Source organism: Lampetra planeri, chromosome 20 (assembly GCF_965212315.1).
Source record: "Lampetra planeri chromosome 20, kcLamPlan1.2.h2, whole genome shotgun sequence".
Lineage (NCBI taxonomy): Eukaryota > Metazoa > Chordata > Hyperoartia > Petromyzontiformes > Petromyzontidae > Lampetra > Lampetra planeri.
In genome coordinates, this window is record NC_136126.1 from 455,291 (window position 1) to 520,787 (window position 65,497).

Here is a 65,497-nt window from a genome sequence, read left to right on the forward strand (position 1 = left end):
TATGCTATGCGTTTACATGATCCTGTAGACTTGTCGGGTAAGGGTTTAGGCTGTGTGCTGGGGTTAATTTTCAAACTGTTTATTTTATTTCGACCGAGGTGGCTAGCGGTGAATGCTGACATGTTGGGTCTCTTCGAGGTTTATTCTCAGCTGGAAATCGGCCTTAGGGCCCTTGTTTCCTACTCTTTCATCTGCTGCCTTCCACCATCGGTTTCTCTCTCCCTGGGGTTCGTAAATGTCCACTCCCTTTGCTGGCGCCCGCGCTCGCGCGGGGAGCTCGGCGCAAAGCGCCCAGGGGCCGGCGCCGCTCACCGACGCAGTGGCCGTGTGGCGCTCGCAGGCTCGGCAGAGATGGCGCTGGCAGGGCAGCAGCAGCAGCATCACGAGCAGCAGTCGCAGCTGCACCATCACCAGCAGCGCCAGCAGCCGCACGGGGCGCCGGGCTGGCAGGGCGGCGCCGCCAAAGCATTTGCGGCGCCGGTTGCCGGCGAGACGGCACCGCCGGCGCGCGACACCGCGCTGCGGGAGCGGAACGAGACGCTGCACGAGCGTCTGCGCGGAGCCGAGGAGCTCAACGCCACGCTCAGGGCCGAGCTGGAGCTGCACCACAGCCTGCTGGGCAGCCCCGGGCAGGGGCAGCTCCAGGGGGGGCGGTCGGCACAAGGGCAGGGGCAAGGCTGGGCCCGGGAGGCGCCGTCACCCCGGAACGTGGAGCAGCCGACGGCGCCCTCGCCCGTGTTCCCCAGCAGGAACACCGCAGGTAGTGGCGTAGCCAGTGTGCCGTGCGCGCACCTCCACTGTCTGCGCAGGAGTTTACATCTTTTTTGTGGGTTTTTTTTACCATTATTTAATTCCAGGTGCGCTTTTGGCGTCGTGAGATGTGTTCGAGAATGTTCCGTGAAAGGAGCTGTCACAGAACTGCTTCTGAGATCCCTTCGAATGGCCACTTTCATCCACACGTGCGGTAGTTAGAGCTGCGTGTTCGTCAAATTAAGAACAAAACCAAATTTAACTTGTGACTGGGCTCAGATCATCAACTCGCTGCAGATTCGAACCCAAGTCCTCACCTGTACTGAGCCAGCGAATCATCTGCAGATGTCACATGGGACATTTGACTGTGATCTGCAATCCAGAGTCAGGGCAGATTAATGGAGGTGAGAGCAGCGTGGCGCAGGTGAAGGCGGTGTGGCACAGGTGAGGGCAGCGTGGTGGAGGTGAGGGCAGCGTGATGGAGGTGAGGCTAGCTTAGTGGAGGCGATGGCAGCGTGGTGCGGGCGAACGCAGCGTGGCGGAGGTGCGAGAAGTTGGACGAGGGTCACCGTATGCGTGTGCCGCGTGGCAGAGCTGCTGGAGGAGCACCTGCGGGAGATCCGCGCTCTGCGACGCCGTCTGGAGGAGTCGATTCTCACCAACGAGCAGCTCCGGCGCCAGCTGGAGCAGCGGCTCGCCGACTCGGAGCACGGTGCGGAGCGCACGCGGGACACGCTTGACGCATGCGCGGTCGGCACGTAAGTGACGGGCACGCGTCGCGCGCATGCACTGTTAACCTATTTGCGCGTGTCCCTGCGTGCGCAGGCAACTCCACCAACATCTACATTCAACGCTCGGAGGAGAACCGCTGGCACCGCGAGCGTAGCGGACCCCACGGTGAGTGCAAAGATAAAGACAAAGATCACCCGTGTAGTCTTTTAACTGGCCATTGGGCCAAGTGCTGTTCGCGAGCACCTATGAAGGCCGGAATGGCACAGAAGAGGGTGGGGTGGCCAGTGCACAGACACACATACACAGACATCGTGTGCAGTGATGCGCAAACACTCAGGTGCACGCAAACGTGTACGTGTAGACGCACAGGCGTAAACATGCACACATGCGTGTTTGTACCCACATACATACACGTGCATGCACGCACACGTACACGCGTTTTCCTAAAGCATTACGAGGAGCCGACTGTCAACCACCCCGCCACGTCAGCTGTTACCTTGAGTGAGTGGTCACTGTCACCTGATCGTCTAGAACAGGTGTGCGGCCCCGCCGGTACGTTTGCGTTGGGTTTAGGCCGCTCGCCAAGATGCGCACGGTTAAGCGCGCGTACGCGGCTGTCGCCAACAGACGCCGGCTCGGAGGAGGAGGCGGTCCTCAGGGAGGCGCTGCTGCGCAAGACGGAGGAGCTGGAGCAGCTCGGCGTCGAGCTGGACGCGTCGCGCTCGCAGCTGGCGCAGCGCCAGTCCGAGCTGGACGCGGCGCGGGCGGCCGGCGAGCGGCTCCGGCGCGAGCTGAAGGAGACGCGGGCGCGGGCGGGAGAGGAGACCCGGCGGGCGAGCGCCGAACTGGAACGGGCCGACCGGGAGCGGGCGGGAGCCAGGGCCGAGCTGGAGCGCGGGCTGGCGCAGGCGAGGGAGGCGGCGTCCGAGCTGGAGGTGGCGCGGGAGAGGCTGCGCGGCGCCGAGCGGGCGGGGGAGGATCTGCGCGCCGAGCTGGCGGCGGAGCGGGGCGAGCGCCGGAGGGCGGAGGCGGAGAAGGGAGAGAGGGACGCGCGGGAGAGGGCGGCGCCCGCCGGCGATCACGGCGACGACGGCGAGGACCTGTCGCGCCAGCTGCGGGCCGCCCACGACGACATCAACAGGTGCGACGGCGTCAAGAGGGCCGCGGGGCGCTTGCCTCCGCACGCGCCGTGGTGCCGCGCTCGCGACGTTTCCTCCCGTCGCTTTGTTTCTCTTTGCGGCGTGGTGCCCGTGGTGAGTCGTGTGGTGGTGGTGTCGCAGGCTGCAGGGTGAGGTGGGCTGGCTCAAGCAGCAGCTGGGAGAGGCACAGCAGGTGGTGACGTCGCTGAAGGTGGAGATGAAGGTGCAGGAGCGTCTCAGCGGCACTCCTGCCGCCCGCCACACAGGTTCCTCCACTTCCCCGGCCTCTCTCCTTTGCAATACACGACTCTTCAATACAGCATCGGTTTACATGCACTTTCAGAACGCCGTGTGGCTGATCAGATGCGTAAAGAATAAATCACTTGTTTACCGAACAGCTATGTGAAGGAGGCATGTAGTCTGCTTTTTTCTCTTGTAATTGAACACAAATCCGATTCTGCTCACCCGTCGCTCCATATAATTTGTGCCTCTCGCAGACAAGAAGGCGGTGCTGAGTCGCCGGCGCTCCACGGACGCCCTCGGGCACGACGCCGGGGCGCGACCCCCGACCCCCGACGCCGTGACGCTGGCGGAGCTGCTGGCGGAGATGCGGGCGCTGCGGAGAGAGCTGGAGCGCGGGATCCAGGCGAACCAGGCCCTGCGGCTGCAGCTGCAAGCGCAGCTGTGGCATGGAGAGCGGGCGCCGCCGCCGCCCCCCACCACGGCCCCCTCCCCCGCCGCGCCGGCTTCCACCATCAACATCAACTACATGTGGCCGAGGGATCCCTCCTCCCCTGCTAGCGCCGCCGGTAAGTTCACCCCCAACCGCCAGCGCTGCTGTCGCCCGAGGCCCGCCGCCTTCCGCTCCCTGAGATGGCACTTCCCAAAATCTCCCCATCGCCTCGCTTGAATGCCCGTCCTGCGTTGTTCACCTCCCATCACCTTTCACCACCTCTCATCCCCTGCCATCCCTGACCATTGCTCACCGATCACCTCTCAAACGGGTCACGTTGCTCAAATGAACATCGCTGCCTCTCTCATCCCATCACCTCACTTCACCTTTTCTCACGTACATTCACCTCCAGTCGCCGGTCACAAACCATCGCCTCCCATCACTGTCGTCTCCAACCATCTCCCTTCACCCACTCGGTTCCACTGCCTCCCGTCACCTCCTGTCATCTCCCATCGCCTCCCACCGTCATCTCCGCCTCTGTTCTTCCTCCACGCGCCCCGTGACCTCCGTATGCTCGCCGACGCCGCCGCAGGAGAAGGCGGAGGAGGGAGCGTGCGGGCGACCCGCGGCGGAGCGGAGGCTGCCGACGGGACCCCGGGCCCGCAGGCGTTCCCCACGCCGCCCAGCTCCTCCTCGTCCCTGCGAGGACTCGACCTCTCCGAGTCGACGCTCAGCAGCATCGAGGGTCAGCGCCCCCCCCCCCCCCACTGTTCGCCACCCACCTCCCGCCACTCCCTCCCCGTTCACGCCGCTCCGCCCCCCCGCACCTCGTGCCCACACCCGCAGAGCCGCCACCTGCGGCACGAGAGGACGCCCGTGTCCCGAGAGTGAGATGGTGACCCCCTCCCTAATGACGCTCGCCTACCCTCTGTACGATTGGGATGGGAGGTTCACTTCTCATCCCTGCCTATTGCAATTGGTTGAGCGGATCGGCAATGTGAGGGCCGTTTTTCTGTTTGCGGAAACTACTTGACACGAGCTTTCAAATGACTCATCACTCATTGACGTTGGTGGGAGGGTCTAGCAGGAGTTTTCTAGACAGACGCAGCTTGGTCTCTTAGTGCAACCATGAGATGTCTAACGACTCGTCGATTCGTGGATTTTAACTGATCGGTACACTCCGAAACGTGCCTTTCTCGTCTGTTCGTGTAGAAGTAGAGGGGCTCCGGAGCCCTCTCCGGTGGAGCCTCTTCTGCCAGCAGGGCTGTGAGTGAGCAGTTGCGGGACTGCCTCTGTGCGTGCTGTACGTTAAACGGCGCCCGGTTGTTCCGCTACGTCTGCGTGTTTGCGACAGGCGTCCGCAGCGGCAGTGGCGTGCCGCGCCTCAAGGGCGGAAAGTCCTCCACCCCGCACCCGGAGGGGAGCAAGGCATTCTGGGATGCGGCTGGCGGTCACGTGATCGCGCTGGCCGGGGATTACGACGCACTGCGGCAGCGCGTGGCCGAGGGACGGCTCCTGATTCGCGGCATGGACTCGCGCATCCGCGACTGCCTCAACACGCTGGCGCAGCACGTCGCCGGGCGCAAGGTGCGTCCGCTCGGCACCACCACGCGGTTTCGTGGAACGGCGGCGGCGGCGGCGAAGTCGCAAACTTGGCACTCGCGGCTTGCCGCTCGCCGCTCGTCTCGCCGCTTACCGCGCCGCCCTCTCTCGTTCTCTGCGTGGCAGACGTCGGACGTGGCGACGGTGCGGGAGCTGCGTGGGAACGTGAGCGCCATGCAGCAGCTGCTGGAGGAGGCGGCCGCCCTGCTGCAGCTCTTCTGGCGCGCGGCACTGCCACCCACGGCACCGGCGGGGGCGCCGACGACACACACGCAGGTGCTTCGCGCGCCCCACTGTACACACACCGCGTGCGAGCTGCCGGATGAAGGCCTCAAGCCGTCGCCATGTCACGGTTCTGCGGTGTAACGAACCATCGAGCACCTGCGGTGTGTGTAGCGGCCTGGCGTGAACGCTCCCTCGGTGCGCGCGGCTTCCTCCCCCGCGCCGTGCAGGGTGGCGTGCTGAGCGACGAGGTGACGCGGCTGCGGCGCAAATTGACGGAGCAAGAGTCGCTGCTGCAGAGCACCGTGAGCCGCCTTCGCACCTCCAACCAGCGCAAGGACAGCGTGGAGCGGGCAATCATCAAGCAGCGTACGTTGCGTTCCACAAACTCGTGCCACCGCGGGGAGTATTGAGGACGCTTGTGTGTTTGTGTGGGTGTCAGCGGGTGTACCAGGGGGTGTACCAGGGGGTGTACCAGGGGGTGTACCAGGGGGTGTGCGCCCGTGTGCGTGAGTGGGGAGCGGTAGTTTAGTGGTCAGGGCCCTGCGCTGTAAACCTGGCGGCCCGAGTTCCATTCCCGCTAACGGCCAACACCGGTAACGATGATCTTAACCGGTTCAGGGACCCTTCCAGTTTGACTCGGCCTCAAGTGAGTTCCTGGTGCGGTGTGTAAACATCAATACTGGGGAGGCAAAGGCGGCCGGGCATCACGAGCCACCCCCAACGTGGCTGCCGGCGGTGCTGCCCTCGAGGCTGCGCGCGGTTCTCACGTTGTCCCCCTGTGTCCGACAGTGACCAGGACGCACGAGGTGCTCAAGAAGGCTCGCGGCAACTTGGAGGTGAGGTCACTGTTGAGCGCCGGCTGATGCTGCCGCTCCGCCCAGGGGAGAGGTGGCGCCGCTTGTTCCCTTGGGGCCACGCAGGCTGCGCGTGCGTGCAGGGCGACGGGCTCACGGCAGTGCCTGCAGCAGAGGTTCTCGTCTCGTGCGGCGAGGCAGCTGCTGCTCCGATTGGCAGCACGGGCGCAGCCTCTCCTCTCGCAGCTCCGGCGTGCACCCTCACTCACTGGCACGGCGCCGTCGCGCCCACGTCGCTCGGTCCCGTGTGTTCGCCGTGCCCGTCCCCTGCGCATCGCAATCGGGGCGGAGCTTCGATGACGACGACGCCATCGTTGATCTGCGCCCCCTACTGTACATCCCGTGCACCTCACCTGTCCGTGCTACGTGCTATTCTTGCGCTGTTCACCTTTGGCTGGGCACCACCTGTGTGTTCCACGCAGCGACCTACCTACCACACCTGTTACCTGTGAGCTGCGTGCTCCACCCAACGACTTACCTGTCACTTGTGAACTGCACATTTCCCTCAACGACTTACCCGTCTCGCCTCTCGCCTGCAAGCTGCCCTTCACACCTGTGTCCCTGTCTTTTCTCCTTCTTTTCGTCCGCCGCCTCTTGTTCTCTCCGTGGCACGCAAGCCCACGCAGGTGAACCCCTACCTGGCCTTGGGTCTCGGATTCGCTCCTCTGATGAGCTCAGGTCAGTACCGCCGCCCCGCCTCTGCGTGCGCCTCCAATCGCTCTCCGGATCCTCTACGATCTCCCGCTGCAACCCCTGAATCCTCACCCCTGTGTTACCTGGCTCTTTCCTTGCCCACGAGTTCACGATGATTTTCGGTTGATGTGGAACGGTGTTACGACGATGTCACGTGATCGGGCGCCTCTCATCGACGCGATGAGAGGTCCGGTGTTTAACTTTCCACATAGCACCCCAGCGCCAACGCTCAACGCTACTCACCACGCAGCACCACCACTCAACACAGCACCGCCAGACACAGCACCATGCAGCACCACCCTTCACCACTCGGCACTCCCCGCCACGCTGCACTGCTGCTGTTGAGATGTAGCGGCCTTTACACACTGCGTCAACACTAATGGCTCGTGCCATTGCTGCTCACCAAGGAATGCGTTGAGGACACGCCAGTGTGAATGACCGGCGCGTGGAGACGTTACAGCTGGATCGGGTCACACCGTGCTTGCTTTGGCGCTACGTGGTGAAGGTTGTCTTGCGGTGGGTGATTCTGGAGGAGGTGGTGGTGTTGCGTGGTGATCCATGTGGTAGTTGATTGATTCACGATGGAAGTGGAGGCGGCGACCCAAGGTGATGGAGGTTGACGCGTGCGTTGCTGTGTGCATTGTGCCAGCAGCAGCACGCGCAGGCAGCCTGTCCCCCGGCTCGCTGAGCTCCGGACTCTCCAGGACGTGGGACCCCCTCTGCAGTTCCGCAGGGAACTCGGCCCCCAGCAGCCCGGAGCTGACGCACTCGCCCTGCCACTACTGAGCCCCGTGTCCGGCACCCAGCGGCACCCGACCACCCAGCACAATAGCGCTCGCCACCCAGCATGCAGCACTCGCTCGTCTACCACTCGACCACCCAGCGCCAGCGGCCCGAGCGTCGCTCGCTCACCCATCCTGCCGCTACCAAACACCGCATCCAGCGTCCAGCCCTCTGCCGCTACCAAACACCGCATCCAACGTCCAGCCCTCTGCCGCTCACCGCCCACCGCCCAAGCACCCAGCAGCACCGCACTCTGCAGCTCACCACACGTAGCCCAACACCGCCACCACCGCTACACCGCTCAACCCACGCCACAACCGCCACCACCGCCACCACTGCATGGCTGATCGCTCGCCGGTACTCGCGATTCCGCGCCGTTTCCTTTTGCCGAGCCCTCGGACACCGTCGCGACGTCGAACCGTTTCCGTGGCCGAGTTCGCGGCAGGTGGTGGCGGGTTTGTAGCAGGGCATTAGAAGGTCGTGGCAGGTCATTAGAAGGTCGTGGCAGATTACGGGAACTCGTAGCAGGTTGTAGACAGGGCTTCATTTCAGCTGTCTGAGTCGGCTAGCCATAAAATATTTCTGTGCCCGGCACACCACCTCTAGGATTCCTTTTCTCGCTTATGGCTGTGGCTACTGGGCACGCGCCACCTACTAATCCAGCCTACCTGTAGCAGCAGCAGCAGCCTTGAAAATATTGCGTGCTAAATTAAGCCCCGGTTGTATGCGTTTGTAGCAATTCATACTCATGGCAGGTTGTGGAATGTTGTAGGTATCTGGCAGCTCACAGGTACACGTGGCAGGTCACAGATACACGTGGCAGGTCACAGGTACACGTGGCAGGTCACAGACGGTGGCAGGATGGTGAGACGGTGCCCTTGGCAGCTTCTCCGTCATTGGTAGAGAGGGAAGTGAGATTAAGAGTATGGAAGTGAGATGGTCCAGGGTTGTGTTGGGGGGCTCCCAACAGGGCCGGGTTGTGGGAGGCAGGGGGTAGGCCCAGCATGGCTGGCTGTCCCCCATTGGTCCAGTGTGGCCAACTCAGACACCAGAACCCAAATTATAATAAATTCCAACACCTCGATTATATATTTTTAAGACTTGGTTGCCAACCAGAGGCCCCAAGGCCCAAAACGTCAAGCAGCCAGTAACAAACAGCACAATTGAGTTGTAATAGATAAGAGTGAACAAGTTCCGCGAATTGAGCACGTTTATTATTATTATAAGAGCTTGGTGGAAAAGAGACAATGGGAGGAGGGAATTCCATATTTATGAATTTCGACTGTTTCAGAAATAATGTTCCGTAGCGTCCTGGCTGTAGAGACAGGTTTGTAAAACAAACAATTGAGACGGGATGTGATGTCGTGTGGCCGCTCACCATGGGTAACTGATCTTCCTCTTTGGCCCTCGGCACGGAAGAGGTTTCTCACCCCTGGCTCTCCTGACGAGGTGCGTTGTAGCGCACTGTGTCGTCACGCCGTCACAAGGCACGGAGAGAGGAGGGGGGAGGTCAGCCTCTGGGTCAGGGTTCAGGTTGGGGTGACCCACCCACGTGGATCAGCGGTAGAGCGAGCGCCTCGGACTCAATCGGAAGGGCACGAGTTCAAATCCTAGTTGGGGAGCAGGGGTGTTGACACTGTTCATCATCTCTCTGGGGTCGATAAAAGAAGTACCACATTGTGTGGAAGCTCAACGGTGATTGTCCTATGAGTAGACTCGCCCCCACCAAAGGAATGTGGAGTTTCCCCCGCTGGCTCTGCAGAGCAGTCTGTAGATGGGAGATGAGCCTGGGGTCTGAGTGGGGGGCGGCCATCTGTCACGACGGCCACGCGGGCGACCCGTCCAGCACGGCCGTGATCCTCGCCATGGGCCGCGGGGAGGGAGGAGACATTGTGATCTGTGTTGACCATGTTGTCAATGGTTTATCTCGGAGGCCACTGCACGATGTTTGGTAGATTCCTTTCAGAGGATCCCCTGAGACGGTGATTATGAATGGAGTGGGTACGAGCGGGAGGGGTATCCGAGGTCTTGGCACAACGTAGCCGCAGCGCTGACCCCACGTCAGTCATCTCCACTCGCTCACTAACCACGCCAGCCAGCCAGACCCCAGTACTGGCCCTAACACTAACTAGTACTGACTACTCGCTAACCACACTGGCCAGCCAGATGCTAATACTGGCTGTATCCCTCAGTCTAGATGTATCCCTAACCTAGTGACACTAGCCAGCCACACTCCAGTACTGGCCCTAATTCTAACCAGTACTAACCAGACTGACCATACTAACTAGCTAAATTATAATTCTGACTTTAACGAGTAACCACACCAGCCAGCCAGGCCATAACCAAACCAACCAACACTTTAACCCCTTCACTGCCGAACGGCCCAACACACTGCGAGACATCCCAACATACGAACTCTGTCACTGCTGATCGTCCCAGCATCAACATCACCCTCAAGGCACGACCAAACCCGGACACGCTCAGCGCGTGTGTTAGTTACCTTGTCCCGTTCCACGGAGGTTCTAGGAATCTCAATCGAGAGCTCGGTGTCACGCTTTCATGGAAGGGCCCTGTAAGCGTCATTGCAGTCGTGGCGCGGTAATGGGGAGATGAGACTGAAGGCTTCCGAATGTAAGGGATTTAACCCTTCAGCTGCCGCCACCGTAAGTGCCGCGAGCTTTGCCGTTCCTCTGCCTTTAAGTCCGCGAGTTCCGCCTTACCTGCGCCTCCTGGAGGTCCCTCCTGGAGGGGGGAGCCCACCTCGCCCCCCGCCTCCTCGAAGGTGATCGACAAGAGGCAGCAGGTGCCCAAGTGTTACCTGTGCACAGGTGTACTCGCACACGGGTTCAGTATGAATACTGATATGATGGTTACCTCTGCACGGGCACTTGAATGGGCTGTACAGGTGTTGGGCGGCACTCGCCCTGCCTGTGCGCTGTGTGTGTATATAGAACGATTCGTCGTCGGTGCTTAGCGGTTGGCACGTATGTACATATGGGAATTGCCAGTGGGATTGGCCGGGCTGCCGAGCACGTGGCCGCGTCATTGAGCAGTCACTGTTGAAGTTCGCACCCTTTGTGAGCGGTGGTCCGTGCGGTGGGGGGTGGCTAGGGGTGGGCTACGTGTCGCTGTGAAGTAACGCCGGCGCGAACGCTGACCCTCGCCACGTTCTAGGCATGACCCTTGCTGTCACCACACCCTAGCCAGCCAGAACCCAGCCTCTAGCCATAACCACAGTCGCCCAGCCAGACCCCGAGCGAAAACCAAGGGATTCATTTCTCACTGGATAATTTTGCAGTACGCTGTTTGGCTCGCTTGTCATTGGTAGCATTGGGCATGCGGCACTACCACTAAGAGGAGAAGGTACGCCTATACATTGTAATAATACAGGATTTCGGCATATTCCTGTGGTCCTATGCTCAGAATAAGTAGGACGAGATGGATATGGTTACCAAAATACACCCCCCCCCCCCCCCCGGAAGCGGCTTTCCGCACTGTCCAGGCTGAAGTTAAGCACTGACGGTAACCATAACCAAGTTATCCAGCCAGGTCACATCCACGGCTACTGAGTGAGGCTATAGGGACCCCCGCGTGTAGCTTCATCTCAAAAACCCGAGGCGCGTGACACGGACCTCCCCCATCCCAATCGGAGCCGTCTTCAAGCAGCCTCGGTCATGCCCGCAGACCTGACATTGTATTGACGTATACTGTATAAAGTTACAGTATTATATACTGTATACAGTTACAGTATTATATACTGTATGTATCGGGTATGTTTGACACGGCGTGGCGAGACGACGCCCCCCCTGATCCGGAGGCCCCGAGTTGGGGCCACAGGAAACAGCCCCGGGTCCCCGATCGCATGCGCTGAGCCCAGTTGACCCCCACGGGTCCGTGCGCCCTCCCCATGGACCCCTCGCCCCCCCCCCCCCCCAATGTTAATAAAACGAGGAGCGCTCCCAACTTGTAGCGTGTCGCTCTGAGTTCTGTGAGGTGCTTGCCCCACACACACGCACACACACACGCGCACACACGCACGCACACGCACACACACGCGCACACACGCACGCACACACACGCGCACACACACGCACACACACACGCACACACACGCGCGCGCACACGCACACGCACACACACGCGCGCGCACACGCACGCACACGCACACGCACGCACACGCACACACGCGCACGCACACACACGCACACACACACGCACACACACGCGCGCGCACACACACACGCGCACACGCACGCACACACACGCGCACGCACACACACGCACACACACGCGCACACACGCGCACACACACGCGCACACACACGCACACACACGCGCGCACACACACGCACACACACACACGCGCGCGAGCCGTGATCTATCGTCATCATCATGAGCTCTGGTCTTGCTAATGCTGGATGAATTATCCATCGTTAACATTGGCTACGGTCTATCCATTGATGGCGAAATTGCCGCCTCGTGAGCCATGGTCTCCACTACTCGATGAAAGCCGCTCTATCATTCGTCTTTGTCTATCCTCTGCTGGAGGAAGCCTCCCACCCCCGCAAGTCGCTGACATACTTCACCATATTCTTAGGTTTTTTCCGGTAAAGTCACGTAGGTAAAACATCAAAAGTAATTAAAATAAAATAAAACAAAAATCACGACGTTTCGGAGGCAACACAAGTCTCCATCATCAGGTGGGACCGTCACAGCCGAATTAGCTGCATCAAGTGAAGCAATGATTCAAGATGTAATCCCTTATAAGCAAGTTGAAGGGGGGAGGAGAGGGGGGGAGCTCATCAGAATGTGGTAGCCAATGAATGGAACGTATCGGGAGGGAGGGGGGCGGGGCTCAAAGACAGCACGGAGTGCTAAGTACAACGCATCGGGAGGGGGGGGGCGGGGCCAAAAAAATGGACGACGGCTTGGACGCGGTTGCTGCTGCACACGCCAACACAATGGACAGAGAGGGGGAGGGGAGGTCTGATACACATGATAGACAAAATAACGAAAATGCCCATGTTTATACCAATGCTGGCTGAACAATGAAGAGAGTACTGTTAAAAAATAACTGGGGATGTTAACACTCGGTAAAGTAAAGTAAAATAGTGCCTGTCAGATAAGATGGTCCAAAAAAGTGTAATTAAGTCTTTTTTGCGTGGTTGATAACATCTTTCCAATGATTACTAAGTTTGTACCCATCATCACGGTTGAAATTATGTCTGTGTTTGTATATTTGTATGGCTTCGTGTACAAACCTTTGATGGTAGCCGGGAGGTTTGCAGAGAACCTTGGTCTCGGAAAAGACTATTTCATGAGAGCCCACCGAGTTGTAGCAATGATCGGCAATGGCAGAAGAATCAGTTGTATTCTGCCGGCAGAAGAATCAGTTGATTCTTACAAACACAGACATAATTTCAACCGTGATGATGGGTACAAACTTAGTAATCATTGGAAAGATGTTATCAACCACGCAAAAAAGACTTAATTACACTTTTTTGGACCATCTTATCTGACAGGCACTATTTTACTTTACTTTACCGAGTGTTAACATCCCCAGTTATTTTTTAACAGTACTCTCTTCATTGTTCAGCCAGCATTGGTATAAACATGGGCATTTTCGTTCTTTTGTCTATCATGTGTATCAGACCTCCCCTCCCCATCTCTGTCCATTGTGTTGGCGTGTGCAGCAGCAACCGCGTCCAAGCCGTCGTCCATTTTTTTGGCCCCGCCCCCCCCCTCTCCCTCCCGATGCGTTGTACTTAGCACTCCGTGCTGTCTTTGAGCCCCGCCCCCCTCCCTCCCGATACGTTCCATTCATTGGCTACCACATTCTGATGAGCCCCCCCCTCTCCTCCCCCTTTCAACTTGCTTATAAGGGATTACATCTTGAATCATTGCCTCACTTGATGCAGCTAATTCGGCTGTGACGGTCCCACCTGATGATGGAGACTTGTGTTGCCTCCGAAACGTCGTGATTTTTGTTTTATTTTATTTTATTTTCATTAATTTTGATGTTTTACCTACGTGACTTTACCGAAAAAACCTAAAAATATGATTCCTTGCAGTCACGAAAGCTTCAAATCTATACTTCACCATGCCACGTCATAGGTTTTAATGGCGATGCTGGCCGCGTGGAATCTGTTGCAGATTCAGATGAGAGTTATTCGACCGCTGAAGTGCAATCCAGACGGATCGAGTGACCCGAGCAACCTCTGTGAGCCCAGCTGTGCTGGTCACGTGTGTAGTGAGTTCCAGGAGACTTGCGACGTAACTTGGAGGCAACACTTTCATTAATAACAATACAACACGGGGCAGCCCTTACCCCGCTCTCTCGGGAGGTACAGCCTCCGGGCTAACGTGCCCTGTCACTCGGGGTCACCTCACGCCCTCTGGCTAGGGTGACCTAGGGGAGACTGGCTGACCCGACACAGCCAAGGTGCGGGTCCTGACCACGCATCCACGGCCCTTACAAGGACGTCGGGTCCCAGGGCCCTAGCCTAGCTGGTCTTCGTCGCACTGCCTCGAGCCGACCTGGGAGCTGCCTTTTATACTCGTCCCGGGGACTCTCCGCCCCCGGTGCCGCCCCCTTTCTGGAACCTTCCAGGGGATCCTGAAAAGCCCCCCCCCCCAGCCCCTCACCTGGTCCGGCTCTCTCTCTCTGTCCCCTTGTCCAGGTTGGCGCCCCCTACAGGTCCCTGGCCGCAACTGCAGGTGAGTGAACAGGCGGTGTGTGCGCACGTATTTCCCACGCGACACGTGGTGGGGAGAGAGCCGCACGAGGCCTGAGTAGCCGCGTCTCTCGCGAAGGCGCACACCCCGAGGCTACTTTGTGATGCTTCAAATCGAACACAGGCACCACCCCTTTAAATAAGAACGTTTTAGTCCAGAGCCTATTGGCGTTCCAGCCCCAATATCCAAATTACGTGGTGATACTGCGTTTGGCGGTGGTGCACAACCACAAATAAAATACAAACTCAACACATTCGTCAATAACACTGGCCTTAATTAAGCGTATAGAATAGGCGACGTTTCGGGCAACGGCTCTTCGTTTTCGAGCTTCCACCGCCCTGTCCCTCCAATATTTGGCTATACCAAAGACGAAGATCCCCCGCGTAGCCTTAACAGGCTGTTGGGGCAAGTGCTGTGAGCGGGCACCTTTGAAGAACATTTAAATTATGTTACTGCTATAGATTTCCACATAAGCCACTGTTGAGCTATCATTTGTGGCCAGTTCGCCTCTGAAAAATAACCTAATAGCTCAGTGGGCCTTACCTGGTAAGATAAAACATGTTTAGTTTCGTATATTTTTTTAAACCGATTATTTTTACCTTTCATATCCTTTACACACCTATCGCTTTGATGTATTGTTTGTTGATGTAACATTATTACCCGCCCCAACTCGACATATGTGAAGAAGAGCTTTACAGCTCATCGGATTCATCCAGCATAAATAAATATTCTGATTCTGAATGGCCAGCAGCGTTTCCATTGGCAATTACCGTCATTGGGCGATACCATTAGCGCGCCTTCCCCCCCTCCCCGACCGCTTACGCCCATATATGGGCATGCCACGCCCACGCCTCGCCACGCCCACTACAGGGCAATACCATTAGCGCCCAGCCCCCCTCCCCCCGCTAACCCACATTTGGTATCACCCGGTGACCCGGACGCGGTTACGCGCGCCGTGACCCCGCCTCTCTCTCTCTCTCCCACCGGAGCCGCCATGGTGAGTTGGGTTTGCGGGGCAGCGAGAATCCGCGAACATCGGCGGCCACCGCGGCCAGCGGGCCCCGCGGGGCGTGCGGGGATGTGGAACAGAGGTCCCTCGATGTGGGGCGCCGGGTTCTGCGGGCGGATGAGGCTCCGTCTTGTGGTTATTTGTTGGGCGAGGATGCGGCCTGCGAGTGGAGGCCGCGTCCGTAAACTCTCGTGCGTTTGACGAGGACGTGGTGAAGAAGGAAACGATTTCGGGGTTAATTTCGAGAGCCGGTAAATGGGGATTAGATGTGACGAGGGAGAGTGGTGGCGAGGGTGAGAGTTGTTTTGCTGAGGAATGATGGTGGCGGGGTAGTGGGGCTTTGCGTGAGCCACGGCCTCACGAGTTAATCTCCTGACAAAGGCCACGGCCTCACGAGTTGATCTCCTGGCGTGTGCTCTTGGGGTGCTGCTGGTGCTGACCGCGTTGTGCTGCTGCTGGTGTTTGCGGGGCCCGCGGGGGGAGTCGCTGCCTCGGTGCGCGATCCCCGCCGCGAGCGATGTTAAGTTGCCTCCTGGGAGGCGGCTTCGCGGTTTCAGATGAACATTCCACATTGATATGTAAACATTTAATATTGAGTCGATTGGCTCTGTCGGGTGGTGGAGGGTTATAATTGATGAATTGGCATTGTGTACCGACACGATATAACGCATAATAATCAACATTTCACACTTTAAAAAGAAGCGTGTTATTCATATACTGTAGTTAGATTTTTTTTAAAGTGGACCTCTTGTCAGCAACCACTTAGGACTGCGGTCGAGAAATAAACTGTAAAGTTTCTCGTTGCGGGAGTGCTGCTCATTAAACAAAGTGGGTCGAACCCGACGACACCGTCCACATGGGGATGGTGACGGTGGTGCTGTCGTATTCGTCGTGTACGTATCGAACCAGTGACTTATTCAATCGATAAGCCACGCTTTACGTAGTTCTATCCCACGTGTAATAGGAATTTTATTTAATGTGAACTGCACTGTTTGAGATGTCCGCTGTTGGAGTTGTCTGTGCTGGTGCGCGCCGTTGGTGTGATGTGTGTTGGTGTGATGTGTGTTGGTGTGATGTGTGTTGGTGTGATGTATGTTGGTGTGATGTGTGTTGGTGTGATGTGTGTTGGTGTGATGTGTGTTGGTGTGATGTGTGGTGTGGTGGAGTGTTGGTGTGATGTGTGGTGGTGTGATGTGTGTTGGTGTGATGTGTGTTGGTGTGGTGTGATGTGTTGGTGTGGTGGTGTGATGTGTGTTGGTGTGATGTGTGTTGGTGTGGTGTGATGTGTGTTGGTGTGATGTGTGTTGGTGTGATGTGTGTTGGTGTGCGTTGCTGGTTTGTCGCGTGTAGCACTGCGTGATACATGCGAGTGTTACGCGTGCCAGTGCGCGTTGATGACGGGCGCCTTGTGTGTGTGGTGCGTGCTGCTCCTGCTGCTGCTTCAGGGTAAGATTAAGGCTCACGAGCTTCGCGGCAAGAAGAAGGAGGAGCTGCTGAAGCAGCTGGAGGAGCTCAAGGAGGAGCTGTCCCAGCTGCGTGTCGCCAAGGTGACGGGCGGCGCGGCCAACAAGCTCTCCAAGATGTGAGACCCCCACTACCGCACTGCACTACCGCACTGCTCTACCGCACTGCTCTACCGCACTGCACTACCGCACTGCACTACCGCATTGCACTACCGCACTGCACTACCGCACTGCACTACCACTACCGCACTGCACTACCGCATTGCACGACCACTACCGCACTGCACAACCGCACTGCACAACCGCACTGCACAACCGCACTGCACTACCGCATTGCACGACTACACCGCTCTGCTGCCACAACCACACAGCTACCATGCTCCACAACCACGGCGCGCACAGCTACTGCATGCCACTACAGCACACCACCATGCATAGCTACTTTGCACCTCTACCGCACAGCACACGACTACTGTACACCACAACCACACTGTACACTATAACCACACATTGTACTCTACACTATAACCACACACTCTACTGTGCATTATAACCACATAATGCCTAGCTGCTTTGTACAGGAACCACATATCCCTACCTCGCACGACCTGGCAGCACCCACGTAACAGTCGTGTACCTCTAGCGTGCACCCACACAGCTGCTACCACACACCGCATCGCGGCCGCACGTCACGCTCAGCCTTGTACTCCGTAGCTGCTTCCGCACAAGCGTCGCACACCACACAACTGCACCCTTCTATCGCACAACTGCACCCTCCTATCGCACAACTGCACCCTCCTATCGCACAACTGCACCCTTCTATCGCACAACTGCGCCCTTCTATCGCACAACTGCGCCCTTCTATCGCACAACTGCACCCTTCTATCGCACAGCATATTTATCCGCACACCACACAACTGCACCCTTCTATCGCACAGCATATTTATCCGCACACCACCTCCACCAAACCGTAAACAACGGCCCACTGCCACAATATGAGCACTGCACCACACACCAGCTACAACCAAATAAACCACATCGCCACAGCTGTACACCGCACACAGCCGCACACAACAGAAAAACCCGCGTAGCCGCATGGCGGTCTCGGGGCTCTTTCCATCGCCCGGCGTCTCGCATCTTCCTGGTGCCGTGGTGCCCCCCGGGGTGCCCTGCGGTGCTGATGTCCCGTGTGTGCGCGTCTCCTTTCTCCTCAGCCGCGTGGTGCGCAAGTCCATCGCCCGTGTGCTCACGGTGATCAACCAGACCCAGAAGGAGAACCTGCGCAAGTTCTACAAGGTGAGCGGCAACCACGTGGCTCTAGCCACTAGAGGGCGCCACCCCCCCCCCCCAGACGCAGCGCAACCGCTCCACCTCCTGTAGGCATGACCCTCCCACCCGTCTGAAGAGAACCGAGGTGGCCGAGTGGCTTGGAGGTCAGAGCACCGAGCCGGCACCGCTAAGGTCCTGGAATCCAATCTCGGTTTCTTATGCAGTTCAGTTGACCGAATTCCAGCTCTTAGAAAAATAACTACTTGACTGTCAAGCGACGAACATGGCTCTCGTGTAGCTGGATATCGGAGAGCTATCACTGAGATTCCTTCAAGTGCCCTCTGCTGCTCACATGTCGGGATTTTCGTGGTGACGGCGAAATCCGCTTTTCCAAGCCGTCGTCGAGAACAGGATTGCACTGCTCCGTGCCAGTCGGTGTTTCTACTTGTGACGTCTGATAGCCCTGGTCGTCATAACATTTGAAGGAAATTACAAAATACTGATTGTTGCAGACCTGGCTGCTCTATGCCGTTGCGTCCCTCTGACCTGACTGCCCTTGACTATAATTGGTCCCTACCGTGGTCGGCCACCCCGAACGTGCCGCCCCGCCGAATCTCCCCCCCCCCCCCCAGTCACCCCGGTTAACGTCTTCGCCACCGGGCCACGGCGGTGCGGCGTGCGTCACCGCTAAGGCGCTGTCCCCAACTCTAATGCGATGATGGATGCACTGTAAGCTCGTAAGGAGGATGGCATAAGATCCGTAATCCACGGTGGCGCACAAGGCGCGTGCCACGGCGAGAGAGCGTCCAGGTGCCGAGCCGTCGTTGAGCTGTTTTTACCAATTCCTACTCAGGAGGGGAATAAGTTTAGGCAATATTGGTTCTCATTCTGCGTGTTTGAACCCACTGTATAGTTGTGTGAGCCTGTAACCAAATAATCCATAACGCAAGCAACACGTCCCTCGGGGTGTGCGGGGCCACGTGGTGCCCGCTAGAGAGCAGCCAGGCCGCAACATCCATTGACACCCAAATTAAAGGCTTCGTCACGTCACGCTGACCGGCAGTACATAGGTTAGACGTCAGAAATTAGACGCACATGCACCAAGACGGTGTAACCAAGATTGTTTTGTAAAATCCATTCCTGAATTAAATTGTGACGTTTCAAGTTCTGAGAGTTGGGTTTGAGTTGGAAGTTGGTAGAGGTGAATAATTGAGTATAGCCACAAGGGGGCGGTGAAGGATCGTGAATCCACGTGGCTCTGCAGCCAAAGCGCCATGGCGAGCATTGCTGCTGTGCTCTGCTGCCATCCCAGCCAAGGGAGGGACACTCGGCCCCCTTGGGCCACCCTTCCCCCGCCACGACGGCGCACGTGGTCCCCGCAGCCATAGCCAGATCTGGTCACCACCTTGACGTGTGTGGCCCTGACAAAAGCATCGGGCGCGTTGCAACCGCTGCGAACTTTACAATTTCCACGGAAGCGGCGGCAACAGCGGCACTTTGCTGGGCCTTTCGTGAAGCGGTCGCCTGGCTCTCGCGTGGATGCAGAGCTCCGAGTTGCCTCTCGCCGAGCCACGTGCAGCAAGAGGAGTCGTGGAACTGTAAACGTGATGCTTGCCTGCATCACGTTTACAGCTCTTGTGCCCAGCACCGAGCTTAACAAGCAGAACTTTACTCGGGCTCGTAATGTGTCGCTGTAAACACGATTCATCGTGCCACAAGCTGAACCAACGGGGGAATCGCTGTTTCAGCCCCATCGCCGCACCCGCGTGCCACCCCGTGCCGGCGCGTGTTAACACGAACGACGTTGCCCGCTCCGTTTGACCGCTTCTATTAAATCCCCCGATCAGCCGGCCCCCCTCACGTGCTCCGGTGCCGCTTGGGTGCGGTGCGCGTTTTAACTCGACGTGGAGGGGGCACCGGGCGCCTCCTGCACAGAGCCCTCTCCGTGCATTTTCAGTTTGTTGTCGGGAAGTCCAACGTTTAACTCCACATGCTGTGCAAGCTTCTTTAGGAACAACTTTTTTTGTGTTCCTGAAGAAGCTTTCCAGCGTGCTGCTTCTGGTCACACACCACCCCTTCGAGCGCTCTGTTGTCCCTCAGTTGGCTGCCAACTCACTGCAGGCAGGGATTGTGCAGGGCCAAGCACTCGATGATTTAGTCCGGTCACTCGCTCGCCAGCAGCGGTCAGTGGCCCGCTTATCACTCTTCCTTTGCTACGGCCGTGGTTACTGTTCCCGGGAACTCCGCTCGCTGATTCCTCCACCCGTGTTGAGAATTGGGTCCACCCGGCATTGAGTTCGTCTGATCCACCACACGGAGTCCAACCACCACACGGCAGGTCACCGCGACACTCCTTCCTCTTGCTGCCTCTTCCCTTGCACTGCTCCACTTGGAATTCCCTGCCATCATCCCTCTTCATAAGTTCGAATGACAATCTTACTCAATTTTAAGAAATGTGTTTCACGCTTATCCATCACAACTTTAAAAGTGCTGTTTGTTGCTGGTCACATGACATGATTGGCCTCTGCTCAGCAACAGTGTAATTAAACCAAACCACAAGAGCATTGCCTCCCTTGATGACATGATTGTGTGCGTGCGCGAGCAGGGCAAGAAGTACAAGCCGCTGGACCTGCGGCCCAAGAAGACGCGCGCCATGCGACGGCGCCTCAGCAAGCACGAGGAGGCCCTGCGCACCAAGAAGCAGGAGCGCAAGACGCGCCTCTTCCCCATGAGGAAGTTCGCGGTCAAGGCCTAGTGAGGCCTTCTCCCCCCCCCCAACCTCCACCACCATCGCCCTCAATAAAACCGTCGGCTTCTTCACACAGTCTTTGCGTGCGCCTGCCTTGCTGCTCGTGTGTGTGTGTGAGGAGCGGCAGTGTAGCAGTTAGCGCGCTGTGCTACGAACCTGGCGACCCGAGTTCGATTCCTGCTCACGGCCAACATCAGTGACGATTATCTGAGCCCAACTTGGGCCTCCCCTAGGTTGACTCAGCCTCAAATGAGTACCTGGTGCAATGCATAAAAACACTACTGGGGAGATAAAGGCGGCTGGACTATATCTGGGATCTTTGTCTTTTTGTGCGTGTACGCGTGTGTGTGTGTGAGGGAGGGGCAGTGGAGTGGTTCGCGTGCGGCGCAATGAACCCGACCCGGGTTCGATTCCCACTTGCGGCCATAACGAGTGCCAATTATCTGGACCAGGCCTGGATCTTTCCTAGGTCGACTTGGCCTCAACTGGGTACTTTCTGCAGTGTGTAAACATCGACACTGGGGAAACAAGCTGGCCTTGTATGCATGTTGAACTTTGAAACCGTACGTAGCCAGCGTTAATCGGAGGTGCGGCCCTTCGTAGGTGCTCACGAACAACACTTCAAATGTCTTCTGGCAAAACGGGGTATCTTTGTCATCCTAATCCACTAATTTGCAGGTATTTTATTAGCCTTAGATTTTTTGACCTATACCAATGTTTTGTTTCTACATAAGCCAGAGAACCCGGGAGAAACCCATGCAGAACGGAGGGAGATAATAGAAACCTGCCCCAAAGGACACCCGAGTCAGGAGTCAATGGTTCTGGCTGTGAGTCTGTGGTACCAGTGCACCACCCTGCCGTGTTGGCTGTCTGTGAGTGCTGTCTGTGTGAGTGTTGTTGGCTATGCTGTGTGAGTTGGCTATGCTGTGTGAGTGTTGGCTGTGTGTAAGTGTTGTTGGCTATGCTGTGTGTGTTGGCTGTGTTGAGTGTTATTAAATCCGTGTGCAGACATTGCACGTTGGTGCCTAAACAAACGCAGCACAATCGCCACCCCCCGTGTTTGCGCGCCTCTGCATCCGCCACTCGCGTGAGAGTGGCCGGGAGAGCGCCTTGGCGAGCTGGCTTGTTGCTGCAGTGGCGGCCCCGCACTTATCAATAAAACTTCCCTTGGCAGCCCCGCGGCATCCTGGCGGTGCCTACGTCCCCAGGGCCACACAATGGGGCTACGTGAGGGTTTGGAGAGTCGAGAGAGATGTGGGGGAAGGGATTTTACGAGAATTGCCCTGACTCGATAAAGCCGTCACCGCAGAGCTACAATGTGATTGGGGAGGAAGGAAGCAAGGATATGAGATGACGGCTCATTGGTGTTTGTGGGAGGCGGGTTAAATGAATCCGAGTTGGTCAATCAGAAGTGGCCTCGATACGACCCGGGGCGACGAATGCTGCCGGCTTCACCTCTTCAGCCACGCGCGAGATCGGGTGGCCGTGGAAGCTCTTGTCGAGAAGACGTCTCTGACGGTCTGTGCCCATCGTGGGCAATGGCCAACCCGCGTCCTTGTTTTACTCTCACAATGTCGGGAGCAAAGGCCCAACACGTCACTGTAGGCCAGCAGCACTGGCAACGTTTTGACAAAGAGGTCAAGACGTTTATTAGCTTGAGCAGCAACGTTGTTATTGTTGCCGTGAGAGCTGGGGGGGGGGGGATGATCTGCAGGGTGTTGGTGCCACGGTGGCGAGATGTCTCCCTCGCCTGATACGCAGGAGGTCGTAGGTTCTATCCCTGTATATTTGGAGTTTGAATGTTCTCCCCGTGGTCGCATGGATTTTTCTGCGGGCCCTCCCGTTTTTTCCTCCACGTTCAGAATCGACGTCACCACGCGTTCAGAGTATTTGGCTGCTCGACATTCCCACGTGACGAGCCCAATTCGTTGAGCCGTCACTCGCGATGGCCCAGGGTCGCTTCTGAGCAGCTCAAGTGGGGCCTTACCTGGTAAAATATAAAAACAAGTTGTTTAGTTGTGACCTGCAGTATGCCGAGTGAGCTGGTGGGTGACTGGTCGTGCAGCTGGGTGTGTTGTGATCGCCGTCAGCGTGGTGACGCAGTTTGCTCGACCGAGTCCTCGACACTGGTGGAGACTCGACGAGAAGCGGAAGATGACGCCGTTGGAGGTGAGATTGTAAAGCCCGCGAGATGTTCATTCAGCGTCCGTGTTGACGCGCTTACGAACTGCACGCTGGATTTCCTGTTTCGGCAGCGCGTGCCAAGTTGGTTAATTAAGTTAATTGGGGGCGGGGGATAGCGACTGAATGAAGTCCCTGTAACTTTCCCAACCAAAACTGGCCTGGCAATAGCGCCACGTGTGCTGCTGCGTAATTACCAGCAATCATTCATACCCATTGACACGCCTGCAGACGTCATCTGAAATTCGGGGTTGCGGGGGAAAAACCCCGGGGTGGATTCTGCCTGCCGCTGCGCACCCGGCAACCCGAGTTCGATTCCTGGCCGCGATCCAAGTGATGTCTACACTTGGACCCGGGCTTTCACTTTCCCTACCCACACTGACCAGCGTGGTGAAGTATGGTCAAACGGCCACCATCGACCGACACGGCGTGGGGAGGTCACGTGTTCTGCGGTCAGGCGGCTCCTCCAAGGTGAGGCTCGTGAGAGAAGCGCTTGGGTGGGATCGGTAATGATGGTTCGGCCGTAGCGGGGAATCGAAATTGGTTGGCCGCGTGGTGCGTAGACCGACTGCATGGAGTCCGCCTGCCTTGCCCACTGGGTACTCCAGCAGCGAGCGTTTCACGAGGCCTGAGTGCCGATGAGGTCCAGGAGATTGAAGTCGGTCTCGAGGTTGCCGACTGGAGGCCCTGCGAGTGGTTCTCTGTTTGTCAGTCGACTTTCACGGTCACCAACTCGGCCTCGGAAACTTCGGTTGGGTCGTGGAAAATGGAGCGTCTCCACCCACATACCCCCCCCCCCTCCACGTACCCCCCCCCCCTCCACGTACCCCCCCCCCCTCCACGTACCCCCCCCCCTCCACATACCCCCCCCCCTCCACGTACCCCCCCCCTCCACGTACCCCCCCCCTCCACGTACCCCCCCCCCTCCACGTACCCCCCCCCCCTCCACGTACCCTCCCCCCCTCCACGTACCCCCCCCCCTCCACGTACCCCCCCCTCCACGTACTCCCCCCCCCCCCTCCACGTACTCCCCCCCCCCCCTCCACGTACCCCCCCCCTCCACGTACCCCCCCCCCCTCCACGTACCCTGCCACCACCACCTCCACCCGGGCTCCACCTTGATCGCTCACGAGGCAGGAAGGGGTGGGGGATGGGCCAATCTCTGCGAACAAAGGAGGTCGGTCAAGCGGAGATGAACGCCCCCCCCCCGCGTGGCACAACGGAGGCGCCGTGCTTCGCCAGGGTCCTTGGCGGACTCTCGAGGATGCCGTTCCAAGAGGATCCTGCGCGTAATTGGGATGGCAGGCCCAGGCTGGTCCACGGAACAAACACGAGCTCGTGTTGGTGTCGCATGGCGGGATGGGTAAACTTGAGTAGATTGTGGTACTTGCAGTACTCTACTGATGTCTCTGTGAGGTCAAGTCGCAGACCTGCAATGGCTTATTCGTGACGTTGCTGGCGGAAGGGCCCCTCCCCTCGAGGGAGCTCCACAGGGTGCTTGGCCGCGTCTCCACGCCGACCAGTCGTGTGGGGAGGGCTGGGAGTCCCCGCACTGGACCCCACCACGCGTGCCACACGTGCCACTTCCTCGAAGCCGAGCCGCTGTCCACGTCGACCCTGGCGGGGGCGGCGGCGACGATTCAAGAAGCCGGCGGCATCGCCGCGACTCAGCCGGGAGACGGCGACCTCCCGGTGGTCGTCCGGGTCGCATGTTTATCGTCGTAGCAGTCGCCATCATCCTCGTCATCATCAGCCTTGGTCGATCCACTGCTGGACTACGGCCGCCCCATGCCGCCGTCACGTCTCTGAGAGCTTGCGATGGAACAATCCGTCCATCCAGCACACGAACTTCGCGGCTCCACCTCCATCGTGGACGACCTCTTGCACGCGCGTGTTCCATTCCTCGGCTGCCACTCCGACATTTGTCGCAGTGAGCAGCCCTCTATTTGACCACGAGTGTACGAGGACGACCTTTGCAAGAGGGTCCTGTCCGTAATTGGGATGGCTGGCTCAGGTTGGTAATCACGGTTATGGCAACAGTGAAAGTTTCGTATTTTGAGTGTATTTGGTTTGACCTCTGTGCGAACGCTAGGGACTTAGACGAGTCTCATTTGCAGATAGAGGCGTGGATGTGACGACGATCGTGATCTTTTCGTGATTCGCCAACCCCTGGCCACCGCGGCCATCCCAGCCCCCTCTTCAGCCAGACGCGGTGCAAGGCACGGGCAGAACTCGGGGATCAGGAGAGGAATTCGGAAAATGTTGACTGTCGATGTTCATTCTAATAATAATCCCTGCCCCGCCCCCTCGCTCCCCCCACCGTTCATCCGTCTCCCGTGCCTGCCCGCCCCCCACTTTGCCTTCCAGCCCCTCCCAGGTGCAGTCAGTGGACCAGGGGGAGGCCCTGGTCCCGGCTTCTCTGACGGGAATTTTCCACTGAAATTTTGGAAATTCCACGGTCCAAATGTCAAGCCCTACGCGTCTGGCGAAGCATGAACTGGCGGGGCATTGTTTTAAACCTCCCCTAATAGGTCATCTCGGCCCTACATGAGCACCGGATACGGTGTGTGACCGTCATCACGGGGGAGACAAAGGCGGCCGGGGGTGGCCGTGGTGCTGACCGAACCACTACTCCTGGTGCCATGCCGGCATGAAGAGGTGCTCGCGAGCACCTCTTGCCCCAGCAGTCTGTATAGGATACACGGGGGACCTTTGTCTCTTGTAGACAAGATTCCAGAAGGGCGTAGGGCCGAGTCGGCCCCAAACAGGAAGCGAACTCGCACGCGGCGCGGGGAAACCCCCGCGGTGAACATCGTCAGAAGGACGTGGATCCCTCCACTCGCACGTGACGTGCGCGAGCTGGCGATGAATCAACGCGACCCCACCTCAACATCGCGGATCGGTGTTCGCCATACGGACGTGGTATCTCTGACTCGTGGTATCTCCACCTCTGACTCGTGGTGTGAAACACATGAGCAGAAAGCCACTTAATTTCCAGCAACCTCCACCTATTAAAAAACATGTCGAGACAGCCCTTGCTCGTAACATCGGTCATACAAATTCCCATTTGCAGGCCAGTGCACCGTACACATTGCGACGCGCAGGGAGAGGTGGCTCCACTGCAGCAAGGCGTCGGATTAATTGAGATGAGATGGGGTGCAAGGCGATTCGAGTTCCTGAGGAATTTAACCAGGCGCTCTGGAGGTGCAATTCCTTAACCTGGAACCATTTGTATAACAGGCCTGACTGCTGATGAGACTTGGAGAAGGTGAAACCGGTCCACTTTTGCCTGCTTAAACAAATGCTGCTGGCAGAAACCAGATCTAAAACTTGTTTCTGAAATGTATTGAGCAGTTTGCACTTGGGAGAGAACCGTGGAACGGTATTTGATTGTATCTTGCGATGGAACGAGAGGTCGTATCCCCTTGGGCCCCCTTCGTTTTGTGAGACGGCGAGACCCCGGGGACCGATTCCTGTGTGAGACGAGGCCCCCTCGCCACCTCCTCGAACTCGCTGTCTCAACTCACTGTCTCAACTCGCTGGCTCATGGGGGTGGTGGTCACGCACCCAGTTTGGCTCTGCCGTTCGGCTGACGAGGACGTTTTTATTGCCTGCCACTTGGGTGGTGGGTTACGCACGCGCACGCACACTCAGTTTGGATCGCTCTGACGCAATTCTAAGTTTTTACTTTATTGGCAAAGTTGAAGAAACGGAAATGAAAAGGCTGAACGTATCCGCTCTCTAAGGCATTAGTACTAGGGAGCACAGGGAGGTGACACATATGCCTTGCGTGTGTATTTAAAGACCGCGCTTGTTTTTCTGACCCATTATTTGTATTATAATAAGCTAACAATAATTCCACGGCGGCTTGAGCGCACAGACTCACTGCAGTGGATTTGGGAAACCCGGTGGAAAATCCCGCAATGAATATCCCGCGACGTGACGCACGTTGCACATCCAGCGCCACGGGGCAGGGCAACAGGGCAGGGCCACGGGGCAGGGCCACGGGGCAGGGCAACAGGGCAGGGCCACGGGGCAGGGCCACGGGGCAGGGCAACAGGGCAGGGCCACGGGGGAAGGGGGCAGCAGGGCGCAGTTGGTCCCCGTGCTCATGAGCGTCACAACTGCGGAGCTTCAGTTGCACGCTGCTGCTGCTAAGTCGGGAGTGCGTGGCACGTGGCTGCACGTTGTTGAAGGCAGAGCCAAGGGGAGTTCTACTGGACGTGGTATGCAGGTTTACGAACATGTTTTCCGCGGGGCAGGTAACACTGGAAGCGGTGGAATGTGTCCGGTAGCCACAGCCAGAGCGAGAGGAGGAATACAAGATGCGGTAAGCCGGGGACGTTGGGAATCTCCCCAAATAACAAACACGACCTTTGCTTCTACGGAAGGGCTTGGAGGTACGGGGGGGGGGGGGTTGTGATGATGGCGGTGATATCAGCCAGGATGTTTTTGCTGGCTAATTGGGTGGAATCCAGGATAGTCGTGTCAGAAGTAAATACAGTGTCATCTGCAGCCCTGAAGGTTTATCCATCCCGGGATCACATTAACCAATCGCGTACAATATATGCGCATAGTCGCGCAACAGTCGATGAGCTTAGAAATTGATTACAGAGCCGAGTCTATTCTGTAAGACGACCTTTCCCTCGCGCGGGCCCCGTCTGCCTGCGTATCCCTTCTGTCGCCGGCCTACCCATCCCTTAAATGTCCTTTGGTTCAGAATGTATTTTTGGGATGGGCCATGTAACCATCTGTGTCGTTAGGACCCTCCACCACCTCACACGACCAAAAATATTGAATGCGCACGAGCATTTACCGACTTGGCCATTGTGTGCCGGGCGGTGTGACCACCGTCAAAGTAGCCCTCGGTTGGGACCGCACTCGGAGGCAGCGTCGCGTCCCCCCGCTGGCCGACCGAAGCCACGTGTGGAGCGTAGCGCCCCGCGTTCCTCAGCCCTGCGCTACACCTAAGGCACCGCGCTACACCTAAGGCACCGCGCTACACCTAAGGCACCGCGCTACACCTAAGGCACCGCGCTACACCTAAGGCACCGCGCTACACCTAAGGCACCGCGCTACACCTAAGGCACCGCGCTACACCTAAGGCACCGCGCTACACCTAAGGCACCGCGCTACACCTAAGGCACCGCGCGCTACTCTTCATTCCTCACGGAGGCGAGGGCTCTCCCAACAAAAAAACCTCGCTACGTGTCACGTTTGTATTGCTTGTCAGGGGGTCGAACTTCCAACATGTTTGTGGTCACGGTGGGCACTGAGTCACGGTCGCGAGAGGGAAGAGCGTCTCAAGAATAGGACCGGCACGTGCGCCGAGACGTTTAGTTTTGTCACAACTTCGATAATGTGCCCACGGATAATACAGAGAATGGTGCGTCCGTCCATGTGTGCGTCAGCCCGCCCATCTTGGTACGCCATTCCACCCCCCCCCCTCCCCCCCCGTCTACCCGGTAGTCCATTCATCCACACGCCCGTCCGGCCACCCGCGCCGGTCGGTTCGTTCGCGCGCGGCCGGCGCCGCGACCCCCTTCCCCTGCCGGTGCCGTCAGGTGAGGAGGTTGTGGAGGGGCTCGGCCGCCGGCCGCTTGCGCGAGCCGTCCATGGGCCGCAGCAGCACCCCGCCGGGCTCCGCCAGCGTCACCGACTGGCGCGTCGGGTTGCGCCGCCGGTAGTCGATGCTCAGCTCGATGGCGTCTTTGATGGCCTGGCGAGTGGGGGCCGTCAGGAGCGGTGGCGGAGCAAAGGGCGGGTTAGGGAGCGATGGCGCAGCGTGCTATGAACCTGGCAATGCGAGTTTCGCTCCCGGCTACCGGAACGCCAGTGCCAATCCTAACCGGTCCTGGGGCCCTATTTCCCCAACCTACATTGACCAACGTGGTGAAGTATGGTCAAACAACCCCCCGCCCCCCAACCCAGTGAACAGTGCGGCATGCCGAGTCCTTCATCCTGCAGTGGATTGACAAAGCCCGGTAGGTGCCCATTGCTATTGGCAGGTGCCACGGCTGTGGTTGCAGGAACAAAATGGCTCCGCAGGTAAAACAAACAACGTGGCGGTGGCCGTGCGGCCCCATCCCCCCTCGCTCCAGGGGAACTGTCGCGGCTCTGCCGGGGACGTCGCGTTTCCCAGCCGAGTGTCTGCACTGTGTGGCGCGGAGAGCTCCGCGCGGAATGTTATTTTAATTTACGTTTGTTTAATTCCGTGTGTTTCCACTCCGAGATTCTGAGAGCTGCCCTTGCTGTCCTCGCCCGCTCACTCCCACTCGGAGACCGGGAGACGTGAACGGAAACTCGTGCTGCTGCTGCTGCCCACAAGTGGGGGCTTGCAGCCATGGGGGGGGGGCGGGGGACGGATGCGGCTGTGCGGGGGTGGGGCGAGCTGTTGTGTGTGTGTGTGGCTGTGTGTGTGGCTGTGTGTGTGGCTGTGTGTGTGGCTGTGTGTGTGGCTGTGTGTGTGGCTGTGTGTGTGGCTGTGTGTGTGGCTGTGTGTGTGGCTGTGTGTGTGGCTGTGTGTGTATATCTGCGGTGTGTCACGGTGCCTTGTAGCGAGCACCATTTTGAGTCTCACCTGGATGTTGTTGAGGGTGTTGAACTCCATGAGGTCGTGTAGCCTCTGGAAGGCCTCGGGCGCGTAGTGGAAGTTGAATGTGGAGTACGGGGAGCACGGGTCATCGAAGATGTCAAAGTCTCCGTAATCCATCTCCTCCTTGGTGGTCCGCGGCACTCCTGGGCGGAGTGGCAGGGGGCACGGCACTCACCTTTACCCTCTGACCTCTCACCCGCACCCTCTGCTGTACCAGGCAGGGGGTCCCTATGACTCCAAAAGGCCAGTTGGCCGATGTAAAACTGCGGTGGGTGGACCATGGATGGATTTAGGAATGTTTCACCCTGGGAACACCAGAGCCGTGAAGACCATGGTGGCCAGACTTTGTGGAAGAGGTGGAAGGGACCCACATTTTACCCCAGCCCACCGATCTCCTAACTGTGGTGTAACCGCTTACGCTGTTTTGTGTTGACAACCACTGGAGGAGATGCTCCAGCTGACCGTCTCCACCGCCACGACAGCCCCCTTCGTTTCTCCGTTCGCAAGCTAAACGCGGCGTTGTGCAATGCTCTCGACGTTTCGATAGTGCCGCAAACCAGGGGTTTACCCCAGGGGTTTACCCCAGGGGTTTAACCCAGGGGTTTACCCCAGGGGTTTGCCCCAGGGGTTTGCCCCAGGGGTTTGCCCCAGGGGTTTACCCCAGGGGTTTACCCCAGGGGTTTACCCCAGGGGTTTGCCCCAGGGGTTTGCCCCAGGGGTTTACCCCAGGGGTTTACCCCAGGGGTTTGCCCATGCGGTTACCGCGAGTGGTACAACAACCACCACAGCTTGTGCTGCTGGGGCCACTGCGCACGCGTGGCGTGGAGATTCAAGAAACGTGCACCGTTGTGCCAACCACCACGCCGGGAGATCAAACCGAACCGGGGACCTCGGCGATAGCAAGTTCAGTGCGCTGTCTGCGATAACATCTGCGGCCGTGCCCCTCCCCCCTCCCCCCATATCCAGCACGGAGGGGGGACGAGCGAGGCCCCGGGCCCCACAAGCTGCCAGCGCACCTGGTGCCTTGAACTTGCGGAAGTCGATGTTGGCGAGGACGAAGTGCACGATGGTGGGGCAACGCCGCTCCTCGCGGGCGCCCTGCGGCTTGAAGATGTAGCACTCCTTGAGGCCCTCGCGGTCAAACACGTTCTCGTCGATGCGCGGGAACGGCAGTTTGTGCATCCTCGCCCACTTCTCCGCCAGCAGCAGCTCCTGCTCGCGCGGCCAGCACCGGCGAGACCACGCGTCGGTAACTGCGGTAACTGCGGTAAACGCCGCCGCCGCCAATAGCGGCAACGCCATCGTCGAAGCTACCGTTGCCGCGGCACCGTGACCACCAACGGCATGGGCGCTGTCATCGCTGCTGTCACCAATAGCAGCAGTACCGCAATTGTCACCACTATCAACCCCGTCGTCTCGACCACCACCAGTGTTGCCATCGCCAACAACAGCAGCACCCCAATGGTCCCTACCGCCGTTGCTATCGCCGCCGCCGTGCGGTGCCTACCTTGAATGGGCGGCTGCAGTCGCTGGGCCTCGCCGAGAAGTCGAAGGAGAGGATGAGGTCGATGCCGCGCTGAGGCCGCAGCACGAGCGGGAAGGGCAGGTTAAAGGTCAGGCCGCTGTCCACCACGTGGATCTTCTTGCTGCACACGTCCAGCGGCTCGTAGATCATCCCAAACTCCTCGGGGTCTGCGCACACGCACGCGCACACATACGCGCACACATCATCCACACGCACACGCGTACATGGCGTGCTTGCAGCATGCGTGGCACGGGTAGGATGGGCAGAGGCACGTGGGAACACGGTGTGTGCACACGCAGCAAACTACACAGGGCTCATTATAACGGCTTTGGCCCTTCACACTTCTTGGCACAATTTCCTGCCTCTTTCCTCACCCCCCCCCCCTGCCTCTCTCTCCACTGCCCCTACTCCTCCCTGCCCCTCTCTCTCTCTCTCTCTCCAGACCCTCTCCCCGTCGCCCCCCGACCTCCCTCTCTCTCGCGGCTGCCCCTCACCGGCCACGGCGACGTCGTTGTCGGTGTAGTCGCGCTGGCTGCCCCCGGCAGAGGCGGGGGTGAAGGGGGCGCGGGGGACGTTCGTGAGGTCGAGTCCGCGCATGAAGTTGAAAACTTTGCCGGCGCGCCCCTCGCGCGTCGTGAAGAGCGTCGTGTCGCCCACCAGCGTGGTCAGCATGCGCTCCACCCAGCTCCCGCCGCCGCCGCCACCTGCGGCCGCTGCAGCGGTGCCACCGGCCTTGGCCGTGGCCTGCTCCGAGACCTCGTCGGCATTGGCGCCGCCGCCACTCATCCCGTCGGTGGAATCTTCGTCGTCGCTGTCGGAAGCGCTTTGCTTGCTCGTGATGGTCTCCACGGTGAGGCTCGCTGTGTAAGACGCACGTAACAAAGACAAAGGTCCCCCGTGTAGCCTTCACAAACTGTTCGGGCAAGTGCTGTTAACGAGCAGCACCTGATGAACGCCAACTCTGCACATGAGGTGGTGTAGCCAACGCCATGTTCGGCCACCTTTGTCTCCCCAATGCTGATGTTTACACACCGAAAGCAGATACTCATTAAGGCTGAGTTGACCTAGGGGAGGCCCAGGACCAGGACGGGTTCAAATATTCATTGTTGACGTTGGCCCTGAGCGAGAATCCAACTCAGGCCACCAGGTATGTAGCTCGCTGACCTCTGTGCCACAACTCCACCCATGTACGACATAACACAGCACGCCGTCACACCAACCTCAACAACAGTGCAACGTTCACCTCGTACAGCATCTGTAGGCGCCCATTCCCAGGGATCAATTTCAGCCGCGGTCTGTTTGTGTCGGCGACCCGGAATATATTTCCACGCCCAGCACACCACATCCAGTATGTCCTCTCACTATGACTGTGTCTACTACTAGTCACGTACCACCGACTCCAGTCTACCAGCATGGTGCGGTGGGCTGTGCCCTGTGGTGTGGCACTGTTGGTGCAGTGCTATGTAGTGGAATGCAGGGAGGTGTGTGCCATGTGGTGTGACGGGCTGTGTGGTGCGATGCTTACCTATCTCCTCCTCCATCGTGGTCTTGCACTCGCCTTTGTCTCCGAGCTGAAAGACGCGGTTGAAGAGGATGGAGAAGGCGCTGCCCCACACTCCTGCGGCACACCGAACGCCCGGCATCACTCGCGGCACACCCGGAGAGGGGTGGGCGGGCGCAGATGGGAGGTGAGCGGAGGTGACGCGAGAGTCGGTGCCACTCACCCATGAGGAAATGCAGGGGGTATTCCTCGTACTTTCGCACCGCAATGCCCTTGAAGAATTTGCTGCCGAAGAGCTCGGGGCGCATGAACGTGCCGTACTTGGCCATCCCGATCTCAAACGGGCTGAACTCCACCCAGTCTGCGCCGTGCGGGTACACGGGTGTACGCGCGCGTACGCAGATGTACACACGCGCGGGTACAAAGGGTCGGCAAAGGCAAGATCATCGGTCAACGGCGTCAGCTAGGGCATGCCTGGGGCCAGTGCTGAGGGCAGGGGGGGCATGGTCGCAAGATGATCAGCTGGGGTGGGGGCAGGGCAGGGCCAGCTGGGGACAAGGGCAGGGTAAGGGCTGCTAGGACAGGGGGCTGCGTGCTGACCGGCGTAGATGATCTCCGACACGTCCGGCTTGACGTGCAGGCAGGTGATGAGGGGCAGCGGGGTGTCCGCCCCCTGCACCGCGCGCTTCATGTCCGACAGCTTCCCCTGCATCCTCTGCACAATTGGACGGCCCCTTAACACCCACGGGGGTCGAGGGCCGCGAGGCGGCCGGGTTCACGTCGCACTGCACCACCACCACCACCACGCCCCTAGCCCCTTACACGCTGGGACGCAGAGGTTGGATAGACGGGGAGATGGATGGACTGACAAGTGGATGGACTGACAAGTGGATGAACAAACGGATGAATGTACAGTCGTAGCGATGGACGGCTGGACGGGAGAGCGTACGTTGGGGATGAGCGTCTCCCCGATGAGCAGGCCGAAGACGTCGGTGAAGGTGACGGGCTGGCCCAAGCGCTTCTTCTTCCAGAGCGCCTCCACATAGCGGCGCAGGCTCTGTGGGCGCAGCAGGTAGAAGCGCGAGTGGCTCGCGGACACCTTCACCTCCTGGTTGACCTCCCACACTGGCTTGCGCGGCCACTCCGGGTGCGAGAACAGCGTGGACAGGTACCTGCGGATGGGTGGGCAGGTGAGTGGGTGGCCAGGCTGCATGAGTGGGTTAGTAGGTGAGTATGAGTAGGTGAGTGCAAGGTCAGTTGTGTGGGTGTGTGGATAGCTGCAGGGGTGAGCGAGTGGAGGGAGTAAGCGATGGATAAAGGAGTAGATGGGTATGCGAGTGGACATCAAAGTAGGCGGCGGGGCGTGCGGCTCGGCACTTGCCAGGAGGAGCCGGAGAGCCCTGCCACGTAGGTGGTGCAGTCGAGGACCCCCGACTCCTGCAGCGCCTTGAAGACCCCGGCCATGGCTGTCATGGCGCGGAACCCCCCGCCCGAGCCCAGCACAGCCACCGTGGGGACCTGGGGTCAGAGACATGGATCCTCCGTGTAGCCTTTATCAGACTGTTGGGGCAAGTGCCTATTAAGTCCGGCATGGCAAACAATGGGTTTCCGGCACCATGCTGGGCCGCAGTGTGTGTGTGTGTGTATACGTGTATGTGTGCGTGCTGCACGAGTGTATGTGCGAGTGTGTTGTGAGTGTGCGTCTCTGTGTTGAGGGTGCAGGATTGGGGTGCTGGGAACCTCTCGGTGGGACCGGGGTGCTCGCTCCGGGCCCAGCAGCTTCTTGATGCTCTCAAACACCTTCTCCTTCCTCCTCGCCCGGAACTCGCTCTCCTCCTGGCACAAGTGGATGCTGAATCGCAGATCTGACGAGGTGCTGCAAAGACAAAGATCCCGGTTATAACCTTCACTGACCGTTGGGAAAAGTGCCGTTAGTGAGCGACAATGAAGGCCGGCACGGCGCACGAGGGTGTAGCGTAATCGACACTGCGCCCGATTGCCTTCGTCTCCCCAGTGTTGATGCTTACACGCTGCACCAGGTACTCGTTTTTAGACCGACGACTTAAGGAAGACCCAGGACCAATTCAAATATTTTATCACTCAATGTTGGCTGTGAGCAGGAATCGAATTCTGGTCGCCGGGGTTCTTGGCACGGTGCGCTGACCACTGTACCACTCGAGCAGCACGCCTGGCACGAGTTGTCGCCTTGTTTCACCGCACACACAAACACCTCCCATACAGCCTTTGACACGCTGTTAGGGAGAGCGCCGATAGCGAGCACCTATGAGCCCGGCGACCAGCGTTCAATTTCCCGCTCGTATGTTGAACTCTTTTCGCACCATACGTAGCCAACCGCGCTAATCAAGGCTAACATCGGCAGGGAATAAATATCCGAACCGGTCCTGGGCCTCTCCTTAGAAGAGTACCCGGCGTGGTGCTGCTGTTGGCCACTCGGCTGACACGCCGGCCTCAGTCGGTCCTCGCTAACGCGCCGGCACGCACGCCGAGGGACGCCACTCACCAGACTTCCAGGTGCAGCTCCAGGTAAACTTTGGTGACCTGAAAGAGAACACGGGGCACGAGCATCAGCACGCGCCCCGCTCGGCCCATCAACGGGAAACGTGGGGGTCGGTGGTCTCGGTTTACACACGCGGCTCGTTACTCGGCTTGTAAAACTTATTCCTCTTGGAATGCGATGGATCGTCCAGGCTCACAGTCCAATAAAACAGATCTGTCACGGTCGTCGCGCCTCTATCGTCTCTTTCGCGCAGCGCGTCTTGCCTCTACAGTTCCATCGGCTCCGTTCGATGAACACACCACTGGCTTACAACTTTCATACGGATTGCATTAGTAGTAAATGTATTCTTGCGCACATGAGTCCACCCACGTAACGATGAGAAACGTAGACGGCTCGGGAAGGCCTTCATCCAGCAGCGGATTGAAGTGCAGCTGATAACTCGATGCCTACTCATTGCTCTTGAGGGGTGCAGGGCCTGCCAGGTAATGGCGGCAGAGGAGGGTGGCGGGGGGCCCCCAGGGGGGGGGGGCGGTGGTTGGGGACCCCCACCTTGTTGAAGGTGAGGGTGAGTGGGTAGCTCTGCCCCTCGTGGAGAAACCCCCGCAGGTTACAGTTCTGCGAGCCGAGCTTCTCGTCCACCGTGTAGTTGGCGTCCATGAGCGTCACCTGCGTGAGGACGGTGGGGATGGAGGTGATGAACGTGGCAACACCTGGGCGGCAGCGCCACGGTGACACTCGCGGTGAGACTTGCGGTGAGACTCTCGCCAAATTGGACTCGGGCGCTTGTGCTGAGCTCGCAAGTGCTCCCCCTGCTCTGCACAGTGTGAGTGAGTGAGTGGAGCTCACAAGTTCTCACCCTGCTCTGCACAGTGTAAGTGAGTGAGTGAGTGGAGTTTGCAAGTTCTCACCCTGCTCTGCAGTGTGAGTGAGTGAGTGGGGCTCACAAGTTCTCACCCTGCTCTGCACAGTGTGAGTGAGTGAGTGAGTGGAGTTTGCAAGTTCTCACCCTGCTCTGCACAGTGTGAGTGAGTGAGTGAGTGGAGTTTGCAAGTTCTCACCCTGCTCTGCAGAGTGTGAGTGAGTGAGTGGAGTTTGCAAGTTCTCACCCTGCTCTGCACAGTGTGAGTGAGTGAGTGGAGTTTGCAAGTTCTCACCCTGCTCTGCACAGTGTGAGTGAGTGAGTGGAGTTTGCAAGTTCTCACCCTGCTCTGCACAGTGTGAGTGAGTGAGTGAGTGGAGTTTGCAAGTTCTCACCCTGCTCTGCAGAGTGTGAGTGAGTGAGTGGAGTTTGCAAGTTCTCACCCTGCTCTGCACAGTGTGAGTGAGTGAGTGGAGTTTGCAAGTTCTCACCCTGCTCTGCACAGTGTAAGTGAGTGAGTGGAGTTTGCAAGTTCTCACCCTGCTCTGCACAGTGTGAGTGAGTGAGTGAGTGGAGTTTGCAAGTTCTCACCCTGCTCTGCACAGTGTGAGTGAGTGAGTGGAGTTTGCAAGTTCTCACCCTGCTCTGCACAGTGTAAGTGAGTGAGTGAGTGGAGTTTGCAAGTTCTCACCCTGCTCTGCACAGTGTAAGTGAGTGAGTGAGTGGAGTTTGCAAGTTCTCACCCTGCTCTGCACAGTGTAAGTGAGTGAGTGAGTGGAGTTTGCAAGTTCTCACCCTGCTCTGCACAGTGTGAGTGAGTGAGTGGAGTTTGCAAGTTCTCACCCTGCTCTGCACAGTGTGAGTGAGTGAGTGGAGTTTGCAAGTTCTCACCCTGCTCTGCACAGTGTAAGTGAGTGAGTGAGTGAGTGGAGTTTGCAAGTTCTCACCCTGCTCTGCACAGTGTAAGTGAGTGAGTGAGTGGAGTTTGCAAGTTCTCACCCTGCTCTGCACAGTGTAAGTGAGTGAGTGAGTGGAGTTTGCAAGTTCTCACCCTGCTCTGCACAGTGTGAGTGAGTGAGTGGAGTTTGCAAGTTCTCACCCTGCTCTGCACAGTGTGAGTGAGTGAGTGGAGTTTGCAAGTTCTCACCCTGCTCTGCACAGTGTAAGTGAGTGAGTGAGTGAGTGGAGTTTGCAAGTTCTCACCCTGCTCTGCACAGAGTGAGTGAGTGAGTGGAGTTTGCAAGTTCTCACCCTGCTCTGCACAGTGTGAGTGAGTGAGTGAGTGGAGTTTGCAAGTTCTCACCCTGCTCTGCACAGTGTGAGTGAGTGAGTGAGTGGAGTTTGCAAGTTCTCACCCTGCTCTGCAGAGTGTGAGTGAGTGAGTGGAGTTTGCAAGTTCTCACCCTGCTCTGCACAGTGTGAGTGAGTGAGTAAAGTTTGCAAGTTCTCACCCTGCTCTGCAGAGTGTGAGTGAGTGAGTGGAGTTTGCAAGTTCTCACCCTGCTCTGCACAGTGTGAGTGAGTGAGTGAGTGGAGTTTGCAAGTTCTCACCCTGCTCTGCACAGTGTAAGTGAGTGAGTGGAGTTTGCAAGTTCTCACCCTGCTCTGCACAGTGTGAGTGAGTGAGTGAGTGGAGTTTGCAAGTTCTCACCCTGCTCTGCACAGTTTGAGTGAGTGAGTGGAGTTTGCAAGTTCTCACCCTGCTCTGCACAGTGTGAGTGAGTGAGTGGAGTTTGCAAGTTCTCCTCCTGCTCTGCACAGTGTGAGTGAGTGAGTAGAGTTTGCAAGTTCTCACCCTGCTCTGCACAGTGTGAGTGAGTGGAGTTTGCAAGTTCTCCTCCTGCTCTGCATGGGTTTCCTCAGGAACACGTACAAAGTAACTGGTATCGGCCAAACATCCCAATGCTGAAAAATTACCTGCAAATTAGTCTAAATGGGATTATGCAGAGCAGTAGCATCGCCCCCTACACTGGAAGGGAATGAACTGTATGTTGAGAGGCAAATCTGAGATAGAGGAGCCATGAGACAAGAGACAGAAATAAAACGGGGGGGGGGGGAGGAGTAGAGAAAAAGGGAGGCAGTAGACGGCAAAGGGAGCTACGAGTTCATAGAGCACCAGCAGGCAAGATCAGTGGCCTAGCGATCAAGTGCACAGGCAGTTGAATTGCACTGGGGCCACGGGCCGCATGGGCCGGGGCTCCACGGGCCGGGGGGGCCGAGGCGGCAGGCTATGAAGAGGGGGGGAATGGGGCCGTGGGAGGGAAGGGGGGAAGGGGAAATTTCCTTCTCTGTACCAGTGCCCTGGCCAACCACACTACGCTCCAGGACAACAGAAGGTTTGAAGGAAGCAGATGCATTACATGAGACACCAGGTTAGAAAACCCGACACAGGGGACAGGATTAGATTGGAGGTTTTGAAAACCGGAGACGGATGCCCTGTGATGGTGCGATGGTGCGATGGAGGCCTTGCCTCCAGGATGTTTTCCATGTTGAGGTCGATGAGGAAGTCGAAGCTCTCGTTCCACGTGGGGTTGACGTCATTGTCGAGGTGACGTGTTCGCTTGTAGCTGTCGGCGGCCAACCGGATGTCCAGCACCACGTACGGGTCCGGCGTGTCCACTGCACACAAGCACGTGTGCACACGCGCACATTCAGTTGTGTAAACGTTGCAATAATAATGATAATGACTTCTTTACCCGGAAAGCCCCACTGAGTCCAAATAATCTTTATCAGGAGGATCCTGCATTGGGACGTTTGGCCAAGACCAATCACAAATGCTTTTGGCTTTGAAAGGAAACTGGAGAACCCGCAAGACACCGATGCAGCAAACGGACCAAGTCAGGAATCAAACCCGAGGCACACCGTGTTACGACTGCCCCACAATGCCGTGCGAACGTAAGTAATTATCGGTCGGTTACTCCGCTAAAGGGATTACACAAACACGGCTCGCATGGGAGTGATATGACAGAGGGAGGTCGTGAAGAGTGGGGAGGGTGAGTGGTGAGCGAAGAGAGTGAGGTGAGTAATGAGGGGTGGGTGGCGAGCAGAGAAGCGGTGAGGGGTAAGCGTTGGTGGTGGCTGGTGAGGGTGAGTACAGGAGGCAAGTGGCGACAACAGGGGTGGACAACGCATCTTGGCGAATGTGGAGGGATGAGTGGTTAAGGTGTGGGGTGAGTTGCAGGTGTGAAGTGCCACCCTCGACTCACTCATGTCACCCAGGCGCCCTTTGGTCACATTTTCGGCCCTCAGCACTTTCACCACCAGCTTGTGGCACACCTGGTGAGGTACCTGGTGAGCGGAAGGGAGGGGCGGGGAGCAGGGGGATCTACTCCGTCACAACGCCTGCTCCGGTCCGGATTGTGCGTAACCTCCAGGTGTGGCTGTCGACTCCAGGTGTGGCTCAAGTGCATGTGTCACGCCCAAGGTGTGTCTCCACACTTGGCAGACACCCCAGATTATATTTATACCGTAAATATTTATGCACAAACACACACGATACGGGCATACCCGTGTGCACACACAAGACCTGTTTCTACAATTTTTAATCTGAAACGTGATTTTTACGGTGCATGATATTGTACACGATGAAATAAACACAGCTTCTCTGCCGCTGTGATGTACGTCTCACGGACTGGGGCTGCGTCGTGAAATAAGGTTGCATTAGATGCGATATGAACCGGAACGCGTGCAGGCGCTCCTGGGTGGATCGTCACATCGCAAGGATCGTGAGAGGTGGCGATGGCCTGGGGCGGCCTTAATCCAGCAGTGAGTTGGTCATGGCTGCTTCTGCTGCTGATGGTGATGATAACTCCAAATTGGCGGGGGTGGCAGCGCAGTGTTTGGCGCACTGCTCTACTAAAGCCGGCATCCCGAGCTCGATGCCTGGTCAGGGCTAAATGAATGATCGTCTGAACTGGAAGTGAAGAAGCTGTCGAGAAACGGTGGCCATACTCACGTTAATGAGACAGAGCGGCGGGCTTTGTTTTCACAATAGATTTGCTCGAATCGCACGCAATCGTCGTGTCCGTGTCTGATGCACACCATCTTGGACTCCCGAGATCCCTCTGCTGTGTTCCGATTTAGCTTTAGCATTGTGTCACGGTCTCTCTTGAAAACGACTCAGTCCCAGAGGAGATTCACCTGGCTATATAGATATTATATTTATATTATTTTATTAATTCCCTTCTACGTGACTTTACCGAAAGAACCAAGAATATGAATCCCTGCAGTCACGAAAGCTTTAAATCAAAATTTAAATCAAAATGTATATAGATATTGTTGTGGTTATCGCTACTCGTGTTGTGCTCGTAACAGCATCTCACCGGGTAAATAATTAATCTCACGTGGCACACGGTGATAATACACCGGGACCCAACAACAGGATCATCTGTTACACAGTGCCTGTACTCGCACCTCGACTCATACACAGCAAAACTAAACTCACCTGGAACACCATGTCAACACAACTTCACTTTACACAACACCGTCTCACCGGTTACACAATACCAACACAGCCATAACTCATACACAACTGAATCCAAAATTAAACTCACCTGATACACCATGTCCACACGCCCTCCCCAACCACACGCGGGGTGTGGAAGTAGAACTGATCTCACGTGCAACTTAATGCCTTCTCACTCTTACTTACATGCTCTCGAATTTGGCACTTTGTGTGTTGGTGAGTGTATGACGCACACACTCTGCCTCACCGCATCCCGCCCGCCCACGCTCTCGTGCCCATTTGCCAGGCATATGCACACGCACACACAGACGTACACCGACACCAATACCCGCCATTCGCCACCAAGTGACGGTGACGTCACCGCGACGCCTGTGCCAGGCCAGGTGCACTTTGAGGCCACGTGCATACACGCACGCAGGTGAATGGCAGCATTGATCCTCCCCAACCACCTGCCCGTGTCTCCTTTGCCACCACTGTCACCCCGCCACCCTTAATACTTTTCCATATAATTACCATACATCTCTTACGTATCAGTCACCATAATCGGCATCCGTGATCAATCCCCTCCTGGATGAAGGCCTCCCCAAGTCGGCGATACCCCCAGCGCCCGCACGACAGCAGACCTCCGCGCTTCACAGCCGCGGTCAACTCGGGCGCTTTCCCGAGTTTGGCTGCTACTCAGCAGTTGTTCACGCCAGCAGCCATCGTCCCTGCGAGTCGCGCGGCATGCCCTTGTGAATGTGACTGAAGATGCTCTACAGCAACGGGGGGCACATTTTGTTGTCGACAGAAAGATGGCCGTCGTATTAATTTTATTTTCCGAACGTTTTCTTTAATCTTCCCCATCTTGTTCCTCGTAACTCTTTTGCTGAGCTACATCTTTTTAATTCTGTATTTTATTTCCTGTCACAAGTTACAACTGTTAGAATTAATCATTGTTACTTTTGGTCTTCTTGGAATGGGTCGTTCATTGAAGAGGCTATTCTCGATATTAATGGCCTCTCGTGCTCATGAAAAATCATTTTTCAGAAGGCGCACGGGCGGGCAGTCAGACGTGCCGGCAGCTGCCCCGACCGATCGTCGCGGTGGCGTCTCAGGGATTCCCAGGGTCTCCCCGTCACCACCGGCTGTGGCGCACGCATTCGGACGTGCTATCACCAAGGGGACCCACAGCGGGGCACGGGTGCATGTCCCACAGTGACATCATCGCCATTTGCCACGGTCTATCCACTTCTGAATGAAGCCCTCGCCAAGTTGACGCCATCTCTCACGGGCTAGCGATGCACCCGCTCATGAGTTTATTTCATGGCTCTATCTTTGGCACATTTCATGCTTTGGCTACCACTGCATTATAAGTCTTTACCAGCACCCATCATCCCTTCAGGCCATGATATGTCCTGCCCAAGTCCACTCATTTTCTCATTAGTCAGGGCGACGTGGCTTGGTGACGTGGCAAGGTGTGCCATCGTGTGGCATGTCATGATAAGTTGTGGCACGGTACGGTTTGACATCATTTAGAATTTGATGTGGCTTGGTGTGGTGGTGTGACATTACGTGGTATGAGGTGGCGTGGCACCATGTGCCATGATACTCACCACACTGAACTGGTAGGAGTCGGCCCCGACCCCTTGTAAACGCGGCATGGTGCCCACAAGGTGTCCCCCACTGCTGCCCCTTTCTGCCGCCCTGTCCTGTGTCCGGTCCTGAAGCAAGCAGGGGGACACAGACACCACAGAAACACAGACACGTTAGAGAAAAATGCGGGTGAACACAGTGTCTAAATGTCCCAAATCTAAAAATGTTGTATTGAAACAGTGGGAATATTTATTGGTAGAGAGGTGGTCAGTCACAGGTAGGAGAATAGGAAGGTCTTGGCCCTGGACTTGAGTTTGCATCTCAAGAGAATGCACAGCAACCGTTATCTCAATGTTGAAACGGACTACATCCGTTTCCTAATTTTGCTTACCGATGCAATGAATGTGGTTTCAAGTCTAGAGTTAATTCTCCTACCCCTCAACCGCGTCGGTGAGGGGACTGGGGTAGTGGCCAGTGTGGTGATAAAGTCAATGGGGATGGTAGTAATTGTGGTGGTAATGGGTGATGTTGATGGTAGTGATGGGAAATAGTGATGGTAAGGATGAGGATTGTGATGAGAGTCAAGGCTGGATGGTGATGCTTGTGATGACGGTAGTGGCAAGGGTAATACTGAGACAGCGTCTATGAATTAGAGCAGCAACTGTGCCACCTGAGTTGTCGTTCCCTCCTTTGGCTGCCATTCCATCACCAGTCTTGCCCATTAGTCAGCACCGCAGTACACACAGCAATGCGCTTCATTTACACAAAGTCCCGCCGAGTCTTGAGACTTGTTTTCAGGAGGGTCCTGCATTGGGATATTTGACCAATAACTAGCCCTAAAGTTCCACACAAATGGAATCAAGAACCCCTGCTGCACTGCGTGCAACTGTTTCAGCTTTTGTCCCACACTCCGTGTCACCTCATGCTCGCCCCATGCGTCACACGCATGCACAGCCGACCGCACTCATTCAAACTCAGTAACTCAGCAATCTCGTTCACAGCCTCCCGCCCTCTGCACGTCCAGTCAGCGAGTGGTACAGTACAGTACAGGCTTTCACCGCCTCGCGTGATGATGGGCCCACGAGGCCGAGACGTCCTCTCTCATCTCCTCGCGAAATACTTCGCTCCCAGCCCTGACGACCGACATCCCCAGACCCCGACTCGGGACCCCGGTTGTCAGGGGTTCTAAGAGGGGCCCAGGCAGACTCTGGGACCACAACGGCCGCCGCGATGATCGGGGGGTTCCTGTTCCCTGTTAGTTTAACAATGTCCGTACAGCAACCCCCACACAACCGACCCCAATAAACCACGAGCGTCCCCTTGATCCCAACGGGGTCCCCTTGATCCCAAGGGGGTCCCCTGTTCCCCAGGACACCACACAGAGCCGTAGACCCCAGCGATCGCCGTCTCCCCGACCCCCAGGGGGGGGGACCCCCGAGACAACTGATGCCTGTGATCCGCAAAGGGTCCCTCAGGACCCCAAGAGTCCCCAAACATCTCAGACGGCTCCGGCAAGGGTCCCTCAGGACCCCCTGGGGCTCGTCGACTTATCCGAGAGGGGCCCCGGCCCGAGCACCGGGGTCCCTGGGGCCCCTGGGGCCCCTGGGGCCCGAGAGGGGAGAGACTCACCGGGGTCCTCGATCCGGGGTCCGACTGCGTCTGCTGGTCCGAGGGGATAGCTCCGGATTCGGGGTTCCGACGTCCAGTAGTCGGGTCCCCTCGATCCGGGGTAAGAGATTCGGGTGCGAGGGGAGTCGACTTTGCAGGGGTCCCAGTCTCGGGGTACGACGGGGATCTATGACCACAGGGGCCCTTGGAAGTCGGGGGTCCCCTCGATCCGGGGTCCGCTGAGTTGTGGCTGCCGGGCTGCGCCGCTCGGGGTTTGGCGAAGTTTTTGTCACCGAAGTTGTGGGGCCGAGGGGGCCCGGCTGAAGGGGGTACGGAGGCTGGGGGGCCCGCGAGTCTTGGTTACGGGGTCTTGGATTGGGGGTCCGGCGGGGTCTAGCCACAGGGCTCCACGCGCGTCGTCTCCCCCGCGCCGCGCGCCGCTTCCTGCTCCGCGCTTCCTCAATGGCGCGCGAGGCGGGAGGGGGTTGGGGGTCTGGGGGACGGGGCCCGGGGCCTCTGGGGGGATTAGGGAGGGGGGAGGGGGGTCTGGGGGGGTTGGGGGTCTGGGGGGCGGAGATCGGGGGAGGGGGGTTGGGGGTCTGGGGGGCGGAGATCGGGGGAGGGGGGTTGGGGGTCTGGGGGGCGGAGATCGGGGGAGGGGGGTTGGGGGTCTGGGGGGCGGAGATCGGGGGAGGGGGGTTGGGGGTCTGGGGGGCGGAGATCGGGGGAGGGGGTTGGGGGTCTTGGGGGCGGAGATCGGGGGAGGGAGTTGGGGGTCTGGGGGCGGAGATCGGGGGAGGGGGGTTGGGGGTCTGGGGGGCGGAGATCGGGGGAGGGGGGTTGGGGGTCTGGGGGTCTGGGGGGCGGAGATCGGGGAAGGGAGTTGGGGGTCTGGGGGCGGAGATCGGGGGAGGGGGGTTGGGGTCTGGGGGGCAGAGATCGGAGGAGAGGGGCTCAGATCAAAAGTGAGGGGTTGCGGATCAGGGGTCTGTAGAAACTGAGGGGTCTGAAAATGTGATCAGGGGATTCAGGGTCTGGGAATCGGGGAGTTCTGGGGGGAGGGGGACCAAGGGAATATAGAGCAGGGGTCCGAGAATTGGGGATGAGGGGTCTGAGGAATTTGGACAACAGGGGTCTGAGGATCGGGGATCTGGGGACTGGTGAACAGGGATCAGGGGTCCGGAGGAACTGGGGTGTAAGGATTCGGGGTATGAGGACCAGGGGTCAAGGGTGCGGGTTCTGAGTCGAGTGGAGGTCGCGGGCGTGAGGAGCGCTGCTGAGGCTGTGCGGCGCCAGTGCGGGGTGCAGGGTGTCGGCGAGGCGCCTCCCCTGACGCCGACCATCACCAACCACGACCAATCCACTGCTGGATGAAGGCCTCCCCGTGCCCGCCCGCCGCTTGGCGACGCGACCCTTGGGGCCCGGGCAGGGGGCGCCGAGTCCGGGGACGTCTCCTTGGGCTTCGTCAACACCACGGCCCCCCCTCCTCCTCCCCCTCCTCCTCATCCTCCTCCTCCTCGTGCTCCGCCATCAACTCCCCCACCAAGCATTGAACTCGCATGGCCGTTGCGCTTCCGTCACGATCGACCCAGAACCACGATCTGCACTTGCGCTGGAGGAATCCGCGGAGCTGTAAAGCTCTTTCTCACAGAGGTCCAGTCGAGGCGGGTCAGACGGGTGAAGTCATCCCGAAGCCCGCGATGCAACAATCCACGAGTTGTGTCACATCACCCATCACATCACCCATCACTTACACATCACTTACACATCGCCCATCACACATCACTTACACATCACCCATCACTTACACATCACCCATCACATCACCCATCACTTACACATCACCCATCACATCACCCATCACATCACCCATCACATCACCCATCACTTACACATCACTTACACATCACATCACCCATTACTTACACATCACTTACACATCACCCATCACATCACCCATCACTTACACATCACTTACACATCACCCATCACTTACACATCACCCATCATATCACCCATCAATTACACATCACCCATCACTTACACATCACTTACACATCACATCACCCATCACCTATACATCACATCGCCCATCACCGTGGCGAGACTGCTCTGGTCACCTGACGCGTGCAGGGCTTTCCTACAACATCGTCATCTCTGTCAACGTCATCGGTTATCAATGTGATCGCAATTTGCGTCATGATCATCTTCACCACCATCATCAACCATCAGCATCTCTCCACCTGTTGGGGGTGCGTCTTATACTCCAGTAGCCGTGCGTGGCCAGCGCTGTGACTTCGCTGACACCGTACACGAGTGTGGGGGGGGGGCGTCTTCATTTCTTAATTTCCAGAGCACCTCATAGCCCGCAAACCACGGCATAAGTCCTCGACCCAGGGCAAGAGAAGGCCAGAGGCCAGGTGGTGGTGGAGACTGACGCCGCATTTCGTGGTCTCTCCGTGTGAGTCTGTGGCTTCGTATAAGTCGATGAGACTGATTGAGTCAATGGCTCTCTGTGTGAGTATGGGGGTCTATCTGTGAAACTATGATTCTCCGTGAGTCTGTGGCTCTGTGTGAGTCTCTATGTCCCTGTTCGATTCTGTAGGTCTGTGTGTTTGTCTATGGGTTTCTCTGTGAGTCTATGGATCTCTATGCGAGTCTGACAACGGGCAGAGACGGTGTGTGCGGACTATTCGGACAGGTCCCGTGCACCAGAAACTGCGGAATCCGGCGGAGGGGTACCAATCGATGCCAATAAAGCGTGTGGTCGCATCAGCAATCTTGGCCACTATGGCATCTTCATCGTTCTGCCTCTCTCGGGAAAACAACCCCTTTGTGATGTATTACATAATACTGGGTGAGAACGTAGGGTCCCTCGGTCCGCGCCCCATGGTCATCTTCAAGTAAAATCTTGAGTGCCTGCGATCACTCACAGATCGCTATCAGCTGGGGCCCTTCATTGACAGGCAAATGCGTGTGCGTCTCGCTCCTTTGCACACTCCCCGGGCAGGTGGCGGCGCTAGGAGACTACTGCGGGAGAGAGAGAGAGACACGCACACACGTGGGGACATGTGGGGCAGACATGGGAGAGAGCAGAGCAGGCGTGCGTGCGTGCGTGCGATGGTGCCAGGTGTGGGCCTTGGGCAGTGCTGTGTAACCACAGAAGCTGTGTTATGGTCTCAGATGTGTGATGATGATGCCAGGTGTGTGATGGTCCCAGGTGTGTGATCATGATGCCAGGTGTGCGATGATCTCAGGTGCGTGATGATGTATGTAGAACTTCATTCGCACCGAATGTAGACAACCGAGCTAATCGGAGGTAATGATGCCAGGTGTGATGGTCTCAGGTGAGTGGAATCACGGCAGGTGTGTGTGTGTATGTGTGACGCTGCGCTGACGGTGATGCACAAGCACAGATAATAACAAAAGAAAGCAACACATTCCTCAATAAAAACGTTTCGGCCAACGGTTCTTCTTCACAGCATAAATATAGAGGCCAAAGACATTGAATAATAGACTGCGCTACGCACCATAAGGTCCTGTGGGGCATGTGATGACATCGCGTGTGATGGCTCTTGGGGTATGAGATGACGACACGTGTGCTCCACCCCAGGTGTGCTCCACCCCAGGTGTGCTCCACCCCAGGTGTGCTCCACCTCCAGGTGTGTCTCACACCAGGTGTTCCCCACCCCAGGTGTTCCCCACTCCAGGTGTGCTCCAGCCCAGGTGTGCTCCACCCCAGGTGTGCTCCACTTCCAGGTGTGCTCCACCCCAAGTTTGCTCCACCCCAGGTGTGTCTCACACCAGGTGTTCCCCACCCCAGGTGTGTTCCACCTCCAGGTGTGTTCCACCTCCAGGTGTGCTCCACCCCAGGTGTGCTCCACCTCCAGGTGTGCTCCACCCCAGGTGTGTTCCACCTCCAGGTGTGCTCCACCTCCAGGTGTGCTCCACCCCAAGTGTGTTCCACCTCCAGGTGTGCTCCACCCCAGGTGTGTTCCACCTCCAGGTTTGCTCCACCCCAGGTGTGTTCCACCTTCCGGTGTGTTCCACCCCAGGTGTTCCCCACCCCAGGTGTGTCTCACACCAGGTGTGCTCCACCTCCAGGTGTGTTCCACCCCAGGAGCGTTCCACTCGATGTAAATGTATGCTGCGCCACGCGGGGATTCTTAAATCCACATCAAAGCATTCCGACAATCTGATGAATCTCCACGACTCACTGGGCGCCTTCATCCTGAGTGCCCTCTTTCATCTCCTACAGACACCAAGTGCGTGACACCTGAACGGACGGGGTGAAGGTGGGGGGCGGGGGGCAGTAAGGGAGGGGAGGTTAGAGAACTCAACACTCGCAGAGGAATGTGACACACATCCTCGCACACACACGCTGACACACACACAGGAAGTGCAGGTGAGATACACAAAGGTCCCCCGTACAGCTTTTAACGGCTTGTTGGGACAAGTGTTGTTCACGGACATCAATGAAGGCCAGCACCGCACACGAGGTGGGTGGTCAAATCACGCCCGACCGCCTTTGTCTCTCTCGTCGCACTCGTTTGAGACTGAGTCGATCTAGGGGAGGCGCAGGATCGGTTCAGATAATCGTCACTGGGTGTTGGCCGTGAGCGGACATTGAACTCGGGTCGCCAGGTTCGTAGCGCAGCGTCGCGCGAACCGCTGCGGAATTTTACCCGCACACACGGGACGGAGGGGAGGGGGCGGGGAGGGAGGGAACAGGAGGAGAGAGGGGGGGGGTGGTCGGAGGGGAGGGGCGGAAGAAAACGGGAGGAGAGAGGGGGGGGACGGAGGGGAGGGGCGGGAGGGAACAGGAGGAGAGAGGGGGGGGGGTGGTCGGAGGGGAGGGGCGGAAGAAAACGGGAGGAGAGAGGGGGGGGACGGAGGGGAGGGGGGAATCACTCCCCCTTTGAGAAACAGGAGGAGTCGTTGCGGAGGATGGAATATTTTGGGAATGACCGGAGAATGTTTGGGGGGGAGGGGTTGGGGGGGGGAATCCGATTAGCTATGCAGCTCATTTTCACATGTGTCCAGTAGGGGAGGGTTGTAAAGTTACGAACAATAAAAAAAACGATAGGAGTGCAAAGTTTAGGAAAGGTAAGCCAAAAACAAAAAAGTAAACAGACATACCTAAAGTGTATAAGTTCAAATCGGATAAGTACATCAATTGTCAAGCATGGGCAAGGCCTACGACAGCAGCAGTGGATGATGGGACCGCGATGGTGGCAGGTGGGTGGCTGCGGTGGATGTGAGCGTGTGGCGGGCGGTGGCGAGCGGGGAGGGCGTGGGTCGTGGGTGCCGGCAGAGGGGCCCGTGTGACCGCGGGGCGGGAGGCGGGCGGAAGGCGGGAGGCGGGGCGGGAGCGCATAGCCGCGGGCTGGGTCTCAGCACAGACGGAACTTTCCACGGCATTTTAATAAAGAGAAAGTTTCACTTAATTAGATGCCTCAGGTGGCACGCGAGACTTTCACACACACAAGCAAAGAGAACGATCCCCCATATAGCACCGATAGATTGGTGTGGCCAGCACCACGCCCAGGCCGCCTTTGTGTCCCAAGTGACGATGTGTTAACACATCGCACCAATTAATAATACTCTGTGGTCGAGGAGAAAACCCACGACCCGATCTCATATTCGCTGTCACTGTTCTTTGTCGTGAGCAGCGCGCTACCCACGGCGCCACCCACCGCTGCCCCACCTGTGAGACACACAACACAGGTGAGAGTCATCGGTCGGTCGCTACGGGAGACGAAAACATTGTTGATAGAAGGCGAACCACATCAAAACCTCCCGCAATCACCGCAGACTGTGAGAACCGCCGCTCGCCCCCCCTCCACCCCGCATGCCTCCCCCCCTCCACCCCCCATGCCCCCCCCTCCACTCCGCCTGCCTCCCCCCCTCCACCCCGCCTGCCCCCCTCCCCCGGCCCGGCGGGAGCGGCTCCGTGACGCGAGGCCGCCGTGACTCAGGGGACTTCCGCCGCGCGTCGCCTGGCGACTGAAGATAAAAGGGGATGGCGATAACTTGGACGGCAGAGGAGATCGCAGAGAGAAGCAGCAGCAGCAACAGAAGAGGAGGAGGAGAGAGTGAAACATTTCGAGAGGGTGAATATCGAGAGGTCGAGGAGAATCTCGGGGCGGTGTCGCTGGTTGGAGTCGGCGAGGCGGAGACGCGTCGCGTGCGCATGAAGACTCGAGTCATGAGGACTCTGCTGCTGCTGGCCCTGCTGGCGCTGTCACCGTCGCTGTTGCTTTCTGCACAAGCAGGTGAGGGTGTCCCCTTGCTCCAACCTTGACCGTCGTCACCACCATTGTCATCGTGGTCATCGTGGTCATCGTGTCATCATCATCGTGTCATCATCACCGTGGTCATCATCGTCATCGTGTCATCATCATCGTGGTCATCGTGGTCGTTGTTATCGTGTCATCATCATCGTGGTCGTTGTCATCCTGTCACCATCATCGTTGCCATCGTGTCATCATCATCACCGTGATCACCGCGGTCACCGTGTCATCATCATCGTGGTCATCCCCATAATCAGCATTCGCGATTCTCGTCTGTTGAGCAACTGTCGCGTAATGCGTTGCAAAAACTCCTCTGCCCACACTCGGGACCGCATCTTCCTGAATTACCACACCACCATCACCACACCAAAATCATTCATGCTCTCTTCGCTCTTGCTGATGTGTTCACATTTCGCGCCGTGTTTATCCCTGTGTCCGTGTGTGTCCGTGTGTGTGTCCGTGTGTGTGTCCCTGTGTGTCCCTGTGTGTCCGTGTGTGTCCCTGTGTGTGTCCGTGTGTGTCTCTGTGTGTCCGTCCGTGTGTGTCCGTGTGTGTCCCTGTTTGTACGTGTGTCCCTGTGTGTGTCTGTGTGTGTCTGTGTGTGTCCCTGTGTATGTCCCTGTGTGTCTCTGTGTGTCCCTGTGTGTCCCTGTGTGTCTCTGTGTGTCCCTGTGTGTGTCCCTGTGTGTCCCTGTGTGTGTGTGTGTGTCCCTGTGTATGTCCGTGTGTGTCTCTGTGTGGGTCCCTGTTTCTATGTGTGTCCCTGTGTGTCTCTGTGTGTCCCTGTGTGTGTCCCTGTGTGTGTCTCTGTGTGTCCCTGTGTGTGTCCCTGTGTGTCTGTGTGTCCCTGTGTGTGTCTGTGTGTGTCTCTGTGTGTCCGTGTGTGTGTCTGGGTGCTTTTTGTGTGGCTGCAGTTCGCGCACGCACCAAGCAGCGAACTCCTGACAGCTGAATTCGATACCCAGCCAGGGCTCATATCAGTAGCGAGTGGCGTCAAAATTCGTGCGGTGCCACCCCTAGGTCGACTCAGCTTTACATTATAACATATGGTGCTCTAAAAACTTCAGCACTGGAGAAAAGATACAAAGGCGGCCGACCGTGGTCTTAACCAAGCCCCCCCCCATCCCTCATAGGTGCGTCCTGCCGACCTTCAAATGTGCTTGCTTAATAGCACTTGCCCCAACAGTCTGATCAGGCTGTGCGTGGGATCTGTGTATGTAACTAGAGCGCGTGCGTGTGCGTGTGTCTACAGCGAACCTGTGCTGCGGGAACCCGTGCCAGAACCGGGGCGTGTGCTCCACGGTCGGGTTCGACCGCTACGAGTGCGACTGCACCAGAACCGGCTTCTACGGGGACAACTGCACCACGCGTGAGTGCCTGCGAGTGTCACCACCACCATCGCCGCCACCACCACCATCGCCGCCACCACCACCATCACAGCCACCACCACAGCCACCACCACCATCACAGCCATCACCATCGCCACCACCACCATCGCCACCACCACCACAGCCACCATCGCCGCCATCACCACCATCACAGCCACCACCATCACAGCCGCCACCACCACAGCCGCCACCACCACAGCCGCCACCACCACAGCCGCCATCACCACCACCACAGCCGCCATCACCACCACCACAGCCGCCATCACCACCACCACAGCCGCCATCACCACCACCACAGCCGCCATCACCACCATCACAGCCGCCATCACCACCATCACAGCCGCCATCACCACCATCACAGCCGCCATCACCACCATCACAGCCGCCATCACCACCATCACAGCCGCCATCACCACCATCACAGCCGCCATCACCACCATCACAGCCGCCATCACCACCATCACAGCCGCCATCACCACCATCACAGCCGCCATCACCACCATCACAGCCGCCATCACCACCATCACAGCCGCCATCACCACCATCACAGCCGCCATCACCACCATCACAGCCGCCATCACCACCATCACAGCCGCCATCACCACCATCACAGCCGCCATCACCACCATCACAGCCGCCATCACCACCATCACAGCCGCCATCACCACCATCACAGCCGCCATCACCACCATCACAGCCGCCATCACCACCATCACAGCCGCCATCACCACCATCACAGCCGCCATCACCACCATCACAGCCGCCATCACCACCATCACAGCCGCCATCACCACCATCACAGCCGCCATCACCACCATCACAGCCGCCATCACCACCATCACAGCCGCCATCACCACCATCACAGCCGCCATCACCACCATCACAGCCGCCATCACCACCATCACAGCCGCCATCACCACCATCACAGCCGCCATCACCACCATCACAGCCGCCATCACCACCATCACAGCCGCCATCACCACCATCACAGCCGCCATCACCACCATCACAGCCGCCATCACCACCATCACAGCCGCCATCACCACCATCACAGCCGCCATCACCACCATCACAGCCGCCATCACCACCATCACAGCCGCCATCACCACCATCACAGCCGCCATCACCACCATCACAGCCGCCATCACCACCATCACAGCCGCCATCACCACCATCACAGCCGCCATCACCACCATCACAGCCGCCATCACCACCATCACAGCCGCCATCACCACCATCACAGCCGCCATCACCACCATCACAGCCGCCATCACCACCATCACAGCCGCCATCACCACCATCACAGCCGCCATCACCACCATCACAGCCGCCACCACCACCATCGCCACCACCACCACCATCGCCACCACCACCACCGCCACCACCACCACCACCACCATCGCCACCACCTCCGTGTGTCGACTCCGCTAACCCTAAGCACCCCGTGCGCCCCGTGCCCAGCCGAGCTGTGGACCGCGGTGAAGATGGCCCTCAAGCCGAGCCCGGAGTCCGTGCACCACCTCCTCACGCACTTCCCCGGCGCGTGGCGCCTCGTCAACGGCGTGCCCTTCCTGCGCGATGCCATCATGCGCTACGTGCTCATGTGTAAGTGCCAACAACAGCAGCAGCATGGACAGTCTCAGCAGCAGTACAACGATAAGCAACAGCATGATCAGTATTGTCATCATCAGCAGCGTAATAAGCAGCAGCAGCAGCATTCATCAGTCATCCACCGACACCACCACCACGATCGTCATCATCAGCGTGAGCAGAAGTAGCAGTATCACGAGCAAGGGCAGAGGCAGCAAAGTTACCGTCAGCATCGTGGGAGAATTCCCAAGTCTCTAGGAGGAGGGACGGGGGGATCTGTGTTTTACCGAGTGCGTGTCTGTGTGTCTCTGTCTTGTGTGTCTGCGTGTGCGCGCTCAGCTCGCTCCACGCTCGTGCCCAGCCCGCCCACGTACAACGCGCGCTACGGCTACAAGTCGTGGGAGTCGTACTCCAACGTGAGCTACTTCACGCGCGTGCTGCCGCCCGTGCCCGAGGACTGCCCCACGCCCATGGGGGTGGCCGGTACGTGGGGACGTCGCCCAGCCGCGCTCGACCACGGCCACTGCTCCTGAACTCTGAACCCAAAACCTGCCCTTCGACCTCTCGAGCCTGCTCACCTTAGTTTAGAACTAGAGAGCACCTTAGCTCAAGGCGCTTTGCGGAGTTTAAAAGCGGTAACCAGAAAAAGAGAATGATTGAGATGACGGGGGCAGTGCAAGGGCCGAGGGATGAGTGACCGTAACAGAGGGCACGTGGGGGTCACGGAAGGGCTATAGGGGAGGGACAGGACGGAGTGGAGGGGCGAGAGGAAGGGAAACCCGAACAGTGGTCCTAAACCCTGAACCCGAACCCCGGACCTATCCCCTAACTCTGAATTCCAGCGCTCATCCCAATCTTAGCGGTGTCATCGGGGGCTTCATGTATCACTGAGTGTCTTTAGTTATCACTAGTGGACGAGAATAGTTTGGCACAAGACTCGTAGCCACAACCACAGTGTGCGGCGGAGCTATACTGGATGTGGTGTGCAGTCTGCAGAAATATTATCCACGCTACTAAAATTTATCAAATTAAACATTGTAGCGTTGCGTAAACTAATAACAATGTTGTTGTTCTACTTTCATTTGTAATCTCTCACTGTACAGTACACCAAATATCCCCTGTACAGTCGTTAACAGAATGTTAGGGCAAGTGTTGTTAGGGAGAACCTTTTGAGGCCGGTACACCATATGGAGGGGTTGGGTGGCCAGCATACGCCCAGCCGCCTTTGTCTCCCCAGTGCGGATGTTTTGTACTCACTGCACCAGGTACTCATTTAACCGCTGCCCCCCCCCTCCCCCGCCCCAGGCAAGGCCCAGCTGCCCGACGCGCAGGAGTTGGCAGAGCGCTTCTTCCGGCGCCGCCGCTTCGTGCCGGACCCCCAGGGGAGCAACCTCATGTTCGCCTTCTTCGCGCAGCACTTCACCCACCAGTTCTTCAAGACGGACTTCAAGAAGGGGCCCGAGTTCACCCGCGCGCTGGGACACGGGGTGCGTGGGGCCGCTCGCTGTCACTGACGCGCTCCGCACTCACGCACTTTGCACACCGCACACACCACACACTCCGCACACCGCACGCTCCACACTCCACACACCACACACTCCACACACCACACACTCCACACACCACACACTCCACACACCGCATGCTCCACACACTCCACACACTCCACACACACCACACATACTCCGCACACGCATGCTCCACACACCACGCACACCACGCACACCACACGCTCCGCACTCGACTAGAGTCGCGACGTCGCGGCTCCGGGGGTTCAGGCTGCCGCTTTGTCCGCCACGCGACGAGCTCACAGTGGCAGGGTGGGTGGGTAGGCACTGCACTCTGTCGTGCGTGGAACAGAGGTCGCTTGACGAAGAAGGGATCTCGGAGGTAGCTCTGTCATATCCACTTCCACGGGCCATTCTCTAACGACACGGACGAGGTTGCGCTGCTCAGCAAGAGCTCCGAGTGGATTCCGCATCTCATGTCGGGGTCAGATTGATGGTGGGTGGTGATGGTGATGTGACAATGATGATGTTACAATGATGTGATGGTGATACACTAATGATGATGGTGTCTCCCACAGGTGGATCTGAGCCACGTGTACGGAGACTCGCTCGAGACCCAACACCAGCTGCGTCTTTTCAAGGACGGGAAGTTGAAGTTCCAGGTGAGAACTCGTGCCGTCCACACACGCACGTGTAAACGCACATGCGCTAACCGCTGTGCCGCTGCGCCACCACCCTGCGCCACCACGTCACGGATTACAGGGCTCCCGGGTGGCTGTGGAGGCCGTTGCTGATGACGTGGGAAGTCGCGACGGCAGCCAGGGGATCTTGGGGACTGGGGGGACGTTAAGTGAGCACACGGGGAGTAGACGGAGAGTCGCGATGTGGTGACAACTGAGGCTCACCCCTTCTCTCTCCTCTCTCCCCCTCTCCTTCCTCCATCTCCCCCATCCTCCCCTCCATCTCTCCCACCACCGCCGCCGCCGCCACCCCGTTGCCCCGCAGGTGATCGATGGGCAGGTGTACCCGCCGAGCGTGGAGGAGGCGCGGGTGGCCATGATGTACCCGGAGCACGTGCCGGCACGGGCGCGCTTCGCCGTGGGCCACGAAAGCTTTGGCCTCGTGCCGGGCCTCATGATGTTCTCCACGCTGTGGCTGCGCGAGCACAACCGCGTGTGCGCCATCCTGAGGGAGGACCACCCCGAGTGGGACGACGAACGCCTCTTCCAGACGGCCAGGCTCGTGCTCATCGGTGAGTGGGGAGGGGTGGGGAGGGGGGGAGGGGGGTCGGGGGGGAGGGGGGCGCAGTGGCTGGGGCGCTGCACTTTGAACCCGGCGAGGCGAGTTTCGACTCCTGCTCGCAGCCACCAACGCCAGTCCCGGGCTTCCCCTTGGTCGACGCAACCTTTAATGAGAACATCAGCACCGGGTAGACCAAGGTGGCCCGGCGTGGTGCTGGCCACAACCACCCCCTGGCGTGTCGTTTCGGCCTTCATAGGTGCTCACAAACAGGACTTGCCCCAACAGTCCGATTCAGGGCTCAACACATTTGAAAGGCCACCCCCAGCGGCAGCTGCCTTCGAATAACCTCCCCGCTCTTCCCCCTCCTCCCACCGCGCAGGCCAGACCATTAAGATCGTGATCGAGGACTACGTGCAGCACCTGAGCGGCTACCACTTCCGGCTCAAGTTCGACCCCGAGCTCCTGTTCCGCGAGAACTTCCAGTACCGCAACCGCATCGCTGCCGAGTTCAACCACCTGTACCACTGGCACCCGCTGATGCCCGACGCGTTCGCCCTGCAGGGACGCGTCGTGCGCTACCCCCAGTTCCTCTTCAACAACTCCGTGCTGCTGGAGCACGGAGTGGAGGGCCTCGTCGACTCGTTCGCTCGTCAGCAGGCCGGGCGGGTGAGTGCCACCCTGGGGCGGGGGGCTGGGTGGGGGGGCTGGGGAGGGGGGGGGTCTGGGTGGAGGCGGGGGGGGGGGGTCTGGGTGGAAGAGGGGAGGGGGGAGATGGACGTGGCGACTCAATTGGCGGGGAGGTTCCGATCGCAGGAGCCACACTCGTGAAAGCCACTGGAGCGATGATGGGAGGTGGGGCGGGGAGGGAGGTAGGAGAGGTGGGGGAAGAGGGAGTGGGGGGCTTCACTCAGCGGGGTGGGGGGGGCGTTGAGAGCTATCGGCCGGAGCCGCGTAGAGCGGGGATAGGCGTCGTTATCGGCCATGATCAATCCACTGCTAGACGGTCGCTTTGAACCCCCTGGCACCAGTCCACGAGCTGATTTCATTGCTCCATCTCAGCAGTGAATGTACACTCTGGGATGGTTTCGGATGTCGTACACGTTGCGGTTTATGCCCCCCCCCTCAACACTTGCCATACTGACACTGACCTCTGCGCCCTCCCGTCCGTGTTTGTCTCCCTCAGATCGGAGGGGGTAAGAACATCCACAGCTCCGTGCTGCGAGTGGCCGTGGCCGGGATCAAGCACAGCCGCCAGATGCGCTTCCAGTCGTTCAACGCCTACCGCAGGAGATTCGGCCTCAAGTCCTACCGCTCCTTCGAAGACGTCACCGGTGCGTGCACGCGCACACACGCACACACATACACACACACACACACGAACGCACACAGACACAGACAAAGGTCCCCCATATAGCCTTCAACGGCCTTCTGGGGCAAGGGCTGTCGGCAAGCAGCACCTGTGACGGCCGCTATAGCGCACAAGTGGGCGGTGCGGCCAGCACCATGCCCCGACTGCCTTTGTCTCCCCAGTGCCAGTGTTTAACGCACTGAGTCAAGTGAATAATTCAAGGCTGAGTCGATCTCGGGGAGGTCCTGGACATTCCACCCCAGCATCTCTTTCCCCAAGCTCTTATGATTATAATAATAGCAACGGTAAGCTCACTCAATTCCAGCAACGAGTTTCACTCTCATCTGTTACTACTTTTGTACCAGTGCTGTTCGTTGCTGGCCGCTTGACGTTGTGGCCTCTGGACCCCTGTGCTCGACGATCGTCTTAAATACCAGAACCCATTTCCTCATCGCATGCTGGTCTCACTGCATCGCGCGCTTTCAGATGTGCTTCTGCGACCGTCTGGAACACTGTTCTTGCCAATATTAGGAAGCCACTGGAGCTATGCGCTTTAAAATCGTCTAGCTTATGAACTCATTCTGAAGAACTGCGTTTTGTGTTTAGTTTGTTGTCCTTCCCCCACATCTTCGATTAGCACAGATGGCTATGTATGGTGCAGAATAAATTCTACATACACACACACGAGCCTCATCCTCCTCTTCCCCGCACCGCAGGCGAGACGGAGATGGCCGCGGAGCTGCGCGAGATGTACGGCGACGTGGACGCCCTGGAGCTCTACCCGGGGCTCATCTTGGAACGGCCGCGGCCCGGCGCCATCTTCGGCGAGACGATGGTGGAGATGGGCGCCCCCTTCTCGCTCAAGGGCCTCATGGGGAACCCCATCTGCTCGCCCGAGTACTGGAAGCCCAGCACATTCGGGGGCGCCAGGGCCTTCGAGTTGGTGAACACGGCGTCGCTGCGTGGCCTCGTGTGCCGCAACATCCCGGGGCCCTGCCCCGAGCACGTGTCCTTCCGCGTGCCCGGGGAACTGGGGCCCGACGGGCAATGGCAGCTCGGGGAGGCGCAGCAGTTCCAAGAGGAAGAGAACGAAGATGCGTCGAGCGGGCACGCGCACGGACATGCGCACGGACACGCGCACGGACACGCGCACGGACAAGGATACGAGCACGGGCACGAACACTCGAAGCAGAATAAGACCCGTGGGCGGCCTGCCCCTTCCCCTGCGACCCCTGACCCCGAACCACGTGGAGACGCAGCTGCCCTCGCCGATGGGAAGGGGCGCTCGGATCTATAAAGGCGATTAGGGGGGGGGGAGATTGTACGTATTATATGTGTGTTAAACTTCTTTTGCAGAGTACGTAACCAATCGTGCCCATCGGATGTGCAGGGGAAGGAAAAATATTAAGGCGTGAGAAGTTGTGTTCTTTATTTATTGCCCTATTTATTTGCTCACCGTTGTTGTTAATGATATTTATATTTTCTATGGATTATATAGACGATGTTTGTTCTTCAATGTGTGTAATGAAGAGATGCTGGATAGAGTGTGGGGTGAGTGTGTGGGGCGTGTGTGTTTACGAACTGGCGAGTGTGTGTGTGCGCAGTGTGTCTTTGTTTTGTATCTATACGCGGGCGTGTATTATGTGTGTGTCAAAGTACACCTAGCCTGGCACAAGGGCCGTGGTGACGTCACCGCCACTTCGTGGAGAATGACGATCAATTCTTGAATTGGACCTGAAATGAGCAACTGGTGCGTTTTGTAAACCACATCCGCTTTGGGGAGACAAAGGCGGCCGGGTGTGGTGCTGGCCACCCACGCCGGTCTAACAGCACTTGCCTTGACTGCCTGCCTTTGACGATAAGTGTTATTTCACTCAGACTGGAGCTATTACATCGTATTGTATTTATACTGCATTTGACATAGAGTATTTTTGTAAACATTGTTTTTATATCCGTCCATGAAATGTTGCACGTTGTCAAACGATGAATAAATATCTCCTGTAAGTACATTTCTCGATGTGTGCAATCGACAGCGCCGTGGTGAGCAGGAGGTGGTGATGGTGATCATGTTCACGATGATGATGGTCTTGATGATGTTGGTGACATGATGAGGTTGATAATGATGGTTACGATAGTGGTAATGATTGTGGCAATGGTGATGATGTTGGTGGTGGTGATGATGTTGGTGGTGGTGATGATGATGGTGGTGTCTACAATTCGAGTTGTGGTTGCGGCAGCAGTTACATTGGGGAAGCGAAACGACATGTCTCGGACCGCGTTCGTGAACACAAGGCAGATCTGAAACACGGCAGAACCAATACATCGGCCGTTGCCGATCATTGTTTGTGGGCACACACGAAATAGATTTTTCCAAGACGGAGGTACTCTGCAAACCTACCGGCTACCTTCAGAGATTTGTTTATGAAGCCATCTAGATTTATAAACACAAACACAACTTCAATTGAGAGGATGGGTACAAACTGAGCAATCGGAAGGACGTTATTAACCAGGTAAAGTCTTAACTGACTGTGATGTTTCCATCCTACCTGCCTATGTCAGCTGTTATTTCCGACTCTGTCTCTCTCTCTCTATGCCTCTCTCTTAGATCTCTCATGCTCACATGTCCTTTGGATTGCACTCTCATACTCACATGCCCTTTGGATTGCACCCGTTGGGTTGCACTCATGCCTTTGGATTGCACCATTCTTCTATTTCACTTTAACATGCCAATCTCTCACATTAACATAGCCACTTCCGTGCCCTCGTCGAGGAGGCCGTTCTCCTATCTTACCGTTACATGCTAATTTCTTACATGAACATCACTAGCCCCGGCCACTTCGTTATGACACCTGGGCTACACCCATTTCAAACCTTTTAAAACAGTCTGCCTCAGCAGCAGACCATGCTTTCCCACCTGATGACGGACGCTTGTGTTGCGCCCGAAACGTCGTGATTTATTTTATTTTATACCTACGTGACTTTACCGAAAGAACCAAAGAGTATGATGATGGTGGTGATGATGGTGGTGATGATGATGATGCTCAGACAATCGACTGCTCTCCGCGGCCGTGTCGCCTCACTTCGTGCCAGAGCGATGGATGCCGCTCAGAGTCACTTTCTGTGGCGCTAGGAGATGACCAACGAGCTCCCTGGAGACCCCCACGGAGCGAGCAGCACCGTGTGGGGGAGGGGGCTCCTTCCCGCCCCTCCACGACGGAGCTGCAGTGGCTGCATTTGGCCTCGACAGCGTTAAATGTTCAAAAGCCGTGAGCGTCACGATGCGATTATTGCAAGAGGCGCCGCGATGCGCAGTGCAGCCGAGAGGTGGGATTTTGCCAGACAAATCAAATCTGCTGGGCCCCAACCTGGCTGGCTGCCGGACCCCGCTGGGCTGATGATGTGGCAGCAGAACGTCGCCGAGTCGCAGCGGTCTGCTGCTGCTGCTGCTTCTGCTCAGACGAGCACTGCGGCATTGGTGCCCATCCCCTGTTTACAGTCCTGCACAGCCGATGGTGAAAATGTGACATTCCGATGGTGGGAGCATTTGCCAAATCAATCAGTAACTCACTCACCGACTCATTCACTTGGGAAGTAACTCACTCCCTCATCCACACATTAACCCCATCGCCCATTCACTCGCTCCCCCACCCACCCACTCGGGTTCCCACCTGCTCAAGGTGTGCGACTGTATCCGAGCTGCACCTCGCGTGCCCTGGCCGCCACAACAGGCGCCCGTCAACTCGGGCCCGCAGGCTTCGTCACGACGTCCACACGCCGGCAGGCGCGGCACAGAGGACAGGCAGGGGGTCTGTGACTCGGACCGTGGGAAAGGGAGCGTGGAGCCGCGAAGATGTCACACCCCCCCCCCCAGATTCTTGGCGAGTCTAGGGGGGGGGGCATTAAAAGTCAGTAGCGTCACGTGGTTGACATCGGGGACCCTGGTGCAAGAAATGAATTGAGGAACACTGTCCTCGTGTGAGTCTATGGGTCTCTGTGTGAGTCTATAGGTATCTGTGTGAGTCTATGGGTCTGTGTGAGTCTATGGGTCTCTGTGTGAGTCTATGGGTATCTGTGTGAGTCTCTGGGTATCTGTGTGAGTCTATGGGTCTCTGTGTGAGTCTATGGGTCTCTGTGTGAGTCTATGGGTATCTGTGTGAGTCTATGGGTCTCTGTGTGAGTCTATGGGTCTCTGTGTGAGTCTATGGGTATCTGTGTGAGCCTATTGATCTATAACGAACAGGTTTTATGTAAGTACTTTGGTCTCTATGCTATTAATGCACGTCTCTATGTCTCTTATGCACGTCTATGGGTCTCCATGCTCGTCTATGGCTGCTACACATCGACGGGCCCGTACGCGAGTCTCTGTCTCCATGCGACGCGACCGCTCCCAAAAAACCCTCTCACGTTCCCGAGGGGCGCATTCCTGCACGCGCGATTTGCGACAACCAAGTGATGAGTGGGTGTGGCGGGGTGGTGAAGGTGCGTGGGGGTGGTGTGTGGGGGTGGGGGGTTGGTTGAGGTGTGTGGTTGAGGTGTGTGGTGGGGGGTGTGGTGGGGTGTGTGGTGGGGGGTGTGGTGGGGTGTATGGGTGGGGGTGTGATGGGGTGTGTGGTGGGGGGTGTGGTGGGGTGTATGGGTGGAGTGTGTGGTGGGGGGTGTGGGGGTTTAACAGAGCGGTTAGCGCGCTGCGCTACGAACGTGGCGACCCGGGTTCGATTCCCGCACACGGCCAACGCCATTGACGATTATCTGAACCTGTCCTGGGCCTCCCCTAGACATCGCCACTGGGAGACGAAGGCAACCGGGCGAGCTGCTTGACACCCAACCCCTCGTGTGCCGTGCCGTCCTAATGAATAGGTGCTACTCGCTAACACAACCTGCCCCAACAGCCTATCAAAGGCCATGCGGGGTGGGGGGGGGGTCTTTGTATTTGGTTGTGGTTTTGGTTGTGGTTAGCGCACTAACGCTGAAGATACGACGCGCCTGGGTTCGATTTCCGGCCGCGTCTAACATCAGTTGCGCCGATTGCCTGAACTTGTCTTGGACCTCGCCTTGTTCGACTCAGCCTTCATATCGTCACCTTGGTGGGGTGGGTGGGGTGGGATGGGTTGGATGGGTGGGTGGGATGGATGGGTGGGTGGAGTGGTTCAAATATCAGAGCGCTGAGCTGGCATCGCGGAGTCGCTGGGTTCGACCCCGGGTGTCCGACTCCTGTGGCCCTCCGAGTGTAGCGGGTTGATGGTCCCAGCCCGGTCGGTGATGACTGCGCCAAAACAAGGACGTTCGATTTTAGTTTAGTGCTCAACATATCTGAAAATTCCAGCTGTCATCACTCAAGCTGATGCTTAAAGTGTCACGCGACGAACATTCCTTTGTGCAGCAGTGCGGGGGTGTTGTATACACACCGTACCAGCTACTCACTTGAGGCTGAGTCGACTCAGGGGAGGCCCATGACCGGATCAGCAGGCAGTCGTCATCGGCGCGCTCACCGCTACACCGAGCCACAAAGATCCCCCAAACAGCCTTCAACAGATTGTGGGGCAAGTGCTGTGGTCGCGAGTACCTTTAAAGGCCGACACAGCACACGAAGGGGTGGGTGTCAAGGACCCGGCTGCCTTTGTCTCCCCAGTGCTGATATTTTACACACCGTACCAAGTATTCATTTGAGGCTGAGTCGACCTAGGGGAGGCCCGGGACCGGTTTAGATATTCGGCACTGATGATGACCGTGATCGGGAATCGAGCCCGAGTAGCCAAGTTCGTAGCGTAGCACGCTAAGCACACACACGAACACACACGAGAACCCAAGAATGTATCTCGGCGTGTACGTGTGTGTGCTGAGTCACGGAGCTCTCACGGGTCACGTCAGGACGTTCTAGACGAGTCTAGCTCCCACCCCCCTCATTGAACCCCTCATTCACGAGCGCTGACGCTATGGCTCAGCGTTGCCACTTCGCCGCTGGCTGCGACCCCAGCAGCCGCCCTGGCGAGTAACTCCGCTGCTATCTCTGCTCACGGTGGACGTTCGGGATCCCGTGAAGTCGTCGTTGGAAAGAGTTCGGCCATCGGGGGCCACCGGCCTCGCTCTGCAGAAGTGCAAACTTTGACTCCACAAGGAACGACGCCGCCAATCGCTCCATCGAATTGCGCGTGACGCGTCGTCGCCAGGACCCTCCTGGTTACCTGGTTACCCGTAGAGACCTGGTTACCCCGTAGAGACCTGGTTACCTGGTTACCCGTAGAGACCTGGTTACCACGTAGAGACCTGGTTATCACGTAGAGACCTGGTTACCCCGTAGAGACATGGTTACCTGGTTACCCCGTAGAGAGCTGGTTACCTGGTCACCCCGTAGAGACCTGGTTACCTGGTTACCCGTAGAGACCTGGTTACCCCGTATAGACCTGGTTACCTGTAGAGACCTGGTTACCCCGTATAGACCTGGTTACCTGGTTACCCGTAGAGACCTGGTTACCCCGTATAGACCTGGTTACCTGGTTACCTGTAGAGACCTGGTTACCTCGCGGGCATTGTTATGAACGCATTACGATTCGGGTTGTGAAAATCGGTCGTTGAATAACCGGTAACCGTATGTGAAAACCCGGTAAAACCGGTTTGCCACGCGTACAGAAATCTGGTGAGGATGCTGCTGCCAGCGCCACCTCGGTGCCACAACTCTGCCCCCCCCCCCCCCCCCGTTGTGATCCCATCTCCAGGCGCGGCAGTCGGGACAATTCATGGCTCAACTTCCACTCGTCGCAATCAGTTGGCGGTTCGCGACTTTCAAAAGCGGTAATTGATTCTGAACACGGTTACCGGTTTACGACACTAACGGAGCGATCCACCATTTGATCTCTCTGGGCCGTGAGACGTCGGGCGGTGCCAACACCTCCAGCCCGCGACTCGTGGCAGAGCGGCAGCAGGGGGGGGGGGGATTACCCCCTCTCCCTTGCCCCCCCCCTCTCCCTTGCCCCCCCCCCCTCTCCCTTGCCCCCCACCACCCCCCCCCCCCTCTCCCTTGCCACCCCCCCCCCTCTCCCTTGCCACCCCCCCCCCCCTCTCTCTTGCCCCCCCTCTCTCTTGCCCCCCCCCTCTCTTGCCCCCCCCCCTCTCTTGCCCCCCCCCCCCTCTCTTGCCCCCCCCCCCCCTCTCTTGCCCCCCCCCCCCTCTCTTGCCCCCCCCCCCCTCTCTTGCCCCCCCCCCCCTCTCTTGCCCCCCCCCCCTCTCTTGCCCCCCCCCCCTCTCTTGCCCCCCCCCTCTCTTGCCCCCCCCCTCTCTCTTGCCCCCCTTCTCCCGGTCCCCCCGTGGGGCCCAGCCACGCGCGACTGACGCGTGACGCGCGCGCGACTGACGCGTGACGCGCGCGCGCCACCCCGAGACTCGCCACGCGGGGAGGGGGAGGGGCGGCATTCCCGGCAGTTGGGTCACGTTGGGAGAGCGGTGGCGCAGCGGTTGGTGACGTGCGGTGAAGCGGTTGGTGACGTGGGGTGAAGCGGTTGGTGACGTCAGGTAAAGCGGTTGGTGACGTGCGGTGAAGCGGTTAGTGACGTGAGGTGAAGCGGTTGGTGACGTCAGGTGAAGCGGTTGGTGACGTCAGGTAAAGCGGTTGGTGACGTGCGGTGAAGCGGTTAGTGACGTGAGGTGAAGCGGTTGGTGACGTCAGGTGAAGCGGTTGGTGACGTGCGGTGAAGCGGTTAGTGACGTGAGGTGAAGCGGTTGGTGACGTCATGTGAAGCGGTTGGTGACGTGAAGCGGTTGGTGACGTGAGGTGAAGCGGTTGGTGACGTCAGGTAAAGCGGTTGGTGACATGGGGTGAAGCGGTTGGTGACGTGAGGTCAAGCGGTTGGTGACTTCAGGTGAAGCGGTTGGTGACGTGCGGTGAAGCAGTTGGTGACGTCAGGTAAAGCGGTTGGTGACGTGCGGTGAAGCGGTTGGTGACGTCAGGTAAAGCGGTTGGTGACGTGCGGTGAAGCGGTTGGTGACGTGAGGTCAAGCGGTTGGTGACTTCAGGTGAAGCGGTTGGTGACGTGCGGTGAAGCGGTTGGTGACGTGAGGTGAAGCGGTTGGTGACGTCAGGTGAAGCGGTTGGTGACGTCAGGTGAAACTGTTGATGACGTGAGGGTGACGCGAGTGACGTCACTGGACTGACCGGCGTGGGGAGATATTTTGCCAAGCAATTTGGGCTGAACGATTAATCGATTTCCAATCGAAATCGCAATTTGAAACAATGCGATTAGCAAATCGCAAAGGCTGCGATTTTTTGCGATTTTAGAAGTCCTATTACTTTCTTATTGGAATTGTTTAATTTTTTTATTATTAGAACTTTATTTATTTAACTTAACACTTGTTCTATGTTTGATTGTTCTATTTCGATTAAAACATACTTCAATAAAAAAAAATGTTGGAAGCAATTAATATCTATTAAGTTCTCATCCTTGCATTAGAATATATAGAGCAGTTCATATTTTGATGGTATCATGTGGTAATGCTCCATCAAATGTTTTAAATCTATTACACATTGAATATTGAACTGAAGCTTGACTTAAAAAAATGTAATCGCAAATCAAATCGCAATATCTGTCAGAAAAATCGCAATTAGATATTTTCCCCCAAATCGTTCAGCCCTCC

The 65,497-nt window shown here is 57.8% G+C and overlaps 4 protein-coding genes across 14 annotated transcripts in view; 3 read left to right on the forward strand and 1 right to left on the reverse strand.

Moving 5' to 3' along the window:
* LOC144724214 (uncharacterized) overlaps positions 1 to 11,414 on the forward strand; it is a 67,402-nt gene extending 55,988 nt beyond the window's left edge. For 6 of the 9 annotated variants that reach the window (XM_078603150.1, XM_078603151.1, XM_078603152.1 and 3 more), the window contains 13 exons: positions 341 to 760; positions 1,343 to 1,462; positions 1,576 to 1,647; positions 2,110 to 2,623; positions 2,763 to 2,887; positions 3,119 to 3,430; positions 3,887 to 4,039; positions 4,649 to 4,881; positions 5,023 to 5,172; positions 5,349 to 5,487; positions 5,911 to 5,957; positions 6,593 to 6,653; positions 7,321 to 11,414. In XM_078603150.1, coding sequence (XP_078459276.1) covers positions 341 to 760; positions 1,343 to 1,462; positions 1,576 to 1,647; positions 2,110 to 2,623; positions 2,763 to 2,887; positions 3,119 to 3,430; positions 3,887 to 4,039; positions 4,649 to 4,881; positions 5,023 to 5,172; positions 5,349 to 5,487; positions 5,911 to 5,957; positions 6,593 to 6,653; positions 7,321 to 7,454 — 2,480 coding nt within the window. In that variant the 3' untranslated portion in view covers positions 7,455 to 11,414. Of the gene's footprint in view, positions 1 to 320; positions 761 to 1,342; positions 1,463 to 1,575; positions 1,648 to 2,109; positions 2,624 to 2,762; positions 2,888 to 3,118; positions 3,431 to 3,886; positions 4,040 to 4,648; positions 4,882 to 5,022; positions 5,173 to 5,348; positions 5,488 to 5,910; positions 5,958 to 6,592; positions 6,654 to 7,317 lie in introns of those variants that run through there. The other 3 variants (XM_078603147.1, XM_078603148.1, XM_078603153.1) reach the window with 3 other exon arrangements.
* A 3,654-nt stretch (positions 11,415 to 15,068) lies between these two features.
* On the forward strand, positions 15,069 to 20,751 carry RPL35 (ribosomal protein L35). The gene is made up of 4 exons (XM_078603154.1): positions 15,069 to 15,183; positions 16,641 to 16,777; positions 17,873 to 17,954; positions 20,533 to 20,751. Exons 1-4 carry the CDS (start codon positions 15,181 to 15,183, stop codon positions 20,680 to 20,682), a joined length of 372 nt encoding a protein of 123 aa, XP_078459280.1. The 5' UTR covers positions 15,069 to 15,180; the 3' UTR covers positions 20,683 to 20,751.
* A 5,780-nt stretch (positions 20,752 to 26,531) lies between these two features.
* PLA2G4A (phospholipase A2 group IVA) lies at positions 26,532 to 43,649 on the reverse strand. Of its 2 annotated transcripts, XM_078603155.1 has the most exons (17): positions 43,525 to 43,649; positions 41,916 to 42,023; positions 39,062 to 39,143; positions 38,326 to 38,474; positions 35,546 to 35,662; positions 35,000 to 35,037; positions 34,219 to 34,354; positions 33,860 to 33,996; positions 33,428 to 33,650; positions 33,079 to 33,193; positions 32,702 to 32,839; positions 32,503 to 32,595; positions 31,472 to 31,837; positions 30,960 to 31,144; positions 30,469 to 30,664; positions 29,438 to 29,595; positions 26,532 to 28,576 (listed from the first exon to the last, which is right to left on the reverse strand). In XM_078603155.1, the coding sequence occupies exons 2-17, from the start codon at positions 41,961 to 41,963 to the stop codon at positions 28,418 to 28,420; spliced, it is 2,340 nt and encodes a 779-aa protein (XP_078459281.1). In that variant the 5' UTR covers positions 41,964 to 42,023; positions 43,525 to 43,649; the 3' UTR covers positions 26,532 to 28,417. The 2 variants fall into 2 exon arrangements, with proteins under 2 accessions (XP_078459281.1, XP_078459282.1); XM_078603156.1 differs by lacking the exon at positions 30,469 to 30,664 and having other exon boundaries at positions 28,456 to 28,576.
* A 5,811-nt stretch (positions 43,650 to 49,460) lies between these two features.
* Positions 49,461 to 58,879, forward strand: LOC144724218 (prostaglandin G/H synthase 2-like). Of its 2 annotated transcripts, none has more exons than XM_078603158.1 (10): positions 49,461 to 49,778; positions 51,049 to 51,165; positions 52,646 to 52,789; positions 53,114 to 53,257; positions 54,080 to 54,261; positions 54,861 to 54,944; positions 55,288 to 55,534; positions 55,904 to 56,190; positions 56,708 to 56,855; positions 57,589 to 58,879. In XM_078603158.1, the coding sequence occupies exons 1-10, from the start codon at positions 49,526 to 49,528 to the stop codon at positions 58,167 to 58,169; spliced, it is 2,187 nt and encodes a 728-aa protein (XP_078459284.1). In that variant the 5' UTR covers positions 49,461 to 49,525; the 3' UTR covers positions 58,170 to 58,879. The 2 variants fall into 2 exon arrangements, with proteins under 2 accessions (XP_078459284.1, XP_078459285.1); XM_078603159.1 differs by lacking the exon at positions 49,461 to 49,778 and adding an exon at positions 49,806 to 50,229.
* The last annotated feature ends 6,618 nt before the right edge of the window (positions 58,880 to 65,497 follow it).

Bases quoted from the DNA above. Each gene is read 5' to 3' on its own strand.
- RPL35 (XM_078603154.1), top strand. The intron at 16,778-17,872 runs GTGAGACCCCCA...CTTTCTCCTCAG, and splicing joins GCCAACAAGCTCTCCAAGAT to CCGCGTGGTGCGCAAGTCCA. The intron at 17,955-20,532 runs GTGAGCGGCAAC...GTGCGCGAGCAG, and splicing joins ACCTGCGCAAGTTCTACAAG to GGCAAGAAGTACAAGCCGCT.
- LOC144724218 (XM_078603158.1), top strand. From the start codon at position 49,526: ATGGCGATAACTTGGACGGCAGAGGAGATCGCAGAGAGAAGCAGCAGC. The intron at 51,166-52,645 runs GTGAGTGCCTGC...CCCCGTGCCCAG, and splicing joins CGGGGACAACTGCACCACGC to CCGAGCTGTGGACCGCGGTG. The intron at 56,856-57,588 runs GTGCGTGCACGC...CCCGCACCGCAG, and splicing joins CTCCTTCGAAGACGTCACCG to GCGAGACGGAGATGGCCGCG.
- PLA2G4A (XM_078603155.1), bottom strand. From the start codon at position 41,963: ATGCCGCGTTTACAAGGGGTCGGGGCCGACTCCTACCAGTTCAGTGTG. The intron at 34,355-34,999 runs GTGAGTGGCGTC...TTGTCTTTGCAG, and splicing joins GAGCTGCACCTGGAAGTCTG to CACCTCGTCAGATCTGCGAT. The intron at 30,665-30,959 runs GTAGGCACCGCA...CCGCGCGAGCAG, and splicing joins ACTGCAGCCGCCCATTCAAG to GAGCTGCTGCTGGCGGAGAA.